General features: G+C 41.8%; 1 protein-coding gene across 1 annotated transcript; it reads right to left on the bottom strand.

Annotated features, from left to right (window-relative positions):
* Positions 1-36748: 36748 nt before the first annotated feature.
* LOC133814872 (uncharacterized) lies at positions 36749-55637 on the bottom strand. Its single transcript, XM_062247780.1, has 8 exons — positions 54364-55637; positions 53742-53994; positions 52667-53300; positions 51766-52534; positions 51493-51630; positions 50369-50514; positions 48444-48501; positions 36749-36979 (listed from the first exon to the last, which is right to left on the bottom strand). Exons 1-8 carry the CDS (start codon positions 55579-55581, stop codon positions 36749-36751), a joined length of 3447 nt encoding a protein of 1148 aa, XP_062103764.1. The 5' UTR covers positions 55582-55637.
* Positions 55638-72089: the final 16452 nt, after the last annotated feature.

Raw genomic sequence — 72089 nt, 5'->3', positions numbered from 1 at the left:
GATATTACATGTGCTTTGGGGAAGAGTTCTGAGTCTTCTTACAGATCAGAACCAGTTTGTAGGTTTTATAACACCTCATTTTCAAGAAAAGGAGATTGCCCAAGCAACATGTTAGTTGAAGGGTATGACCAGAACTAGAGCAGAGTTACTAGTGGACGAGGTGGCTAACATTACATTTGAGTTTACAATTTCAAAGGGGATTAAAGGAAAACATTTAAGTGAACAACAGATGGGAAAATTGAGGGGAATGTCTTAGCTGGATTAGCTAAGGATTATGCAGTATCAGGTATAAGTTTATTGTGATATAGGGATCGGACATGGGATCTGATGGACACTGGGATTAAATGAGGGGAATCTGGATGAATCTCATATTACCCCTTGTTCTCTTCATCCAGGCATCATGAAGATATATTAGGATTTAAAAGCTTTATATTGGTGGCCTGGGATGGAGAGGGACGTAACAAAATACGTGGCAAAGTTCTTAACCTGTTAGTAGGTCAAGATAGAGTATTAGGAACAAGTAAGGCCATTACATCCTTTGTGTGTTCCATAGTGGAAGTAAGGACACATCGCAAGGGATTTCATAGTGGGGCTGCCCAAGATAGTGGGTCGGCATGATTTTTTTTGGGTCATTATGGACCAGTATTAAAAGCCAGTTCACTTTTTATCAGTAAGGACAAGTAACACAATTGATCAATATGTAGATCTCTATATGAGAGAGGTAGTACGCCTTCATGGAATTCGAGGTCTATCTTATCAGATGAGGACTCTGTTATTACTTCCAAGTTTTTGGAAAGGTTGCAGAAGGCGATGGGTATACGGTTGAAGTTTACTATAGTTTATTATCCTCAAACTGATGGTAAATCAGAGAGAGAGTTACCTAGTTATTGGAGGGGCACCTTATGAGATGTTATATGGTAGAGAATATTTGTCGCCCATTCATTTGGATGAGATGGGTGAGATGTTATATTTGGATCCTGGGGTGGTTTAAAGGACCATTGAAGTTATTGAAAAGGTTAGAGCTTGGATGCTCACTTCTCATAGTAAATGGAAAAGTTATAATGATTTGAAATGCAGGAATATGGAGTTCCAGGTGGAAGATTGTATCTTCTTTAGATGTCACCATGGAAAGGGGTGAGGAAATAAGGGCAAGTTGAGCTCTAGATTAGTAAGGACTGTTTGAAATCCTTAATAGGATCAATCAAGTTTCCTTTGGGTTGACCATAGTTTTCGCACTGTTGGCCATATACAGTGTATTTCATATTGTTCATGTCAAGGAGACATGTGTAGATGAGACTCATGTGTTGAGTTATGAGAATCTAGAATTAGAGGCTGAGTAATCCTGTGAGGAATAGCTAGTCCAGATATGAGACAGAAAGAACAGAGTTTGGATAAACAAAGCTATACCTTTGGTTAAGCTATACCATAATATACATATACAAAAATAGTGAGGTCAAGGTCAAGGGAACAACCTTGAAACGAGAATCAGATATGCAGAATTTATATTCTGGGCTATTCGAATAAATTTCGAGGACTAAATTTCTTTAAGGAGGGGATAGTTGTAACGACCCAAATTTCATAATAAGGCTTAGGTCCTTGATTAGGGGGGCACGATGACAAATTATGGGATTAATTGATATTTGTGTGCATTATTATGTGAATATGTGAACAATATTATAATGTGACTTGATATTCATGTTTAGGTGTATTAAATATGCATGTGAGCCCATTTCTTATTAATTGGGAAAGTTTCATATTTTTGCCCATTTTGGGTATATTTGGCATATATATGGTGCTTCATTATTATTTGGTTATGCTTGGGTTACACAGCACAAGACGATCCTTGGGAGCAAGCTAGCGGGAAAGTCACAACAAGATCCATACTTGACTCAAAGTAAGGTAAGGAGTATATTGGATATTTAGCACATTGCTTCATTAGGATTTGCTTGAGGTTACTTAAGCTTGAAGTAACATGTCAGAAACATAAAAAGAACGTTCAGTACGTTCTCTCTCTCCTATTCCCTTTTTGACATCGTTCACATTTTTGAAGGAAACTTGAGTTTTAGGACTCGGATTCAGGCAAGGATCGAGGCATAGCCATTCTAGGGAAGATTAGAATCTTTTTACCCGGAGGATTTAGTTGGGAAGCGACTTAATCAGACGTAATCCAAGTTTTAAGTTTTCAAGTTTTTAAGCTTGAATTGGATTTTATGTTTTGATGAGTTTTTGGATGATTTGAAGCTTGGATTTTAATGGTTTTCTTTAATTAGGATGTTTAGGAACTTTGATTTTCGGAGCTGGAGATGTTTGGATAGGTTTTTGGAAAGTTTTTAAATGAAGAAAACGAAGGATTTTCGCTGGTTCGTGGTTAGGCCGTAGCCCAGGCTTGATGAAGAGGATTAGATTGGCTGATGTGCAGGTTGGGATGTAGCGCAAGGTTGGTGCACTGCGGCTCAAGGTGCAGAGTAGAGAGGAAGTCTGGCTTCTGTCTAGAGGTGGGCTGCGGCTCAGGGTTTGGGTGCTGCGGCGCTTAAGGGCAGCTTTGCCCATATATGGTTCTTAGCCATAGGAACTTAACTCCAATGGCCTGGGATCGATCCTACTACCCAGTTGAGTAAGATTCGATGTCCCGAAGGCTTGGGTTGGGTCTTGAAGTAGTATTTTACTCATTTTGATGGGGTCTTATATTATGTTTGTGACTAGGTTATCACTAGGGACTTGGAAACAGGATCGTGCTTGTGGCTCATTTATTGGTAACCTGTGCTTGGGGTAAAGGTAAGAAAATTGCACCCAATTTGTGATGCATGTGATGCATAAGATACATGTGATTAAAGCATGGCATGAATGCTAAATATGAGATTGATTAGAGCTTGAGTCTCTGTAAATGTGCATGATTATGATTATGTGTGTGATTATCGATTAAGCATGCTGAATGCCTTATATATGGATGTTTGAATGTGCATGGTTATAATTATGCTGGTAATTGTTGATGAGGCAGGTTGAGTGCTCTATATATGGACATTGATTGCATAGTAAATGCATAGCAACTTTTCTTATCCGTGTATGATACTAATTTATTAGTCAGCAACGACAATGGTGTTAGTATTGATTGTGAAGCTGTGACTTATTAGTCAAGTTCGGCAGTAGTACTGGGCACTGGTAGTATGGTATTGGCTTTTGAGTCAAGAACGGTATTAGATTGTTTAACGCAAGCCGAAAAGATTAGATGTAATCGACTTAAGCATGAAATGCTTGACCGACCCTAAGTTCGATGAAAATAAAAGCGCTTGTCTAGTCTAAAGGCTAGATATTTAGAGCCAGGGCTATAAGATTAGGTGACCGAAATGTAACATGGCTAGGAAGGCGTGGAGCCTCAGAGATAGACTTATCTGATATCTATACAGAGATGGACTTATCAGTCATCCAAACAGAGATAGACTTATTAGTCATCTATACATAGATAGATTTATCAGTCATCTACACAGAGATAGACTTATTAGACATCTACTCAGAGATAGACTTATCATTCATCTACATAAAGATAAACTTATTAGTTATCTACACAGAGTATGACTTATTAGTCGTCTATTTAGAGAGAGACTTATTAGTCGTCTACCTGAGAGTGACTTATTAGTCGTCTACCTCAAAGAGACTTATTAGTCATCTAACTCAGAGCGTGAGACTTATTAGTCATCTACCTCTGAGCGAGAGACTTATTTGTCATCTACTCAGAGCGCATGACTCTACAAATATTTATTTGTACCTACTTGCATGCATAAGTAGGGTCATTACTGCTTGGCATGCCTATTATGAGTTAGTGACATGTTATTACCTGTTTATGAGCATATTTAAGTTTTCTTACTGAGCTTCGGCTCATGGTGCTATGTGGTGCAGGTAAAGGCAGAAGAAAGCTGGACCATCCTTGAGTCAGAGAGCTTAGGTGACGATGTGTACATATGCGGCTGCTCGAGAGGAACTGGGGTTAAATCCTATTTTGTCGCTTAGGTCAGCTGGTTTTAAATCTTTTATTGTAATTATCCTTCAATATATATTTTGGGATCCTAATGTATACCATAAATGTTTTAGTGAAACGTTATATCTTTAACTAAAAATTTTAACCCTAAATTGTTGATCACATTTAGTTACATGATCATGACCAAATGGCTCGGTTAGCGAGTTAGCGCTGTTTAAAATGGACAACGTAATGGTCCCTAGGTAGTAGGGCATTACAATGAGGGCACCTAAGTTCCGTATAGCAGACTAGTGTGGCTCAAATAAGGGAGCAAGCATAGAATAGTAGGTACCCACATTAGTAAAGATGCAAGGACAAGTGTAGAAAAAGATGGATCTACCTCTGCGACAGGATTAGACGGCAAAGAAGTCAGAGGAGGCACCTCAGGAGGAACCTCCATTATCTTCTCAGCCTCAACCCTGGCCCTTTTTGATGCTCGATTAAAAGGACTGGCCTCGGTGGGAGTCAACCTCTGCTGGGTATGAATAAAACCGAACATGTTTGGACCTGCAAGAAAGATCAAATGTTAGAAGGATATTAAGCACAGATTAATCATAAAATTAAAGCGATAAAGAGTTGAACCTTCTGAATGAGATTTGGGCTCGAATGTAGTCTCATCAAAGTCGTTTGAAGCAAGCGATGAGTACGCGATAGATGCACCCACCTCATCACCCTCCTGTCCACCTAGCATAGGACAAGAGGGTTCCACCTCGACATAAATGGGCCCCGGGGAGTCTATGGCGTTCACGGGCTTGGGACCATCGTCATCCGGAACATCGGCTATAGTAGGAGGAAACAACCCAACCTTCCTAAGGTTCTCTGAATTAACGAGGGTCTAGAAATTTTTTTCCTCGGGGTAATGGCAATCAATGCCTTAGCCCTAACTATCATAGCCTGGGTTGGGAGCGGTCTATAAAAAGCCCAACGTGCTTAAACTTGGAGTAGTTGGCCTCTGCTTCCTTAGTGAAGAAATAGTTGTTGGCATATCTAAACACTTTGCTATTTCCAGAGATCTCTTCCAAGAAGGTGTTGGTACCCTTGCTCATATAATGGTGGAAGTGGAAATACCCCGAGTTGCGTTGAGAAGGGTTCGTCTTCAAGTCAAATATGTAGTGGATCTCGTGAGGCACTGGAGCAGCCAATTTTTTTGCACTGATAGATAATTTACCACACAGATAAGACCAAGATCGCATTAGAAGCCAGTTGAGAAGGACTAATACCAAGATAATCTAGAACACTATGGAAGTACGAATGAAGAGGAAGTAGGGCGCTAGACTTGATGGCAGAACATGTCCAAGTGCACATACCCAAAGGGGGGTCCTCAGCTCTGTCATTTGGACCAGGGATAGTAAATAGACACGCTATAGAGGTTAAAGGTCTTCCTTAAGTTCTTTAACTTCTCTTCAATCATGTCAAAAGCAACCTCCTTGAAACACACAACCTTGTAGATAGTAGGGTGAGGCTTCTCAACCGGTTTTCATATGATCTCACTGGCCAAGGTGGCCCCAGAATCTGATGAATGAAACTCTTTTTGTCATCTCTTCTTATGGTGCGTAGCTGGAGAGACTCTCTTACTCTTGGAAGGAGGGAGAATGACCTTAGGCTGAAACCTATGAATAGAACGCTCCTAAGGTTGAGTATCATGGAGACGAGAGCCCTCGGTATGTTCTCGCTGAGAGGAAGAGTGGTGGGGAACCCAACTAGTATCCCGGTGCAAGGACTCTTGCAATGAGTCTTGTTGACCTGACATGTCTCGCTGATTAGAATGACTTTGTTGAGATGTACCTTGAGAGTCGCAGGACGTACTATGTTGAGAAGAGATCTAAGAAGAGCCAGGAGAAGAGCCCTGAGTGATGTGCCTGGAAGATTGATGAGTTGTCTGTTTTACTCTCGCCATTGGGCTATACCTTTTCAAGAAGTCTTCCTCGCTGAACAAATATAAAGAGGAGTGAAGGAGAATCCTTTTCACCCTTTCCAAGAACTCCTAGGGAGTATGCTTGCTTACAAACCTGTCTTACAAAGAGGAGCTGGACATCTACAACAAAGGAAAAATAAAGAATAAAGTTAGTAAGCGAAAATAATGAAGCGAATAGCATATCTATGAACTAAGGAGAAAAAATGAAGAAATCAGTGGAAAAAGTCTATATAGGGGGTCGACCTAGTGAGACTAATCTCAAGCCGTCCACCATAGAACTCCCCTAGATTTGGAAAAATTTATCGAAGTCTTAAAAGGGGGTCGGCCTAGTGAAACTAAGCCTGGGCCGACCACCCTCAATCCCTAAGATTACAAAACATGGAAGAAGGGGCATAGGTGGTCGGCCTACCACCCCAGGGATGCAAACCTCAGAAAAATACCAGAGCACAAAAGTTCAAGTCTCCAATAAATTGTACAGTATAAGGAAGACCCCAAAGAGATCAGTAAGAGAAGAGAAAACAATTTTAGGGTCCCAGGTGGTTGGCTTATGCTTGGGCCGACCACCCTGGATCCCTAGAAGTCACCCAAGGGTGTGGTGGTTGGCCCATGACGTAAACACTGCTTGTCCCATGAGGGAATGGACATCCCTGGAAATCACATAAGGCAAGTGAAATGCAAGGGAATTCCTAGAGGTACTCGGCCCATGATGGAAACAAAAGAGGTGGCCGACTCATGAGGGAATGGACATCCCTGGAAATTTCCCATGCTAGGGTATGGAATCCTAGAAATCGCCAAGCTAATGGATCTCAAAGAGGTGGTTGGCCTAGGGTTTTACATCCCTGTAAATCTCATATCCTAGGGTTTCACAAACCTGAAATCGCATGTGCTAGGTTTTGTAACCCTAGAAATCGTCCAGGCTAAGGAAATTCTAGGGAAATAGTATACTTGATTCAAACAAGTCAATTATTTTGGATCAAAATAAAACAAAACAAGAAGATTTAGAAAAATTCCTCAAAGATTCAAAGTATTTCTTCTAAATCTAAGCACATTTAAATTAAAAGATGTCAGGATTAGGAGAAAGTAGTTACCCAAATAAAGATCTGAGTTTGATGAAGAATTGGAGAAAATCAGGCTTCGAGACTTCTATGGGTGAGGCGCACGGAGCAAGGAAGTGAGAAGTGAGGCCCTATTTACAACCACTCAAGCTAACCATATATTTTTAGGAATTCAAATTTCCTTGAAAAATATCTGGTATGCTTAAAATTTTAAATTTCTTGAAAAATATCTAGTATGTTTAGGACTTCAAATTCCTTGAAAAATATATGGTATTTTTAGGAATTCAAATTCCTTGAGAAATATCTTATATTTTTAAGAATTAATATCCTTGAAAAATATTTTGTATTTTTAGACTTCAAACTCCTTGAAAATATATTATATTTTTAGGAATTCAAATTTCCTTAAAAAATATACTAGATTTTTATAAAATTATTTTTTCTTGAAAAGTCTAGTTATTTTTTTGAATTACCAATTATCCTTGAAAAATCCGTGCTGAGCAAATTATTGATAGTTGATAAAAGTACTACGTAATGTCCCAAGGGACTTTTCTATTAAAGTACTGGTACGATATGTTTCTCGGGCCAAGATAAGGTTAACCGTAATGTTGAACACATTACAATAAACTTGGGGGGCAAATGTTATCCCTCAAAAATCCAAGGATGACGTGGCGAATGAGAAAGTGGTACGTGGCATCACAAATTAGGGAAAAACCATGAAGTATTGGAAAAAGCTCGATAAGCAAAAAAGTTAGGTCCAGGACCTATAAGGAAGTTGACCAGGCCTCAAACCCCTATGGGGGGGGGGGGGGGGGGGGTCGGCCTGGCCCTAGCCCCTAGGGGTGGTCAACCTGACCTAAACCCCTAGGGGTGGTCGACCTGAGATGTTCAAAAACCCCGTAGGCGCGGTCGGCTTGGCCCTAACCACTAGGAGTGTTCAGCCTGACCCTAACCCCAAGGGGTGGTCGGCCTTGCCCTAACTCTTACGGGTGGTGGGTCCAAGCATGCCCAGAAACCCCTCAGGGCGGTCGGCCCAACCTATCCTCCATAGGGTGGTCGACCTACATTCTCAAAAATGGGTAAAACTCACGCTTGTTCAAACTAAGATCAACAGGCCTAGCACCCAAGCACTAAAGGGTCATCGAGCCTAGCACCTAAGTCTCATAGACCAATCTAGACTTAGCATTTTCCCAGAGGTTTCAATCGTGCATTTTCTACCATGATCCAAAGAAACAACAAGCAGACCCACAATCTTATTATCATGAGGAGGTGGACACGTATCTCCACTACCTAATAATCGTTTACCAAACCACGATCCCAGTACTACTGATCATGTAACAGTCCTTGAGTACTATAAATAAAGGACCCAGGGTTTCATAGAAGGAGATCTGAGGGATATTTGGGGGGAGAAACTTTGGGCAAATTAGTAATGAGTGAATACTTTTGTTCATCAGTGTAATTGTCTATCGAGTTATTCTATACTAAAGGCTAAGTGGATTAGGTTATTACTGTTCATTAGAACAGGGCTGAACAACTATAAAATTTTTGTGTGTTTGTTTAAGATATTTGTACTCTGTCGTTTATTATATTTATTTCGTTCAAAAGGTGTCATATACTGTGCATATGACCATTGGCAAATTTGACAAGTCAACAATAGTTGCCTAATTACTTTGGGCATTAAGGTCATTGTAGAATACGTGGTAATGGTATGAAAGTTCTTACTCGATTTAAACCTATAGGCAATATTCTAAGATCCCATAAATATCTAACCCTAAGCATTGTTATTTAAAATCAGCCATCCTGTGTATTCCATCAATCCATTTCCACTATCGTACCAAGTCGGATTAAATATTTTGAAAACGTATCAATTTTACTAAATTTCCCTTTTTGATATTTTATTAAGAAACTTATTACTTTTGTAGAATTAATTAATTTGGTGAGGCAGTAAAATTTTGTGAAAATTATCTTTGCAGTAAATAGTATTACCCCTTTGATTTAATTGAGAAAATTAGAAAAAAAAAATTAAGGGCAATTAAAAGTGACCAGCCAATTAGGGATGGTAAAAGGGTGTTTTAATAAGTCATTTTTTTGCACCTAGGTATTTAAAGAAAAATCCATAAAAATACCTCATTTTCACTCTTTTTCTCTTCTTCTCCTTCTCTCTCTATCGAAAACACTCTCCCTCACTCTCATCAAAATCTGTTCAGCAACCACACACCTTCCTCTTCTCTCTAAACATCCACACTTCCATTAGTTCTCTAAGGAAAAACTCCATTACAATTCAAGCACACAAGTCTTCAAGCTCAAGAGGAACTATAGGTAAAAGTTGAGTTCTTTGTTGTTTTCTCGAGTTTTTCCAATCATTAACTCTGGATCCAGCCTTAACCTAGTTGTGGGGTGTTTGGGGAGTATGTATGTTAAGGTTTGGAAGCTAGAAACGGTTAGGATCAAAGGATTAAAGCCTCACCCACATGCTAGAAACTACAATGGTATAAAAATAGTAGTTTTTGATAGTTTTGTTGGTGCTTTGTAAATCTTAATTTCATGTATATTTTTCTATGGTTTAAACTCATTCTTGGTACTATAATAATGCTAATCTAGAGGTTCATCATACATGCATTCACATTTTGTTAAGTTTCTAGCAAAGGAATTCAACATTCTTCTAGGTTTTTATAATTTTATGCTGCAAATGTTTTAGTTTGGTCTTCCAAAGGATCAAGAAAACTCCACATGTGCTTGTTTCTAGATTTTATTGTCACCATTGTGTTATTTAGGAAAAATAGAAACCCATAGTATGTTAAAACACCCAAAATGATGTAATATTTATCAAGTTATTGTTGTTGCAAAAATAATGTGTAATCTGTAATATTGGTTTTTACAAATTGTGCATGTAATCAGCTTTGGACACTCTTGATATATTGGTAATAAAACTGGTTTGGTTTCATAGAAAAATAATGAAAAGGCTAAGAGTTTTATTTTTCCAAAATAAACGTCTGTACTGTCACAATTGGAAACATTTTTAACCAAGTAAAAATTATCTTTTGGACCTATTTGTTCTTGGGGACATTCCTAGCATATCCTAGTTCTCTTACTTAATAAAAATAAGACAAAAATAATAAGCCAATTAGATTTTATGCTTTACAAAAATTTAAGAAAAATAATGGGCTCAAAATGGAGAGTTTCAATCAACACTTTTTTAAAATAGTTTTCACCTAGTAAAAATGTGTATTTTTGCCTAAAAATAAACAAGGGAATTATTGGTATAGCCAAGTTTGGTGATAATGTTTTTAAAATATAACCATCCAAAGGGCCTTTTTTATTTTCTTTAGATAAAATTTATTAATTTATAAAAATATTATTTCTTATATCAAAATTAATCCTAATAATTATTTAGTGTACAAAATCTAAGTTCGTAATTATTAGGATTATGAATAAATGAAAAACCTAACATTTGCTAGAATATCCCAAACTTTACTAAGTGTTAAAACTGTATTTTTTTGTGATAATTTCCTATCTTTGGAAGGTTATATTTTAAAAATATTATCACCAAACTTGACTATACCAAGAAGTCCCTTGTTCATTTTTAGGCAAAAATACATGCTTTTACTTTGTGAAAACTATTAAAAAAGTGTTGATTGAAAGTGCCCATTTTTGGACTATTGTTTTTCCTAAACTTTGGAAATGCATAAAATCTGATTGGCTTATTTTTTGGTCTGATTTTTCTTAAGCCCAAACTAGGATATGTTAAGAATGTCCACGCAAAAAAAAAAATAGGTCAAAAAGATAAATTTTGATTTGGTGAAAAAAGTTTCCAAAAGCGACTATACAGAGATGTTTATGATGAAAACCTTATTTTTTCTAAACTTTGGAAAAACATAACTCCTAGCTTTTTAATTATTTTCCATAAAACCAAACTAGTTTTATTAATAATATATCAAGAGTGTTCAGTTTGAAAATCAACCAAAAGTTCTCTATTTTTCTTATAGAACATGTTGTCCAAAGTTGGTTAAATGCACATTTTGTAAATACCAATTTTATAGATTACGCAACCTTTTTACAAAAGCAATAACTTAATCAATACTACACATTTTTGGACGTTCTCATACACTATGAGCTACTTTTCCCAAATAACACAATGGTGATAAGAAAATCCAGAAATAAGCACATGGATTTTGCTGGACACTTTTGAAGTCAAGACTAAAACATTAACAACATAAAATCATAAAAACATAGAGGGATGTTAGGTTCCTCTATAGAAACTCAACAAAACATGCATGCTTACATGATCAGCCTCTGGATAAGCATTATTACAGTACAAAAAATGAATTTAAAGAGTAATATTACACATGCAACACTACTATACAAAACACCAACAAATCTAAAAAAGTGATAACTTTTATACCACTTGATGTTCTAACTTTCCGAGTCAGGACTCGCTTGTGCACGTACAAGTGCTTCATCTCGAGTAAGTTTTACATCTATCTCCTATTTGATTTTGTGTTACTTTCGAATTCTGTTGAGGGGTTTAGCTGCATGTTTGGGATTTTGAATTACTGACACTCTAGAGATCACTTTTGTAACGCCCTGGCTACCCCAGAACAGTTACGGTGGACCGGAAATTTGACTCACTACCTGAGTCGTTTGGTCAAAAACGTGCTCTAAGTGTAATTAACAGGTTAAGGTATAAAACCAATAAAAAGGAAATGGAGATTTTCATTACAAACTGCTCTGCAGAGCTAATCAAAATATTTACAAGTGGTTCTCAGTTCAAAATGGTCATTACAGTTTTAAATTTACAACCCCGCCGACCTAAGCGGCAAAAATAGGGTCCCCCTAGTTCCTCTGAGAACTCCTTGGCCGTGGTGGTCAAGCGGCCGCATATGTACACATCACCACATCAACTCTCCACTCAAGGCTAGGTGAGCTTTTCTTTCCCTTTACCTGCACCACATAGCACCCATGAGCCAAAGCCCAGCAAGAAAACATAACACTTTATATAAACATTATCAAATGATTATCATTATAATCACACTGAGCATAAAGCTTTCAAACAAATGAGTGAACATCACATGATTCAAGTGGGAGAGTGGCTGCTAGGTAAGCCACTAGCCTCTATGCACTTATTTCTTTCATCGACCCTCGGGGTCGGTCTGGCATTAATGCTCTTTGAGTCATTCAATGCTAATAGTCGATTAGATCTAATCTTTGTTGGCTTGCGTGATACACGCTAAGGCCATTCTGACTAATGAGTCAGTGCTATGTGACCAGTGCCCAGTATCACTGCCGAACCTGACTAATAAGTCACAGCTTCATAGTTGATACTAACACCTTTGCCAATTCTAACTGGTGAGTTAGTGCAACGTGACCAGTGCCCAGTACCACTGCCAAACCTGACTAATGAGTCACAACTTCGCAGTTGATACTAGCACCTTTGCCAAACCTGACTAATGAGTCAGTACCATGCACAAGTGAGAAACATATGCTAGGCATTCTATATTCAATCCATGTCCATATTACACAACCAACATGCCTCACGAATATCCATGCATATCACAGTTGGAGTGCAGTTTTCTTACCTCTGGTTCGAGCAAGAATGAATAAAAGAACAACCCTGAGAACGATCAACCTTTTGGTCCTTTAGCGGTTACCTGATCATAACCAATTATGGGATTCCATCAATAAAATGAACAATAAAAGGTTCCCAAACCAAAACCTAATCTCCGGGGCATCAAACACTACTCAACCGGGTAGTAGGTTCAACCCCGAGGCCTTAGGTTTGAATCCCCATGTTAAAAACACTTTTCTGGACAAAATGCCCTGTTGGGCCGCGGCCCGCCCTAGTCACGCCGTGGCGCGCCTCCAAACAGAGGCGGCCACCCTCCTGACAGGCACCATTGGTCGCGGCTCACCTATGCCAGGCCGCGGCTCATTATGCCTAACAGCCTAGAAATCAGCACGCACCAGCAACCTCCTCCTACGTTTTTCCTCTCAACTAAGCCCTTTAAACCAACTCAAAACCTCTTCCTAACACCCATTTAAACCTCCAAACATCACCCATAACTCTCCCTCATCATAACCCAAGTAAAACACCACAAAAGCTCCCCTTGATTCCAACTTTCCACACCAAAATCTAGAGCTGAAAATTGAAAACGAAAACAGAGTATAACCAGAAATTTGATGGATAAAACTCACCTCAAATTCGAAACCAAACCCTCTTCAATGGCTGAACTAAGTCTACAACCTTAGCCCCTTGATCTCCTAGCTTAATTCCACCCTTTGAGCTCAAAACTCCAAAGAAGAAAGTGAGGGATAAGAACGTACGGGAAGGAGAAGCTCTTACTCTATTTTTGGTTCTGTTTCTACAGCCATCCAAACCTCACATATATCCTAGCCAAATGAGCTAAATGCCCCTAGGTCATTTAAGGCTTCTAAAACCAACTCAAGGGTAATTTTGGCACTTTCCACCTACACTGTTAATCATAATTAACGCTTCCCAATTCCCGCTAATCTCAATATCCTCAAACACCAATATTTCACATCTCGTTACCCTTTAATGCCCGGTAACACTCTAATCATTAAAATACCCCGAGACTCACCCCGAGCCCCGAGCTTAAGCCTGTTATGACCAAACCAATAATTAACATTCCTTGATCGTCTCATGCCAAATGGCTCGAACAAACCCACATCATAATGTGGTCTCAAGATATATCACCAACATGCGTACAAATAAACAATTTACCCTCAACAGACCAAATTACCATCACACCCCTGTAATTAGAAATATGGACTCACATGCATGTATTTCACATCATATCATAATATACATGCATTTATCATAATATTTCACATATACATGCATGTATCAATTAATAACATAATTAAGCAAGTATGGCCCTCCCGGCCTATTATTCACGTCGTTAAACACAACGGAGAATTCGGGGCATTACCACTTTGACCTCTTTTATGTCTTTTTTGGCACATTAAGACATTAGAAACATTCTAAACATTCCCCCATGCTCTGTACGCGACTTTCACATTTCTAGACATCCAACTAGAATTTTGAAAATTCCCAGATTTTAGCGATTGTCATAATTTATGGTGGTGTTCTCCAGCGACCATCCTTTGGTCTCGAAACACCCCAGTCCCTTAGAAAATTTTCTTGTCATCTTCCCGAGCAGCAGTCTTAGGGGTTCTCATTCTGCCCTATCTTTCTTCAGGTCATGACACTAGCTGGTTGGTTTGTTGTTTCAAATGTCTGAGGAGCTTCAACAACTACACAAGCATGCATTATTCTCATTCAACGCCAAGTTACTAGAGATGGCCTAAGAGGAAGGAAGATTCCCCAAGAAGAGGTAACAGCCGGAGATCAGTCGGACTCTCATGGTGAAAGAAGTTAATCCCTCGATTGCGACGTGGCCTCTTTGACATGGAATCTCAAAGGAAGAGGCAAACTCTAGCCGTCTATTGTCAGAAAAAACACACACAGCCGCTGTGGGTTTCGAGGCGGAGGTCACCCCCAGCAAGTTCAGGCACCGAGGAGCTCTGAACAGGATTGTAACCAACCACAGGGTGGACACTGCAATATTGGTACGCTTCTCTCGGGAGGATGAGAGGACGCATGAGAGTGTCCATGGCCTCGGAGCACATCTCATGTCCAAGCTTGTGCAACATTACCACTGTACCAATACTTTGTTGGTTTTTTGAAGTTCGCAGACATAGCTCCATTCTAGCTATCCCCAAACAGATATCAGGTGCTAGCATGGATGTATGTTCTGTACAAGAGGCAGAACTGACATGTTGCTTCCCCAGCTGAGATACTGTATATCTATAGCCTCCGAACATGTCTGAGGAAGGACGATAAGAATGGTTACTACATGCTAATGATGAAAACGTACTCGGGGATGAAGTACAAGGCCCTGTGCTACAACAAGAACCATGCGATGGATTACAAGGACCACTTCTTCTGGGAAAGGGCCTTCTCTACGCGGACCAACCCGACTCTTATCCTGGGTTATTGTCACCTCTCGAGTTATTAAACTTATTAGTCTTCCTCCTATAGTTGTTCCTTAGTCTCAAACATTTTCTTTTCAGGTTCCTTTCGCTGCACACCTTTTATTGATGGCTTCAACGAAAGGTTCAAGAAAAGGAACGCACTACCCAAGAAAGAGATGAACCTTGATCTTCTCGTCACCGAGGCCAACCTTCGACAGTACTTTCTGTTTTGGGAGGGCCAAAGGATAAGCGACACGACCCATATTAGCTTTCATGATTCGAAGAAATGACTTAACGAGGCGACCCTCCACACGAGGTACATCACGGCAAAAGCTCAATATGATAATGAACAACGTCTCCACGACGAGCATATGGAGAGCGCACTCACTATCAAAGTCATTGCAGATGAAAAAGAAGATGAGGATCTCAAATCTGAGGTTGAGGATGGGATTGAATCGTCCTTCATGCCTCAAGGTAAATCCCCAATAGTTGTCAGCTACGCCCATCACATAGGGGAGGGAATTAGCCCTGATCACTCATTATTCTCACCATCACTCCTCGTGTGGGAAATTTTTGAAGCGTCCTTGGACGGATGAGGAGTACCAAGCTTACCAAGATCTTATTGACAATTTTCTTTGACATCCGAAGAGGAGGAATCACCCCAAGTGTTTGTGCCTCTGGACGAGGTGACGTCCATGCACGCGATATGTTTTTGTCAATACGACACTAACTCAACACAGGAAATGGGTCAACTTGTCTATGATTTTTCCCATTCCATTCTTCACCCAGAGGTGCCTTATTATGGTGGGAATCCAAAGGAGATTTAATTTGTGCCATGCATGCATGCTTATTTTTATAAATAACTTCATTTATTTTCTTCCGAAGACTAAATGATAGAAGGTGACTATAGCGCCCCTGCCCTCGGCGCCCATTCCCTTGGCTCTGATGGTCGGTCCTCTTGCTCTTGCGGCTCTCACAATCTCGAATGCTGCCCTACTGGCCACTCCCCGGTGGCCAACTGTTATAGAAGTGGTCATTGACCTCGAGGCCTCCCCCCTTAAGATGAGGGGCCTTCTGGGAAGGGAAAATAAATCCCTTTCAGGGTGCCTGACCATCCCTAAGCCAAAAATTGAACCTAGTGGTCTTTCCGAAACACTTCGAGGGAGGAGACCTAGAAAAGCACAAGCAGGTAGTCGAATAATTCAATGCCCATCTGGATGAAGCAACCAAGGATTTCATTGTCCTTGCGAAGTACCTCAGGGAAGACAGACCGCAGTGGCCAGTTGCTACCACTAGTCCTGAGGAGCTAGAGCCTCTACTTTCGAGGAGAGTCGGTGCAAGGATACCCCACTCACCACGGAGTTACACTACGGATTGGGAGTGTTCCTGTGCGACATGGCCTTCCGCAACTTCACTCGTTGTGGCAGTGACAATGAGATCTTGCTGATAGCTGCCACATCACTCTAAGGCTGTGGCTCAAAATCCTCTAACTTCCTTTTTACTTGTCTTAGTTTTTTACCCAGCTAATGAATATTGTTCTTGTGCAGAATGCGACCTTCAACCAATTACTCGAAGACATCATGACCATGAGGTCCTTCAAGCTGAAGAAGCTTCTGGTGGAAATGACTCAACTCAAAGAGACCGCAATCCTACTGACGGAGTACTCACTGCTTCAGAAGCACTTCAAGGATCTTAAGGCCTATGCCTCAGAGTTGGAGACTCGGCTGGACACGGAGCAGTCAAAGTTGTCATCCCTCGAGGACACCTCCGCGAAGCTGCTGGAAGATGCTGCGAGCAAAAACTGATTCGTGGAGGAGGCCAACGACAAGCTATTGGTGGAGCTCACAGCTATTCGGGAAGAACTCTGACTGAGTCGCGATGACACCTCAGCCCATGGCCCCGAGCTGGCCAGAGTCTTGGAGGAGGATGTTAAAGCTAGAAAAGAAGTTACGCTCACTTCATCTTCTGCCGAGAACCTTAGGCTCCGACCAGAGGAGTTAGAGAGGGATCTCAATGTTATGATAGATGATACCATGTTTGTGGCGTTGCCAAGAACCAACGAGATGGACCTTTCATCGAGGTGATGGCGGAAGCTCAAGCAAGGGAAGCCACGATGGCTGACCACACTACTAAGTTGGATCCTGTCATCATGGTGGTAGTGGAAGTTCCTTCGGGCGAGATCCTGAAGTAATTTTATTTCCTTTTGTTTAAGTAGGCATGCATGCCTTTGCTTACTGGGGTACAAGGAATTAAATGCTCGAGCCCAATCGTAAATAACTTATAACCTCTGCTAACATATAATAATTATGCAATTTGGTCTCATTAGTTTAGTTGGGGTTTCACTCCTCTCAACATGACGTAACCCCATGAGAGTATGAAACTTCAACCTACCCAGTTTTTGTGGGCCCTAAGTCTTAGATTCAGGTCTTGTGCTCGAGTCATAATAGCCGAGTCTATGTCAACTTCTCTTGGAATTTAGATAGGCTTAGGTAGTTATTGTTGTCCCCCAGGCCCATAGTCCTTGGGATTAACTTTTAGTGCAGTCAATTGGGAACACTTAACGTATTCCTATGTCCCCGAGACCCAACAACTTGGGGTTTAGGCCACCCATTATACATAGAGCTTGAAGATCATCCTTTTAGTGTTTAGACACTTTGGGTGTTTAGTGTTGTCTCCAAGGCAGGCAGTCCTCTACATTAACTTTATCACCTTTTCTAATGGAACATTTGAAAGTCCTACGCTTCCAAGTCCCAACAACTCGGGCCTTAGGAGGTCTTGCACTATAGGGTTCTATGTTTTTTATCTCGAAATTGACACTCTAGACCTTTATTTTTCTTCCTAGGCTTGTTGTCCTTGGGATTAAGTTTAATGCCATCTGGTATCCTCGAGTGCCAATTAGGCAGGCTCTGGGAGGTCAAATGTACTGAGATAATCGTAGCCCGGGGCAGACTGTCCCCGAAATGTTATTTTTGGATATCGTCCCTACCCCCTAAGTACAGCTGCTCAGGCCTCTGCCACGTGGAAATTGTGAACTCGTTGTCCATGACCTATAAGTGCCTAGAGAATGCAACTGAATCTCATCTCCTTAGGATGGGACTCGTGACGTTAGATTTTCATTCACATCTCGAGTCAGCACTCGCGTTGCTTGGATTTCTTACTGACGAGGTGTTTATTTTTGGGTTGGGTCCGTGTAAAAATGACTCGAGATTCTATTCACATCTCTAGGATTGGGACTTGGCTTTCGTTCCTTGGGCACGCGCAGTCCTTGGGAGAATACATTAGGTCAATCCTCCTATTACTTGGATTTTGTCGATGTTGGGATCATTCCCAGGTCTTGACTTGGGGATTTTATGACACTTAGGTTGCTTCGCTCGTCGACTAGCTTAGCTTCCCATGTCATTAACTCCCAATGCTAGGACTAACCTTATGGTGCTCAAGCTTTTGCAAACCAAAGTTTTGGGCCTGAGTTCAAATAACTCAGGCTTCCATTTGCATTTTGAGTTTTGGAACTTGGTTATAGCTCCTCGGGCTTAATGTCCTTGGGAGGAAACCCAAGTTTGCCCTCACACAACTAGGATTTTTAATCTTTGAATTTTTGTGACACTAGACCTACTCCAGTCATGCCCAACTTAATTTTCAAGGTCTTTAGGCCCGAGGTAAGATGAATCAATATTCCATTCGCATCTCGAGATCTAAGAACTTGGTCATGGATTTTCGGGCTCAAAGTCCTTAAGAGATAACCCAAGTTCACTCTCGCTCTACTAGGATTGTAATGCCCTGGATAGCCAAGACCGCTACACTGTGTATTTATAAAGGTGTGAGACTTGCTAATCAAGTCGTTTAATCAAAACGTGTCATTAGTTAAAGTGTTCTAGGGGTAAAAGACATTTTGGCCTCAAAAGATACATTTTATAAATTATAAACAATTTACAGAAGGGATCCCCAAAAGTACAACGTTTAAAAGTTGGTTTACAAAATTCAACAGTTTTGAGTAACCATTAGCCACACTAAGGCAAAATATAAGGTTCTGGTCCTCTCGTCCCTGTAATCCCCTCAACCATGGCGGCTGAGCGGCCTCACATGTACAGGCACTCTGCAGAGCTCTCCAATCAGGGTTGATCAATCTTGCCCTTGCCTTTACCTGCACCACGCAGCACCTGTGAGCCAAGGCCCAGCAAGAAAACAACATACACAGCATATACAATATTATCGAACAAATATTCTAGTAAGCATGTTCAAATATTCAATCCATAGCATATAAGCATACTTCAAGGTACAAATAACTTCATCTATACTTAGATTATTCAACACTCTCATTAATCACATTAATAGCCAAATATAATAATCAATTAACACAAATACTAGGGCTGACACCTTAGGTCGCACCCTCTGTTTAACCCACTGACTCCGGCCCACTTAAACCGAGCTCAATGCATAATAAGCTGTCCTCGGATACCAGTGTCCGAGCCGTGCCACTTGCACAAGTTAACCGTGGCACACTTAGGTCGTTGGTTTACAATTTACATGGCATATTACCATTCTTTCAGTCATATATATCAGGGAGCCCTTAGTCCTGTTCAAATATTCAACCGGGTGTAGTTTTCTTACCTTTGGCTTCTAGATGAATTAGTTACGGGCGATACTCCTTGAGCGCGATCTGATCCCCAAGTCCAAGCTTAGCACCTAGTCACAAGCATGATGAAGGATACCACTAACAATATTAAATGAGTTTTTAAACCAAGTTCTAGTCCTCGGAACATTGAACTTCACCAAATATGGTAAAATATTCAATCCCGAGCACCCTAGGTTAAATTCCCAAGCCTAAAATCTCAAAATCCCAAAATCCCTTAAGGGCCCCGACATAGGCCATCCATGCCGCGGCATGGCCCCAAACAGAGCCCTCTTAAGACACAAAAATAGGTTAGGGTTGCGGCATTCCTTAGGCCATGCCGCGGCCCGCCCTCCTTCCTTAGCACAACTCAACTTCCAAGGGGCGCGGCTCACCAAGAACCATGCCGCGGCCCGACCCCTTCGAACCCAGAAAAATTACCATTTTTAACTTTCAAACCTCATGCATGCTCACTTGAAACCACCCCAAATACTCAACTCACCTATCCACAAACATCCCACAAGATTACAACAACTCAACCCAGCTGAATCCTAGGCTAGAAACCCATCAAAAACCCATTTCAATTACTGAAACCTTCTAACCCAAGAACACAAAACCAGCCATGGAGATACTAGAATTCAACCTTCAAACCTTGGATTAAAGCTTACCTCAGCTGCAGAATCACTTCTCCAAGAGTTCCCTGACCTAACTTCAAAGATTCCAGCCTCAAATCAAACCTTGAATACCAAAACCACAACCATTAAAAACTCAGCCATTTTCTCAAAATTCCCAACCATAGAAACGAAAATTCAAAGCTTACCTTGGCTCTGTTTAAATCCTTGATCAGTTCCTAAGCTAATCCTCCAGATTGTTCCCTTCAATTCCGAAATATTCAGCTTGATTCTCTTAAAAATTCAAAGTTGTTCTTCTTCCTTAAGAGAGAGAAGAGAGAGAAGGCTGAGAGGGTCGGTTTACACTTTCCGTCTAGTATTTTCTAAGTCTTTCCAAGTATATCCTTAGGTTATTAGACTAATCCCAAAGCTCGGGGTACCGGAGACATCCCCAAGGGCAAAATAGTAAATTTCCCCAATATTCCCGCCTAAACTCTCTAACCTCAAATATATCTCCATATATTTATTTCCATCACCCGATAGTCTAAATCACTACCCGATACCTAACATACCCCTGACTTGTCCAAAGTCAATTATAATGCCCCGTTGTGACTTTTCCCGCTATCCAGCCCTAGGATGGCCTCGAGTCGCCGGCTACAGAGTTATCCACATAATAATGTGGTTCCCACATATACAACATATTTATTACATATTATCACATAATATCATCAAGTATCATAAAATATCATTTAAGCACTTTTAATCACATTCAAATAAATATTATTCACTCTAATCCCATTTATGCCCTCCCAGCACACTAATCAAGGTCCTTAAGCCTTATTAGCGGATTTGGGGTCGTTACAAGGATTAAGCCATGGGCTTCCCGAGACATTGTCTATTTCCCTCGATCTTTCTATTCCCTGGGTACTGACACTAGGTTTACTAAGCTTTGGGACGAGCTTAGTTTCCTAGGTCATCCTCCACGAGACACTATACTCTGCGAGGCTTCCCTAACCCCATGCCCCCCAAGTGATGGGAGACCAGTGTGTGTTCACTTGTCTTGGCTAGCGAGCGGGTGCTCTGCCAGTAGTACAAATAGAATAAAAAGGAACTAAAATATGATCTTATTCTTTTGAATTCTCTACCGTGTTTTGCCTACACAATTTCCATTAATTGTGCTCAGATGCTACAAAATGATTACAAGATTTAAAAAAATACACTACTCATATCACTGGTAATACTGGTGGACATGCTCAACATTCCAGGCGTGGGGTACCAATTCCCCACCCAGTCGAGCAAGTTTGTAAGTCCCTGGACATACAATGCTCTCGACTTGGTACAGACCTTCCTAGATAGGGCCAGCACCTAGCACTAGGATCTCGAGTGGCTAAGAAGGTTTTTCACAACACCAAATCTCTGACCCCAAATTTAGAGTTAACATATTTTGCTACTTTCTATTGGTAGGATGCTACTCGAAGCTGAGAAGCTTCGCATAACTCCTCCGCGAGGTCCGGAGACTATCGGAGTAAAGTGTGATATGTGGTCAGATCATACATATCTCTCCTGTGCATGGAGATTGTTGCCTCTAGTGGGAGCATGGATTCATACCTGTAGGCCATGGAGAATGGCGAGTGGCTGATGGAGGTCCTGGTAGTGGTCTGGTAACTCCACAATGCCCTAGGCAGCTCCTTGGGTCAAGCTTTTTTCGCCTGCTCCAATTTTTCTCTAAAATGGCTTTGAGCGTCTTATTGACTGCTTCCACCTGCCCATTTCATTACAGGTGAGCTACAGAGGAAAAGCTCTTCACCACCCAATACCTTCGACAGAAATCCGTGGATGCACTGTCGAACTGCAAGCCATTGTCGAAGACTATCTTCCTCAAGAGCCCATAGTAGCAAAAGATATTCTTGATGATGAAATCCAGCGCCTTCTTAGACGTGATGGTAGCCAGCGGTTCGACCTTGACCCATGAAGTAGTCGACTGCCACAGAAGCATATTTCAATCCTCACATCCCCGTGGGCAATGACTCGATAAGGTTAATACCCTAGACTGCGAAGGGCCATGGACTAGTCATCTAAGTGAGCTCAATCGGATGAGCTCGGGGTATGTTGGTGAAGCATTGGAACTTGTCACACTTCTTGACATAATCCATCGCACTACCACTTTCTTGGCAAGGCTCACCACTTTCGGTCCCCGCAAAAGCCCTCATGTTCTTCCCGGAGTGTAAGCCTGGCCTCTTGCATGGACACACATCGGAGCAAGGGAAAAAAATATACTCGTATAGATTACTATCTATGATGACGTACCGAGGCACCTAGTAAAGCAGCTTCCGAGCTGGTTTCTTATCCTGCAGAAACTCCTCGAAAAAAATATTCCTCACAATGGGCTTTATCAAACCATCCTGCGGCTAGACTGCTTCTACCTCCTTGGGGGCTGAGATGCTCGAAGTAGCCAAGTAGTGAATAAGGACTACATTTATTAACTCGGCATCCTTGGTGGTAGCAAGATTAGGTAGAGCATTAGCATTAGAATTTTGTTCTCGTGGTACTTGTCGTATGGTAAATTTCTTGAAGTTGTGCAGCATTTCTTGGACTTTTGCCAGCAATGATAGTTTCGTATTCAGCCTCATTGTTTGAAGCATTGACCCCAACCTCAGGACACTATGGACCCCGTGTCCCTCGAGGGAGACCAAGATCAGGCCCACTCTGCTTCCGTTCTCATTGGAAGACTCGTGTATGTATAACTTCCACGTAGGCTCATTCACTGGGGCATCCCTAGGACTTTCGTGACTTCCTGTGCACTCGGTGATGAAATCTGCTACTGCTTGCCCCTTGATGGTTGTCCTTAGGTGATAGGTAATGTCGAATTGACTTAGTTCAACCACCCATTTAAGAAGTTTTCTAGATGATTTCAGCTTCTGAAGGACCTGCGGCAAGGGATGATTATTGAGGACCTTGAGGGAATGTCCTTGGAAATAGGGCCTTAACTCGTGAGAGGCCACCATTAGACAAAAAGTTAACTTCTCCATAAGTGGGTACATAGACTCTGCCCCAAGGAGTCTCTTACTTGTATAGTACACGGGGTGCTGGACCCGACCTTCTTCATGCACCAAGGCGACATTGATGACATCATCAAACACAGCCATATAGAGGAGGAGGGGTTCTCCATCTATAGGCTACTAGAGGATGGGTGGGTTGGCCATGTTTGCCTTCAACTTCTGGAACATCTGTTCGCAAAGCTCTGTCCATTTGAACCTCTCACCCCCTTGAAGTATGTTGAAGAAATATATGCACTTGTCAGTTGCCTTGGAGACAAAGCGGCTCGAGGCTGCTATCCTCTTGGTGAGGTTCTGAACATCTTTATTCTTGCAGGGGGAAGGCATATCCTCTCGGGGTTTGCCTCTATTCCTCGAGCATTGGTGATGAATCCCAAACTTCCTGGAGGCGACTCCAAAAGAGCACTTTTGGGGATTCAACTTCATCCCAAACCTGTAGAGTATTGAGAACACCTCTGCCAGGTCTTTTACATGATTAGAGGTCATTATGGATTTAACTAATATGTCATACATGCAAACCTCCATGTTCAACCCTAACTAGATTTTGAACATATGGTTTACGAACCACTGATAAGTGGCACCAGCATTCTTGAGCCCGAAGGGCATCACCCTATAGCAATACACTACTTTGTAAGTCTGGAAGCTAGTGTACTCTTAGTATGCAACATGCATGGAGATCTAGTTTTACCCAAAGTATGCATCCATGAAGGACAAACGTTCGTATCTATAGGTGGCGTCGACAATCTTATCTATGTTTTATAATGGAAAAAAAAACCCTTGGCCAGACCTTGCTAAAGTCAGAGAAATATATTCATGTCCTTCATGTGCCATATGATATTCGGATCAACTCCTGTCATGTCAAAGTGAGACCAAGAAAAAACATCTTAGTTCTCCCGGAGGAAGCTTACCATCCCTTCTCATACCTCCGCCTTGTGTTTCTTCCGAACCTTGGTTTTTTTGTCGGGGAGGGATGCGTTCAGAATTACCTCCTCGACCTCATCCATGGGCTCAACAATAATCTTTTTTTTAACCAGAGGGTCAAATTCATCTGAATTCCCAACATTAATAGCCTGCACCTCAATCTCCTCGAGAGGATGCTGCTCCGGGTATGCTGCCTCAATCACCAATACGGGTTGCTTGAGGGATACATTGTAGTATTGCCTGACCTCATTCTGGTCTCCATGGACCGTGCAAATTCCTTCCTTCGTGGGGAACTTCATGCACAGGTGGTGAATTGAAATAACCGCTCTGAATTCTACCAACGTTGAACGACCAAAGATGGTGTTGTACACCGAGGAGCAATCCACTACAACGAAGGTGCAGTACTTGAAGGCCTGAATAAGCACTTCTCCAATTTTCACGAGCAGCTTGATTTTCACCATCGGAATGAGCCCTTCCCCCGAGAATTTGTATAAAGTCTAGGTGCACAGAGACAGGTTGTTCGTAGGCTGACTTAAACAGGATGTTCACCGAACTCCCATTGTGCACCAAAGATTCGAGCCACCATCATATTGGAAATCAAGCTCTCAACCACCAAAGGATTCCCGGAGCCTGGGGAGTAGCCTGCTAAGGAGGTACTCCTGCGACAGGAGCTTGAACTGGCCACACTCTGGCCCGAGCATACTAATGCATATGCCCTAGCTTGATGAGTTTCTCGATCTCATTCTTGAGTTTTCGACACTCATTGGTGTGGTGTCCCACATCATTATGGAACCAAAAAAATTTGTTGGGATCTCTCCTTTCCCTATTCCTCCGGATGGGTTGTGGTTTCCGGTAGTGGACGTGTTCCTCTATGGCCAAGAGGATGTTCTCCCGAGACTCCACCAGTTCCATGTACTTGTAATATTGCAAGACATACTACCCCATCTCCCTTGGGTTTTCTGCCCTTGCCTTTTCCCCAGTACTTACTTCCGATGGGGGTCCTACTTGGTGAGACCAATTGGGCTAGAGCTGTAGTTCAAGCACTGAACGTACGCTGAAAAGCATTGTATCTAGTGGGCATGGCTCCATATCTTGTCAGAGCGACACTGAAACTAATAGAAGGCGTATCACTAAAGCCGACTGATTGGACAGCCGGACTGACTTGTGGAGTACCCACCACTCTCTGTACTAGGTCCCTGGAACCATTAGGTTGGGAGCTAATAGAGTATGGGAAGCGACAGGTATTCCAAATGCCCCAATTTTGGCATCCTTCGAGTTTATGTACTCTTGTGCTTGACGAATGAAGTCATCGAGCCTGCGGCACTCTTTCTGGTGAAGGTCATTCCCCAAAGGAGACCTTGCCTAGATGCCCACTTGCAGAGCCATCAATTTATGGTCTTGATCGACCCTCTTGACCCTAGCGCCTTCCTTCTTGAAGAGCTTAATGTAGGCCTTGAGGGTCTTGAGGGGTCCTTTCTTTATGTTGGCCAAGGCATTGACCTTGAAGCTCGCCTTTATAACTGCTATGAACTGTATTCGGAATGAAGAGTAGAGATGGTGCAAATCCTGGTTTGTGTTTTTTGAACCACTCATCCACCACACCCGTCAAGGTTAAAGGGAACACATCACATTTTACATCCTCGGAGACTCGTTGCACTGACATCAATTGATTGAACTTTGACAGATGTTCGGTGGGATCTGTACTGCTGTCATAAAACGTGATGGTAGACATCCTGAAGGCTCGTGGCAACAAGGCTTCCACTATTTGGGGAGCACATGGCTCTCCATCGTCGTCTTCTGAGTCGTAGTCCTGGCTATATCTTTAGGCCATTCTGATCATAATATTTTTCAAGCACTCCAATTACGTGCGGAGAAGGTCGCGGTCTTGATTGGCACTCTATGCCGGGTGTTCTCTCTTCCGAGCATTGAGATTGTCTTGGAGGTTTGGCTGACCTTTCTTTTTCGGGTTGTTCCCAGAGGCTACTATACCCCTATGAGAATTTAAGCCATCTCACAGCTCTGGTGGACCTCGATGGCAACCAATATCCTCAGGATACCCTAGACTCGATGTTCTCATTGTTCACTGGAATGTTGAAGCCTTGCTCTCGGTTAATGGAAATGTTCCTCTGGCCGGCCCCTGGGCCTGGGTCTTGCAAGGCTAATGAGGTGCTAAGTGGACACCTCCTCCATGACTGGCGCGGCCTGCCTTAGCACGTATAGGCAGAATGCCTACTGTAACCCGAATGTTGGTGGCTTGGCAATGTCCTCAAACATCCTCCCCCTTCTTCTTGCTTGCCGACCCGGGGCCTTGTTATGTTTGAAGGCTCAACAGGCCTTCTTTTTCCCCAGAGAAGGATTGTCATCGATTTTACCCATGCCATGCTTTTGTGGTGCAGGTGGGGCTCCAACTCCAGCTGGGTGTGTGGGCGACACACCAGCTAACGAATCTTGTGCCACATCAGTGGGGTGCTCAGGAGGCACACCTACTACGTTAACATGTGGCACTCCGTCTGGGTGCATGGGTGGCAAATCAGATGGCTCCCTAGATGGAACTTCGTTGTGTGGGTCCACTCGCAACTGTTGGGCCACAAGAATGGCCCTCATGGCATTAACTATCTCTTGTAAGGTGACAATATTTCCCTCCTAAGCATCAAGATTTCGCTGGTGGGTAACTTCCTTGTTGCAGAGCACAACAACTTCTGGTTGATCCTCCGGGTCCATCGACTGAGATAATCCTCCTAGTAGTACTCGTCATCGCCTCTGTCACCTATGCTGTCATAATAGACATTTTCATCATAATCCTCCGAGACCATCTCTGGGAGGTCTTGTGTACGTGGACGACAGGTTCCTCTACCCTCAGCTCTGATGGGAGGGGCTGCGTCGTCTGGTGTGTTACCTCTAGTGGTCACCATGGTCGTTCTTCTTCACGCTTTCTTCATGCTCTCAATAAAAGAACCAAAATGGTGACTGCCTTTTTCACTATCAACCTAACCTAATAACTTGACAGAAATTAGAAAAATAACACAGATGTTTTACGTGGTTCAGGCTATAAAAGAGCCCTAGTCCACAAGTCTTTAATATTAGTGAGTTTTAAGCTTGTTTGAGCAAGCTTAAATACAGTCTTAGGCAACATATATATTGCTCTGAGTTTAGAATGCTTAACTAGCCCTATTTGTAGAGGCATGGGTCATTAATGCCCTTAATCAACATTTAATACCCATTCCCCTATCATTTAGGGAGTAAATAGATAATTAACTACATATGGATGAACTAACAAAGACCGTGGACCCAGGCGGATCACACGAGGCCCATTTGTAGAAAGTTTCACACCAACTTCATGGGGAACAGATATTTGACCATGTCAGGATATGCCACACGTTCATCCATGTTAGGCAGCATTGTGGGAAATGCCAAATGTCGAGGGTACGAACTCGACACCAATAATCAAGACATCCGCGCCATGTGGACAGACCTGGGGGCTCAGCCTCACTTGGAAACATCCACACCTTGGAGATTGGTCATGGAACTTGAACTTGCCTTGAGAAATCTGCGCCTCGAGGACAGACCTCAGTACGAAACCTCACCAGCACCTGACTAGCTTAATTACTCCTCTAATGAATGCAACGTGTCATGGTGAAAACACAGACAACAATGAGATTTTAAGAATTCCTATCTCAATCATGATAGCATAGTACAACTGTAAATTATATTCTTACTAGGAATTATAATTCTCTACAATAAGCAAATCTCCTACATCTCTGTGGTAAATTAACATATTGCAGACATTAAACACATAATCCCTAAGCTATACAAATCATATGGGTACTCTCGTCAAATATAAATTTATGATTATTTGACATTAGCATATTTATCCTTCACTTCTCAGATCTATGGTTAAAATCATATAAATCATGCAAATGGTGATCAAACATTCACAAGCATTAAACACAAGACAAAAAATTCACAATATTGATAGGAAATTCATAAAAATTGCATTAGATAATAATAAGGCTTCAAGAAGAATTCATTAACACTCTAAATAAGAAATTAGTTCTTGATAAACATAATCAAATCCATTAAACTAAGCATAGACATCTATATAATAGAAAGTAAAAGAAGAAGAAGAAGAATGATAAAAACTAGTTCATCTTCAATCCTTTGCCTCCACATAGTGTTTTCTTGAATCTCTCCTTTGGGATTTTTATTTTCGAAACTCGTCATTATGATGCTTATATACTTTCTTTTTTGTTAAATTTGAAATTCCACTATTTCCCCTACTTAAAATGCCTTAATTCGAATTTGACCGACTGAAGGGCCGCGACCGTATTATGAAGCGCCACAACCCGTGTCTGACATTGAGAATCTTTCTCGTCTCTACATCGACAAGCGTTGCGGCCCTTAAGGGGGTGTGTTACAGCTCTAATTCCCAAAAAAAAGCGTTGCGGCTCAGAATACAGGCGTGGCAGCCCTTACTTCCCAAAATTTCGGTCATCTCTGTCTGGCACAACTTCCCAGCCCTTAAGCTCAGCGTCGTGCCTCAAATAGCCTTTTTTCACAAAAATTATTCTTCAGAATATGTCTCCAAACTCATAATCCCCCCAAAACCCCATAACTTGGTCCATTTTTCCATATTTCCATAGATCCTGAAACATTCACATACACAAGCAACAAAAGCGTCATATTGCACAAACATTATTAAATAAGCTCAAAATTTCCTAAAACAACTCTCTAAAACACTATAAAAACTACCACATCAAACTCCCAAAAATTTAACTTTTACTCGTCCTCGAGTGAAACCTATTGAGACTTCTGAAAAAATAAACTAGCACACATGAATCAAGTTACAACCTAACAAGCCTCAACCTCAGAAACACCATGAGATACAAGCTCATAATTTTTCAACTGCATTTTATCCAGAATTTTAGCAAAATCAATTCAGTAACCAACTTAAATATTTTCTACACCAATTAGCCTTAAGCAATAAATAACACACATTCACAATACCATATACATGTCAAATCTTTCCAATCCATTCCATCGAAACAAAATATTTCATATGCTTTCATAACTCATCAATCTCCCCTAATATGATAACACATGCTCAAGAATCAAAAGGACTATTTTAGCTTATAACGAAAGGCTCAAGCTCCGGTAGGTAAATAAAAAGTCATTTAAGCTCAAATATATCATAAGCACACAACTCAAAAAAACCAATCTATTTCAACTTCAAAACCCATAAACAATCCCCAAATTTGCCGAAATTTCTGACTTTGAGAGAATTCATACTTCTGAATTTATTTTTTCTTTCATAGCGATACTACACTCCCCCAAACCTATTTCTTTAAATTCTTATTTGGAGTCTAGTTCATTTGTAAAAAATTTCTTTCTTTTTCTCTCTCAGAATATTTTTTTTCTCTTCTATTGTCATTAATATAATTTCCCACATTAACCCCATTACAAATCCTTCCACTATTACTTTTCACATGCTCATGGTATATCAAAGGGAAAGATAAATAACAAAGTTTCAAAAAGATAAATGTCAAAAAACAAAAGAATCATGTTCGACTAAAAATTGGGTAACTAAGGATTTAATACTTTAAGATTGGCTTGAAAGGCCCAATCGTTCTAAATAATTGCCTAAATCATCTTCCTAAGCATGCATCATTCAAATTTAAGCTCAATCAACAAATTATACAAGTTCTAAAATCTTTTCAAATCTTGGTCCACAAACTCGCATAACATTCATATAATAAATTATTGTAAAATTTTTATTAAATAAGGATTTCATGGCAATTAAAACTCAAATCAAATCTCATCACAAAATTAACCTCATCGAGCACACAGATTCACAGAGTTTCCAAAAACATCACTCATATCATATGTTCCTTAGTATCATCGGTCTACAAGCAACTTGATTCACAAACTAACAACTAAAAACATGAAAAACTACTAAAAAACCACTAAAAACAACGAAAAACAAAATAAACTCTCCCCCAAACTTAAATTACACATTTCCCCCAATGTGTTAGAAAAATAAAGAGGAAAGAATACTTACATAAACACCACATCAGTATGGTGGAGGAGGCGATGGCTGCTGGTACGAATTGAACTCCAGAGGGTATTGGAAATAAGACTATTGAGCATCATTGAGATTCCATCGATTGACCAATGCATTCAATTGTTCATCATGTGTATGCTCATATGAATTTCTAGTACTCCAATACTACTGTTTATGATTGTTATCTTGAATAATATAGTTCAACTGATCATGCGTTTAATGGGTATGTGGGTCAATCAGTCCACCTATCGCCAAAGGTGGATCTGTATCCATAGTCTCCTCATTCTCTTCATTAGTGCGAGCAGCCTCACCATGTCTACAACGATGAGGAATCTATTCCTCAGGTTCAAGAACTGGTATAGGTGCTGAATAAGCAAAAACCATACCCCGAGTAATAGCACCTTAGACCCATCCCTCAACATCAGTAGAGTGTACTGGCACCCCATAAGTGGTACACAAGTCTGTGATAAAAGAACCATGCCCTAGACCACCACTTGTCGAGAGTCAACAAGTAAACCAAATACTATTCTGAATTTTTTTTCCAACATTAATTTTCATTCCCTTCATGATTGCAAAGACCATCACCAATCGGTCAGTGGAAATATTAGAAAAATGCGAAGAAGGGATCAACCGAGTGCTCACAAAATACATTAAAGCATGCACTATGCGGTTTAACTGACACCTTTACATATGCTTGGTATCCTCGTGAGTATACGTAACCCATGCCGTAGGACAACCAATAAATTCAGCCATCGCCATATCATCAATTTCGCTGTGTAAAATGCATTGTACTTGTCTTGAGCATCTGGATAAGACTGAAGACTATAAAAATTGTTGAACATCACAACATTATTAGGTATCCACTTTCTCCTCACAAAGCACTGACCATTCTCTTACTCTAGCCAGTTCGCATAGAACTCATAAACAAGTGAGACATTTGACTTGCCAATACTCCCAACATTCACCAATGCCTCCCAACCTCTATCTTGCATGATGACTCGAATGGGCTCATAGTTAGGATCATGACAAGGTAAATTCTGATAATCCATGCCTCACTCCAAGAGCAAACTCCTCTTACTCAACCTCTCATGTCCCTCCTAAACTTCCATACTCACAACTCGTGACCTATAAAAATTAGCCGCCCCTAGAAGACGAAGCACCTCCACTTGATCTCTTAGGCCCCATTGCACTCTCAATACTCTAAATTCTACCGAAAATTTGATAGCACCTCCCTTTATATTTTCTACTTTCACAACAACAAATAACACAAAAAATCCACCAAATTCACCAATATGTGCATCACAATATCCTTCCTCCCAATTTAAAATCAACAAGAATATTCAAAAAAATAATATATCCCTATTCTCAACCAATAAACAACAAATAATCCCTCTAAACACAAAAATATCAAAACATAAAGATAAGTAATGTTTACCCAAGCCAATAATCATTGAATGAGACTCCAAATTCTTCAATCCTTCCAGTGATTGTTGTGATTCCACCAAATTTCGAAATTAGGGCATATAGATGGAGAAAATGGATTTTGATGGTGAGAATAGCAAAAATGTTTATGGAAAAGAGTTGGAATAATGTTTATATAAAGATTAGAGAATATTTTGTGGTATGTTTTGAAGATTCGCTTGAGAAAATGGAGGTTTTGAGGTGAAGGGGGTCGGAATAATAGAGATAAAATGAGAGAATGAGGGAAAATTATAAGAAAATGGGTGTTTTAAATTTTATTTTGAAGTAGCATCGCAGCACGTGTAAAAATTATGGGCATGTCCTGGGTTCACACTTCATGGCTTAGTTATGTAGTGCCACGGTGCCTAGAAATCCATGAAAATCTTTTAGTCTCTGACTTCTCAAGCGTCGTGGCTCAAATACGGGGGTGCCACAGCTCAAATTATACTGGCTAAATTCTTTATTTTTTCATAGTCTTCATGATTTCCATTGTTCATACTTATAATTTAAAGTTGAAAAGTCCAAAATTCTAAAGAACAATTAAAAACAACATAAAACTTTTATGCTTAACATAAAAATTTGTCCAATTATAAAAAAAGAAAAGAATAAAACCATAAAAAGAAGTCAGGATGCGTCCCAATGGCTTTGTCGTTAACGACATTTAGTCAGAAGTTTACTATCTTTTCACAAAGGTTTCAACTGGAGTTTGTATTTTCTTGATCAATAGGATTATACAAATACGACTTCACTCTCTACACATTTACCTTAAACGCTTCATTATTGTTTTGCTAGTAACACCATTGCTCCATAAGGAAATACGTTTATGACAGTGAATGGTCCCGACCTTCTTGATTTCAGCACTCTAGGAAAGAGCTTCAACCGTGAGTTATACAATAATAATTCCTCCCCGAGCTGAAATTCCTTTTGAATAAGATTCTTATCGTGCCACGCTTTGCCACGCTTTTGTACGTTCTTTGTATATCTTCGCGTTCTCATAGGCTACATTCTGCCATTCATCAAGTTCATTTATTTCCATTACCCTATTCTGACCAGATAATTTCATATCCATATTCAATTGCCTCATTGCCCAATAAGGTTTATGTTGCTTTTCCAAAAACCAACGTATAAGGTGACATGCCAATAGGAGTTTCAAATGTTGTCCTATAAGCCCACAACACACCATCAAGCTTTTCAGACCAATCTTTTCTTGAATTGTTGATTTTCTTACCTAAATTTCTTATCACCTCTCTATTAGATACTTCAGCGTGCCCATTTGATTAAGGATGATAGGCGAGCGTTGTTCTATGCCTTATTCCATACCGAGCCAACAAAGAATCGAACCGTTTATTGAAAAATTGAGTCCTTCATTGCTTAAAATAACTCTAGGAGTACCAAACCTAGTGGAAATATTCTATTGCAAAGAATTAAGAACCACTTTTCCATCATTAGTTGGAGTTGCCGCTGCTTCCACCCATTTCCAAACATAGTCTACATCTAGAAAAATATAGTTATTATTATTATAAGATCACAGAAAGGGTCCCATGGAGTCAATCCCCCAAACATCAAATATTTCCACTTTTAATATACCATGTACGCATTTCGTCTTGATATGTTTCCTGTTCATTGACACTAGTCATAAGCCTTAACAAATGGATTAGAATCTTTGAATAAAGTTGGCCAATAAAACCCACACGATAAAACTTTAGTTGTTGTTCTTGTTTCCACATCACATCCTCTGATACACTATGGCGAATGACTTGGTTTGCATAGTGTTTATACAAGATAGGCTCTTCCCAATAGTAATGGTTGACCTGAGAATAAAACTTTTTAAGATTTTGTGTAGATATCTCTGAAGGTACTATGTTGGCAGGCAAGAAGTTAACATATACTGAACAAACCACGACTCATCATTATTTGCCCTTGCTTCCAATAACTACTCATCTAGAAAAGCATCATTTATCTGCACCTTTTTCATTCTTGGACTCTCATCCACCTTTAATCTAGAAAAATGATCAGCTGCCAAATTTATGTCCCTTTCTTATCTCGAATAGCCATGTCAAACTTTCTTTGTCATAAGGTATTTAATAGGAGAATGATCAGTGTATACAATTACCTTATTTTCAATGAGGTATGGCCTAAACTTATCAAAAGCAAACACAATGGCCAAGAGTTCATTTTCTGTAGTCGCATAATTAACTTGAGCATCATTCAAGGTGTGACTTCCATACTAAGTCATTCTAAACAACTTTTCAACTCTCTGGCCCAACATTGCTCCTACTGCATAGTCACACATTAACTAAAATGGAAAATCCCAATTAGGTGCAACAACTATTAGCGTTGAAGTGAATTTCTCTGTAAGTACCATAACAGCATGGCAACACTCCTCATTAAATTCAAAAGGTACTCCATTCATCAACATTGTACATAAAGGTTTCGAAATCTTGGAAAAATCTTTAATAAATATTCTGTAAAACCATGCATTACCAAGAAAGCCTCTAACTCCTTTCACTTAGACAGGAGGTGGTAAATTCATAATAGTGGAAATTTTAGCGCAATCCACCTTAATACCCTTACTTGAAATTTTGTGTCGAAGAAAAATTCCCTCATCACCATAAAGTGGCACTTTTCCTAGTTCAAGACTAAATTTGATTCCTCACATCTTTTAAGAACAAGCTCCAAATTGGCTAAGCAATTATCAAAAGGAGAACCATAGACTGAAAAGTCACCCATAAAGATTTAAATGCCCTTCTCTACCATGTTAGAAAATATTGCCATCATACACTTTTGGAAAGTTGCAGGTGCATTACAAAGTCCAAATGGCATCCTCCTAAAAACAAAAGTGCCATACGGGCAAGTGAACGTGGTTTGCTCTTGATTCTCAGGTGCAATATCAATTTGATGATATCTAGAATACCCATCCAAGAAACAATAATAGTTGTGGCATTCCATCCTATCTAACAATTGATCAACGAATGGGAAAGGAAAGTGATATTTTTTAGTGGATTCATTCAAATGGCTGTAATCAAAACAAATTTTCCAACCTTTCACAGTACGAGTTGGAATCAATTCATTGTTCTCATTCTTGACCACTGTCATTCCACCCTTCTTTGTAAATACTTGCACTGGACTCACCCATGCACTATCAAATATTGGGTAAATCACTATCGCATCTAACCACTTTAGAACTTCTTTTCTCACCACTTCCTTCATTGTTGGATTTAATCTTCACTGAGCATCAATCGTTGGCTTAGCATCATCTTCCATAAAAATTTGATGCTTCACAATAGATGGGCTTATTCCCCTTATATCAGCTAGAGTCCATCCAATGGTCATCTTAAGAACTCGTAGCACCCTTAGTAACTTTTCTACCTCCACCTCAAAAAGAGATGAAGATACTATAATAGGAAGAGCCTCTTTTTCTCCAAGATACGCATAGCGTAGATGATCTGGTAAAGCCTTCAAATCTAGAACATGAGGCTTCTTAATGGAAGGAAGTGGTCTCTCAGGTCCTTGACCAAGTTCATCAAACCATTTCTCACTCAAAGGTCCATAAGATTTTATCCAATTCAAATAACCCACAACCTCCTTACAATCTTCTTCATCTACATCAACAACTGTAAGACTCAATTCAAGAGGATCTTGAACAAAATTTTGTCCCGCTACAACAGATCTATCACACCAACAAAATAGCAACTATCACTTTCCCTTGGATAAGTCATGGAATTTTGATTACATTGAATACTACCTCATCATCTTGTACTATTTACCATAATTCTCTTTTTTTGACATATATCAAAGCTTGCCCTATTGCTAAAAATGGTATCCCAAGAATAATTGGGACATTTGCCTCCTCCATGTCAAGAACAATAAAATATACTTGAAAGATAAACTTATCCACTATCACCAACACATCTTCAATAATACATCTTGGGAGCTTCACTAAACAATCTGTTATCTATAATTTCACTGTTGTGGGCCTTGCTTTACCTAACCCTAGTCTGCGAAATACTGACAACGACATCAAATTTATACTTGTCCCCTGATCACATAAAGCATGCTTGCATTCAAAATCCCTAATGGGGCCAGGTATGGTAAAGGTTTCCGGATCTCTTAACTTTTGTGGGAGCTTTCTTTGTAGAATGGCACTACACTCTTCTCTCAATGCTACGATTTCATAATATCCCATCTTCCTCTTATTAGACAGGATCTTTTTCATAAACATGACATAGCTAGGCATTCTTTCTAGTGCTTCAGCGAAAGGGATGTTAATATGTAACTTATTGAACACATCCAAAAACATTGCAAATTTTTTATCTTGATTTTGCTTATGTAGCCTCTGGGGATATGGGATTTTGATATGGTGCTCAATACTCACTGGTGGTACCATTTTTTTCTCTGGAAGGCCTTAGTAACCTTCTCTTCACTAGACTTATTTTTCTGTTGTGTCTTGTATAATTTGTTCCTAATTCATCTGCTCTGTATGATTGTTTCTTGACTCTTTATACTGTGTTCCACTCCTCAAGGTAATTTCTTGGCATTGTTCTTTAGGGTTTACCTCAGTAGTGCAAGAAAAATTTTCTTCAGCCTTGTCTGTGATTAAAGTAGCAAACTGACCAATCTGAGTCTCCAAACTTCTGATAGATGCGCTGGTTAAGGAAAAAAACTGGTTCAGCGCTTCAGGTTGTTTCATGGGTATTTGTTGTTGTGGTTGTCTATTATTGTGGTTGATAGGATCTAGGTGGAGGTTGTTGATAAGATTGCTGGAGTTGAGGGAAAGGATGATTGTTTTACGGAAGTGGGCACTATTATTGAGTGTGAGAAAAAGGTTGTTGTGTGGCTTGGTTATTCTTGCATTAAAATTTTGGGTGATCTTCCACCCTTGGTTGTATGACATTGTAAAGGGGTTATTGGCTAGCCTTTGGAAATTTCCTATGGTTGCACATCTTCCAATGGCATATTATTCATATTCACGGCAGGGCACTTATTTAATGGATGGATATTCCCACATGCCTCACATACATTATGTACTTGCATGGCTTGAGATGGGTTGCTCTGTTGTAACTATTTTGTTAAGGCTGCCACTTGAGTTGTAAGCATTGCGATAGCATCTAATTCGATCATACCAGCTACCTTCTTTGTTTGTCCCCTCTCAGTAGGCCAATTGTAGTTGTTCACGGCCATCTCTTCCAATAATTCATATGCTTTATTAGCACTCTTGCTCATGAATGCACCCCCTACTGCTTCATCAATTATGGTACAAGTAGTACCATTTAACTGTAATGACCCACTAATCTACACTATTTGGACCATTAACGAAACTATACATAAAACTTACATTTTTACGAAAATACCATAAATTTATTGAGTAACTTGTAAAATAAGAGTTACATACAAATAAATAGAATACTAAGAAGGATATGGGATCCCATTGTCTTTAAAAACAAAACATGATTTAAATGAAAAGAAGTACATAAGAAAATGCGGAAAATACATATAAAACCATAAAAATTAAAATGAGACTACATCCTCGAATCAAATAACGCTCGGCCCCTTGACTCCATTCACCATCGATACACATCCTCTAAGCGTCACGAATCTTTCCGCCTCTAAAGCTTATTTCCTGCACATAAACAGAAAGGAATGAGCCTAATGCCCAGCAAGGAAAAATCTAACACATAGTCATACAAATCAATTTCATAATAACGTAAAGACATATCATAACACATAATACACTTATTATAATGGCCATTATTACTTGGGGTCCCATAGACTAGACAAGCTTATGCCCATGAGATTAGTGGGGTCCTACCAGCTAAATAGGCATATGCCCACAATCTTTTTGGGGTCTTGTTAGTCAAATAGGGCATAAGCCCAAGCCTACAAACAAACACATTTATAACATATTCATAACATATCATAACATAACACATAAGATAACATAAACATAAACATATAGATTCTAGCCTATTTTCCTTACCAAAGTTACCGGGATATAATGGACTGAGTTGGGACTTTTGGAACACTCCTAAAACCATAATGAACAAGAGTGAGTTGAAAGAAGGAAAGAGATGAAAAGGAAATGAGAAGACTAAACCATTTGAGAGACATGCTTACCGAAACTTATGTGCTCAAGAACTTAGATTCCCTAACCAAAATAGAGATTAAGGTTAGAGATTGAGTAGAAGACTATGAGAAAGAAAATAACATAATACAGAAATGAACTAGAGTTTTGGTTACCTCAAAGACTTGAAAGACCAATCTACACCTCAACCGAAATACTATAGAACCTCACTTCCCAAAGTGTTTAATAAGCTTATGAAGTTTAAGCTTATGATTTTCCCAAACCAGGTATTTACACTCTCACACTCACTTAACACTAGCTAGCAGCTTCTGAACTTAGAGCAAAAGGTGAATAATGGCTGGGTACTAGGTCCTATTTATAGAGTTTGGAGATGAAAGGATCTTGATTTTACTTGAATAAAAATAATGGCTTTTCAGGTGAAAATCATTTGAATAATCGTTCAGCAGAGGCTGAAGACTCGTTCAAAAGATGCTGGACTGTTGAAGGAGTTTGAATGGCTGAAAGGAAATGAATTCAAAAGATTTTGAATTTATGCTGAAGGAGGCGATATATCGCTCCCTGTAGGCGATATATCGCCTGGGCCAGTATGCCCGAGGCGATCGTGCATCATTTCGTGTTTTCCGTATCTACGTGCTGCGACATATCGCCCCCTATAGCTGCGATATATCGGCACACGCTGACTATTTAAACACGAAATTACACATTTTTAGCTAAGTTTGAATGGAGTAAACAGCCTTGACTAAGCCCTCAACGTATTCAAAGCTGCTGACTGACCCTATAACATTCAAACTTTACTCCTTATTAAATTTAATCCTCAAAAATACTTAATCCTTAATCACGATTCGTAACATATGCTTAAAATCCTATTGGTTGATGTCTAAACCTTATAATATAATAAATATAATCCTTAATATCAGTCACATTAATCAAACTTAGGTTATACTTAATATTCTTATACTATAGATTAAACTTAGAAAATCTATAAGTACTACTATGAGTGTCCAAATAATTCCCGGTCTGAACCAAAAATCCACAGTTACATAGATAATACTAAACATACTATAATACTACTAAATAACTAACTAAGTAAAGTTCTTGGACTCTACAATTCTCCCCTACTAAAAAGAATTTCATCCTCGAAATTTACTTACCAAATAACTCCGGATACCGGCTCTGCATGTCCTCCTCCAACTCCCACGTTGCCTCGCGTTCAGAACTATTGCTCCATAGGATTTTGACTATAGGAAAGCTCTTGGACCGCAACTACTTCATCCCTCTATCTAGGATGCTAACTGGTCGTTCCTCGTAACTTAAATCTTTATGGAGCGCTATGGTATCGTACTTGAGGACGTGAGATGGGTCTGACACATATTTGCGTAGCATCGAAATGTGGAAGACGTTGTTACTATCGGCTAGTGCTGGTGGTAGGGCTAGTCTATATGCAACTGGTCCCACTTTTTCCAATATCTCAAAAGGACCTATGAATCGGGGAATGAGCTTGCCTTTCTTCCCGAACCGCTTGACACCCTTCATAGGAGATATCTTCAGGAAGACTTGATCTCCAACTTGAAACTCCACATTGCGTCGCTTGGTATCCGCATAGCTCTTCTGACGGCTTTGAGCAGCTAGCATACGCTGTCTAATAAGCGTTACTGCTTCCTGAGCTTGCCTAACAGCTTCGGGCCCTAGAAGCTGCCTTTCTCCTACCTCGTCCCAGTGCAACGGTGATCGGCACCTTCTTCCATATAGCAACTCATAAGGTGCCATTCCGATTGTCGACTGGTAGCTGTTGTTGTACGAGAACTCGATCAGTGGTAAGTACTTGTTCCACGATCCTCCGAAATCAAGTACACATGCGCGTAGCATATCCTCTAAGATCTGAATCGTACGCTCAGACTGCCCATCTGTCTGAGGATGGAAAGCTGTACTAAGGCTTAACTTAGTGCCCATAGCTTGCTGTAAGCTTCTCCAAAATCTTGACGTAAACACTGATCCTCTATCTGACACTATCGTCTTGGGTATTCCATGCAATCGTACAATCTCTTGGATGTAGATGTCTGCATATTGGTCTGCCGTATATGAAGTCTTAACAGGCAGAAAATGAGCCGACTTGGTTAGTCTATCTATGACTATCCAAGCGGAATCATGCTGCTTATTCGTCTTTGGCAGACCCGTCACGAAGTCCATGGCTATGTCGTCCCACTTCCATTCCGGTATGCTAAGCGGTTGCAATAATCCTGCAGGCCGCTGATGCTCCGCCTTCACTTGCTGGCATACAAGGCATTTAGATACATACTCCGCTATGTCCTTCTTCATCCTTGGCCACCAATAGACTGCCTTGATGTCATGAGTCATCTTGGTAGACCCTGGATGAACTGAGTATGGGGTGTTGTGCACTTCTTCTAGGATCGTCTTCTTAATACTTTGATTGTCTGGCACGCATACCCGATCCTTATATCTCAATAAACCTTGACTAGATATTGAGAAATCTGTAGTCTTGCTTTCTCTGACTGCATCCATGTGTGCTGCTAGGGTGTCGTCATGTCCCTGACCAATTCGTATGTCCTCTAGCAGATTCGATTGGATAGACAAGTTAGCCAGCTTGCCTACAATCACTTCTATTCCGGCATTGATAAGTTCTTGCTGTAGCGGCTTTTCAATTCCGGATAAGGTTGCTAAATTCCCATAGTTTTTCCGGCTGAGTGCATCGGCAACTACATTCTCTTTCCCTGGGTGGTATAGGATTTCGCAGTCGTAATCCTTTACCAACTCTAACCACCTGCGCTGCCTCATGTTAAGCTCCTTCTGCGTAAAGAAGTATTTTAAACTTTTGTGGTCCGTGTAAATCTCGCACCGTTCTCCATAAAGATAATGGCGCCAGATTTTTAACGCAAAGACCACCGCTGCCAACTCCATATCGTGAGTTGGATAGCGTTGTTCATACTCCTTTAACTGACGTGAGGCGTAGGCTATCACCTTGTCGTTTTGCATCAAAACGCATCCCAATCCTAGCTTTGATGTGTCGCAGTAGACAACGAACTTATCGTTGGGTGTTGGGACACTAAGTACTGGTGTTGAGCAAAGCTTATCCTTAAGTAACTGGAAGCTTTCCTCACACTTATCATTCCAGTTGTAAGCTTTCCTCACACCGCCCATCTGTCTGAGGATGGAAAGCTGTACTAAGGCTTAACTTAGTGCCCATAGCTTGCTGTAAGCTTCTCCAAAATCTTGACGTAAACACTGATCCTCTATCTGACACTATCGTCTTGGGTATTCCATGCAATCGTACAATCTCTTGGATGTAGATGTCTGCATATTGGTCTGCCGTATATGAAGTCTTAACAGGCAGAAAATGAGCCGACTTGGTTAGTCTATCTATGACTATCCAAGCGGAATCATGCTGCTTATTCGTCTTTGGCAGACCCGTCACGAAGTCCATGGCTATGTCGTCCCACTTCCATTCCGGTATGCTAAGCGGTTGCAATAATCCTGCAGGCCGCTGATGCTCCGCCTTCACTTGCTGGCATACAAGGCATTTAGATACATACTCCGCTATGTCCTTCTTCATCCTTGGCCACCAATAGACTGCCTTGATGTCATGAGTCATCTTGGTAGACCCTGGATGAACTGAGTATGGGGTGTTGTGCACTTCTTCTAGGATCGTCTTCTTAATACTTTGATTGTCTGGCACGCATACCCGATCCTTATATCTCAATAAACCTTGACTAGATATTGAGAAATCTGTAGTCTTGCTTTCTCTGACTGCATCCATGTGTGCTGCTAGGGTGTCGTCATGTCCCTGACCAATTCGTATGTCCTCTAGCAGATTCGATTGGATAGACAACTTAGCCAGCTTGCCTACAATCACTTCTATTCCGGCATTGATAAGTTCTTGCTGTAGCGGCTTTTCAATTCCGGATAAGGTTGCTAAATTCCCATAGTTTTTCCGGCTGAGTGCATCGGCAACTACATTCTCTTTCCCTGGGTGGTATAGGATTTCGCAGTCGTAATCCTTTACCAACTCTAACCACCTGCGCTGCCTCATGTTAAGCTCCTTCTGCGTAAAGAAGTATTTTAAACTTTTGTGGTCCGTGTAAATCTCGCACCGTTCTCCATAAAGATAATGGCGCCAGATTTTTAACGCAAAGACCACCGCTGCCAACTCCATATCGTGAGTTGGATAGCGTTGTTCATACTCCTTTAACTGACGTGAGGCGTAGGCTATCACCTTGTCGTTTTGCATCAAAACGCATCCCAATCCTAGCTTTGATGTGTCGCAGTAGACAACGAACTTATCGTTGGGTGTTGGGACACTAAGTACTGGTGTTGAGCAAAGCTTATCCTTAAGTAACTGGAAGCTTTCCTCACACTTATCATTCCAGTTAAACTTTTGTTGCTTCCGGGTCAGGTTGGTGAGTGGAGTGGCTATCTTAGAAAAGCCCTCTACAAACTTTCTATAGTAACCTGCTAGCCCTAAGAAGCTTCTTACTTCTGACGCGTTCTTTGGTCTAGGCCAATCCTTCACGGCCTCTACCTTCGATGGATCTACTGCAACTCCGTCTTTCGATATGATGTGCCCGAGGAACGCCACTTGTGAGAGCCAAAACTCGCATTTCTTGAACTTCGCGTAGAGTTGGTGCTCCTTCAATCGCGTCAAAATCATCCTTAAGTGTTCCTCGTGCTCCGCTTCATCCTTGGAGTAAATTAAAATGTCGTCGATGAACACAATGACGAATTTATCCAAGTAGTCTTTGAAGACCCTATTCATTAAATCCATAAACGCGGCTGGTGCGTTAGTAAGACCAAAAGACATAACCAAGAACTCGTAGTGTCCATATCGAGTCCTAAAGGCTGTCTTAGGAATATCTTCTCCCTTTACCTTGAGCTGGTGATACCCGGACCGTAAATCGATCTTAGAGAATACAGTCGCACCTCGGAGTTGATCAAACAAATCATCAATCCGAGGTAGCGGGTATTTTTTCTTAATTGTTACTTTATTCAGCTCACGGTAGTCTATGCACATGCGCATACTTCCGTCCTTCTTCTTCACGAATAGTACCGGAGCTCCCCATGGTGAATGGCTTGGCCTAATGAAACCCAAGTCTAGGAGTTCTTGTAGCTGCGTCTTTAACTCCTTGAGTTCCGTAGGTGCCATCCGGTATGGTGCCTTAGAGATAGGCTCGGTGCCCGGTACTAATTCTATTGTGAAGTCTATTTCTCGATTTGGCGGCAATCCTGGCAAGTCATCGGGAAATACCTCTGGAAATTCTTGTATAACCCGAACATCTCCAACTTTAAGTGATGTCTCCTTCTCCATGTTCGTGATGCTGGCTAGGAATGCTTGGCATCCTTTCTCCGTCATTCTCTGAGCTTTGAGAGATGACACTAATGGGGTGCATAGTCCTGAAGCTTGTCCCATGAAACATAGTTTCTGGCCGTCAGGAGTATCGAATGTCACCTTCTTGCGTCTGCAGTTGATTGTTGCGCCATGCGGTGCTAGCTAATCCATGCCTAGTATGATATCGAAGTCTTTTATCACTAGCTCTATCAGGTCTCCTTCTAGTTCCTTGTCCTCAATCTTGATTGGTACGCCTCGTACAATTCGTGATGATAGAACTACTTTGCCCGAAGGCAACTCGGTTACAAACCTAGTTCTAAATCTTTCACTAGGTTTGTCTAGTTTATCTATCCTAACGAAATATACGAATGAGTGGCTCCCGAATCAAATAATGCATGACATAATTTATTGAGGATGGAAATCTGACCTGTGACCACCTTGTTGCTAGCATCCGCCTCTCCTTGGGTTAAAGCAAAAACCCGAGCAGGAACCATCTTTTCATCCTTCTTTCCTTCTGGCTTTTGCTGAGGACAATCTTTCATGCGATGCCCCTCTTGACCACAATTGAAACACTCCTTGGTGTTGGCACGACATTCTCCGGGGTGCTTCTTCTGACATTTGGCACATGGCGGGTATTCCACGTAGCCCGACCTATTTCCCCCATTATTTGGTCGTGCCCTTTTCTTACTATCGGCTTGCTTGTTGTCAGGATACCTTCTCTTCTGTCAGTTACCGTTGTTGTTGGACTGATTGTTGTCGCTATTGCTAGACTGATTGTTGTTCCGACTGGCCTGAGGTTGGCTCTGCTGTCTGGGTTCAGGCTTGCTGGCTTCTTCTTTGCTCACGTTGGCCTGCAACCTTTCTACTTCAATTGTCGTCTCAAGAACGTCGGCATATGAAGTGTTTCCCGGGTTCGCTAGTTTTACCCCCATCTCGATCTTTGGTCGGAGTCCTCTCACGAATTTGTTAACCCTCAGATAATTGGTTGGAACTAACTCTGCCGTGAACTTGGCCAAGCGGTCAAACTGACGAGCATATTCCGCCACTGTTAAATTCCCTTGCTTCAGATTGGTGAACTCCTCAACTCTCGTAGCAAGTACCGCTGAATTGTAGTACTTCTTGTGGAAGAGCTCCACAAATCGGGTCCACGTCATGGTGGCAGCATTGTGGGATTGCTGGACCAAATCCCACCATATCCTGGCATCTTTCTTGAGTAAAGACGAGACGCAGGATATGCGGTCCGCATTACTGAGGTTCATGTGGGCTAGGATCGGCTCCACATTTCTTAGCCATTCTTCTGCTTCAAAGGGGTCCGTAGTCCCTTCGAAGTTCGGAGCGTGCTGCTTGCGGAACCTTTCGTACACTGGCTCCATGTGCTGCACAGGATATGGAGCGTAATTTGTCATAGGCCATCCCCCATATGGACCAACTTGTTGGGGTGCTGGGGCCATTTGCTGTGGCTGCGGCTGCGGCTGTGGCGGAGGCTGAGGCTGAGATTGAGCCTGTTGGCGCTGTTGCTGTAGAAGTTCCTCGACTTGTTGTCACAGTCTGGCAATCTCTGCAGTGTTGTCAGCTGGCTGTGCCGGCGCGTTGCGGCGAGCAGTAGCACGTACTCCCCTTTGGCGAACTGTTGGAACTGCATTGGTCGCTGGAACATCGTTAGCGGCGTTTCCGTTGGTGCGTGCGGATCTTCGGAGAGACATCATAGCAAAGTTCTAACAGTTGAAAGAAACATGTTAGAACTTTTCCTAATAGGCTCTAAGGCAAAAACTTATGCTAAAACAAACATATCTCGGACCTATTCATTATGAATTTTTATGAAAAATTATATAGGTCTTTATTTATTTTTAGAGTGGGCTTCTATACTTAAAAAAAAAAGTCATCTTTATTTTCTAAGTGTGTTTCTAATCATCCTATATGACTTAATTCTCAAGCTCGAAACTTATCTTTGTTCCAAAGTTAACCATATTGAGGGAGGGCTGGGATCAGTAAAATCGTTCCCACTACTATGGCCCCCTAACTCTCAATAAGGAAGCTAGGTTCATTGATTTGTATCCACCCTCACCGAACTTAGTCATTATTCATTTTATTTAGTATTTATTATGATTGCGAAAATAAAATCAAACTCACACATGATATTCAAATAGCATGTTTATTCATTTGGAAAACAATTTCACTTATTACAATCAAAAGTAAATAAAACAAACACTAAAAACTTCTAATCTAAAAATCGGGATCTTCTACATCCGATCCGTCATCTAACATATCATCATCTATTTGCTCATAATCATCATTATCATGTGCATCGAAACGTCCTATAGGAAGGTTGGTGAGAATCCTACTCTTTTGCTCATTGGTGAATTGAAACTCAAATTTTGCGGTAAACCTAACCAAGAGGAAATAGTATCTCATTGCTAATGGTAATTCATCCTCCTCACGCATTTCTTCCCATATTTCTTCTAAAGCTGCTATTACAGGATGGAAATCTTTAAACAACCTAATTACTAATACAAATTGTTCCGTTGATCTTAGCATTATTTGTTTAGCCTCTTGAAGGCCACCTATCTCTTGGTGAAACAAAAGCAACCTTCGAGTAATCCTTTCTACGGCTCCTACGGTGTTTCTTGGCTCCCTTATTCTTTTTAAAGCCTTAATGGCTCGTATATCTTGGTAGGTTAAAGCTCCGTTCATTCTTAACTGAAACATAAACACTGAAGTTGTTAGCTATATACATAAGTAAGGTAACTTGTAACTTAAATACTTACTTGGCGGTCCGATTCGGAGCTTTGAGCGTGTGTATCGAGGAGAACTTCATGCGAAGGAACTGTTTCTCTGATACCAACTGTAATGACCCACTAATCTAGACTATTTGGACCATTAACGAAACTATACATAAAACTTACATTTTTACGAAAATACCATAAATTTATTGAGTAACTTGTAAAATAAGAGTTACTTACAAATAAATAGAATACTAAGAAGGATATGGGATCCCATTGTCTTTAAAAACAAAACATGATTTAAATGAAAAGAATTACATAAGAAAATGCGGAAAATACATATAAAACCATAAAAATTAAAATGAGACTACATCCTCGAATCAAATAACGCTCGGCCCCTTGACTCCATTCACCATCGATACACATCCTCTAAGCGTCACGAAACTTTCCGCCTCTAAAGCTTATTTCCTGCACATAAACAGAAAGGAATGAGCCTAATTCCCAGCAAGGAAAAATCTAACACATAGTCATACAAATCAATTTCATAATAACGTAAAGACATATCATAACACATAATACACTTATTATAATTGCCATTATTACTTGGGGTCCCATAGACTAGACAAGCTTATGCCCATGAGATTAGTGGGGTCCTACCAGCTAAATAGGCATATGCCCACAATCTTTTTGGGGTCTTGTTAGTCAAATAGGGCATAAGCCCAAGCCTACAAACAAACACATTTATAACATATTCATAACATATCATAACATAACACATAAGATAACATAAACATAAACATATAGATTCTAGCATATTTTCCTTACCAAAGTTACCGGGATATAATGGACTGAGTTGGGACTTTTGGAACACTCCTAAAACCATAATGAACAAGAGTGAGTTGAAAGAAGGAAAGAGATGAAAAGGAAATGAGAAGACTAAACCATTTGAGAGACATGCTTACCGAAACATATGTGCTCAAGAACTTAGATTCCCTAACCAAAATAAAGATTAAGGTTAGAGATTGAGTAGAAAACTATGAGAAAGAAAATAACATAATACAGAAATGAACTAGAGTTTTGGTTACCTCAAAGACTTGAAAGACCAATCTACACCTCAACCGAAATACTATAGAACCTCACTTCCCAAAGTGTTTAATAAGCTTATGAAGTTTAAGCTTATGATTTTCCCAAACCAGGTGTTTACACTCTCACACTCACTTAACACTAGCTAGCAGCTTCTGAACTTAGAGCAAAAGGTGAATAATGGCTGGGTACTAGGTCCTATTTATAGAGTTTTGAGATGAAAGGATCTTGATTTTACTTGAATAAAAATAATGGCTTTTTAGGGGAAAATCATTTGAATAATCGTTCAGCAGAGGCTGAAGACTCGTTCAAAAGATGTTGGATTGTTGAAGGAGTTTGAATGGCTGAAAGGAAATGAATTCAAAAGATTTTGAATTTATGCTGAAGGAGGCGATATATCGCCCCCTGTAGGCGATATATCGCCTGGGCCAGTATGCCCGAGGCGACCGTGCATCGTTTCGTGTTTTCCGTATCTACGTGCTGCGATATATCGCCCCCTATAGCTGCGATATATCGGCACACGCTGACTATTTAAACACGAAATTACACATTTTTAGCTAAGTTTGAATGGAGTAAACAGCCTTGACTAAGCCCTCAACGTATTCAAAGCTGCTGACTGACCCTATAACATTCAAACTTTACTCCTTATTAAATTTAATCCTCAAAAATACTTAATCCTTAATCACCATTCATAACATGTGCTTAAAATCCTATTGGTTGATGTCTAAACCTTATACTATAATAAATATAATCCTTAATATCAGTCACATTAATCAAACCTTAGGTTATTCTTAATGTTCTTAAACTATAGATTAAACTTAGAAAATCTATAAGTACTACTGTGAGTGTCCAAATAATTCCCGGTCTGAACCAAAAATCCACAGTTACATAGATAATACTAAACATACTATAATACTACTAAATAACTAGCTAAGTAAAGTTCTTGGACTCTACATTAACCCATTGTAAATAAGAATCCGTTAACACTCTAAATAAGAATTTAGTTCATGATAAACATAGTCAAATGAATTAAACTATGGATAGACATCTCTACAATAGAAAGTAAAAAAAGAAGAAAAATGATAAAAACTAGTACATCTTCAATCCCTTACCTCCACAAAGTGTTTACTTGAATCTCTGCTCCGTGGTTTTTTTTTTCAAAAATCATCATAATGATTCTCATATAGTTTCTTGTTTGTTAAATGTGAAATTCCACTTTTTCCCATACTTAAAATGCCCAAATTGACAATCTGACCGACTAAAGCGTCACGACTCATTTCCGATATTGAGAATTTGTCTCGCCTCTACCTCGACAAGCATTGTGGCCCTTAAGGTGGTGCGCCATGGCTCTATTTCCCAAAAACATAGCATCGCGGCCCTTACATCCTAGAATTTTCGTCATCTCTGTCTAACACAACGTCGCGGCCCTTAAGCTATATCCCGAGGGTCAAAAGTCCTTTCTTCACCAAAATTACTCATTTCGATCCCAAACATGGTATCAGCCATCAATCATCTTCGCCATATGTCTCCTACCATAGAATCACCCAAAAACCACCATAAATTGGTCAATTTTTCCATATATCCATAGATCCTGCAACATTAACAAACACAAGCAACAAATGCGTCATACTGCACAAACATTACTAAATAAGCTCAAAAATTCCCTAAAACAACTCTGTAAAACATTACAAAATCTACACTATCAACCATGGATCCATGACCCCAAGCTACAATAAGTTCTCATTAGTTTATTTATGGTAATAAATTATCTCACAACTTATTAATTCATAGTGACTCCACTATAGACTCGGAATTGGACTCTTGAACTCACGGAATACATTTTCCGAACCACAAATATGTTATCCATTGTCATAACCATTACAGACAGTCAATCCTCTATCGATGACTTACTAACGAGCTGGGTGAAAATTACCTTTTTACCCCTCATCAGTAATTTATCTTTAACTCCCACTAAGTTCTTTATAAATGATATTTCTGTGAACTTAATCATAGAAATGAGATCTCAATCATTCAAATTTTTGAACTAAGCAATTATGGAAATCATCATTTAACTTTTCATACAGAAGTTATAGATTTCATATCAATGAATAATACGCCCACTCAATCACACTACCAAATCTCCAAGATGTAAGTAAAGGCTAGATCGTAAGGTAAGTTGGTAACAAACTAGTCAAAAGATTTAAATAATATAATTAGCATAATAATATCACTCAGAATGAAGATCGACCTTTAAACGTTGTGACATTGATTAAATTCAATAACAACGATACTTATTTATCTATCAATAATCAATGGTGGTCCTACTCAAATGTAACCAAATACATCTGAACTTATCTATTTGGTTAATGCCTCGAACAAGACATCACACACCAACTGTGTAAGTAAATCATATCGTAGATTACCAATAAGTGAAAATCCAATGCACTGATTTAAACTTACGACTCATTCTTATGAACATATAATTACAACTATAATCTACTGTGACCTACTCACTATAATTTTAACCATCCATATGTTCGAGATTTTTTGAATCATTGTATTAATTGAATAAATGCATAATAAAACAGTCAAACAGTATGATTGAATAATCAAAGTGATTTCTAGTCCTATTATTGATAATAAAAATGTATTATATGAGAAATATGGTTTTATTAAAGGCATAACACACAACAAATTCCCACTTGCCCTTTTAAAATAAATGGGACATGTTTCTCAAACCCATTCCCTCTACATGCCCCACGAAAATGCTCTCTCCCAAAGTCTTGGTAAAGGGATCTACCCGATTTTCTTCCGACGCTATCTTCATCACCTTGACATCACCCCTGGCCACATATTCCCTAATGATGTGGTATGTTCTCTCTATATGCTTTCCTCTATTATGGTTTTGACGTTCTTTCGACTTCCCTATAGCCCCATTATTGTCACAATACAATATGAGTGGTTTATCCATTTTTGGAATAATAGAGAGATCTATGTAGAACTTTTTCAGTCAGACTATTTTCTTGTCGCCTCAGACGTAACTATGTGTTCAACCTCCATGGTGGAATATGAAATGGCAGATTGCTTAGCACTTCTCCATATCACACCAGCATCCCTACGAGTAAATATCATTCCCGAATTAGAATTCCTATCATCGACATCTGTCTAAAATTTGGAATCATTGTAGCCTATCGGGTTCAATGAACCACCCAAATAGACCAGCATAAAATCCTTTGTCCTTCGTAGATACTTCAGCATGTGCTTGATCGCTGCCCAATGTTCTCTACTAGAATTTTACTTGTACTTACTTACAACTCCCACTACATAGCAGATGTCCGGTCTAGTGCATATCATAACATACTTAGACTTCCAACTATAGATGCATAAGGAATCTATTTCCTCTTTTCTTCCTCTTAAGGAGTATCTTATCTATGTACGCTGCTTGAGATAGCGCCAACATCTTCTTCTTCCTCTCCTGAATGATCTGGATACTGAGAGCATAACTAGCTTCACCCAAATCTTTCATCTGAAATTTGGTCTCGAGCCAAACCTTTAGGTTGGATAATTTCTTGACAGTGTTGCCAATGAACAAGTTGTCATCTACCTAAAGCACCAAGAACATTATCACGTCATTTTTCCTTTAGTTTGTAAACATAAGATTCATCGACATTATGCTCAAAACCATATGTCCTAATTACTTCATTAAACCTTAAGTTCTAGGAGCATGAAGCTTGTTTAAGTCCAGAAATGGATCTACTGATACGAACCACGCCAACAAGTGTGACGAAACCCGACACCAAATATGGAACAGCCACCAAGAACACACGAGATTGGAATGGAACCGCGACCCAATGCTTAGCCAAGCACGAACCTTGGTATGAGGAAGACGCCACAAACGGGGATGGAATCCGTTTGATAAGTCAGGATGAACGCCACAAGGAATCTCCTTGATAAGTTCAAAAGTTTCTTCAAGAACTCAAGAAGAAATAAACTCACAATTTCATTCAACATAATCTGATTTTTCACATTGTTTTGGCAGTCCTTATAAGGACGAAAATTACATGAAAACAAGACCCTTGGTCTTCCTAATGAAACCGAAAAATTAAGGACAGCCCCTTTGTCTTCCTAATGAAAACCGAAATAAAAGACAAGCCTTTTGTCTTCCTCATGAAAACCGAAAATTAAAGACAAAAGGACTATTGGACTCACACAAGTCAAATGTTTGACTTATCACAAATTAAACAAAGACTAAAAAACGTGACTAAAAATAAAAAGACTCATTAAGCTCCTAAACTCAGTAAACTTTGATGAGTAAGACAAGTCTTTGTTCTCCTTCAATGTTGACCACGGTCTCCTCTTGTTTTAGGACTTTGTGGACTAGGCTGTTAAGTTCTTCCTTGAATCTCTTGGCTCGTGCCCTCGTCACTGGACCAACTGGAACTTGACTTGATACTTGGGTCTTGGTGTCCTCATCATTCCCCCCCTCTTTAGAAGGATTTGACCTCAAATCGTCACCTGCATCAAAAGGACTCAAATCAGAAACATTAAAAGTAGCACTAACATTATACTCACCTGGTAAATCGAGTCTGTAGGCATTGTCATTGATCCTTTCAAGTACTTGAAATGGACCATCTCCTCGAGGTAGCAATTTTGAACGCCTTTGTGTTGGGAATCTCTCTTTCCTCATGTGTAACCATACCCAATCACCGGGCTCAAAAACCTGCTTATGACGACCCTTGTTAGCTTGCTTAATGTATTGTTCAGTCCTTCTCTCTATGTTGAGTCGCGCCCTCTCATGGATTTTCTTCACAAATTCTGCCTTCTTCTCGCCATCTAAATTCAAATGCTCAGAAACAGGTAAAGGTGATAAATCCAAAGGAGTTAGAGGATTAAAACCATAAACAATTTCAAATGGTGAAAATTTAGTAGCAGAATGCATTGAACGATTATAAGCAAACTCAACATGTGGCAAACAATCTTCCCAAGTCTTAATATTTTTACTTATGATAGCCCTCAACAAGGTGGATAGGGTCCTATTAACTACTTCTGTTTGACCATCGGTTTGAGGGTGACAAGTAGTAGAAAATAATAGTTTTGTCCCAAGTTTTCCCCACAATGTTTTCCAAAAATAGCTTAAGAACTTGGCATCCCTATCTGATACAATTGTTCTAGGCATACCATGTAATCTCACAATCTCCCTAAAGAACAAATCTGCAACGTTAGAGGCATCATCAGTTTTATGACAAGGAATAAAATGAGCCATCTTAGAGAATCTGTCTACAACCACAAAGATTGAATCCCTCCCACGCTTACTTCTAGGTAAACCCAACACAAAATCCATTGAAATGTCAACCCATGGTGAACTAGGGATAGGTAGGGGTGTGTAAAGGCCATTTGGCTGAACTCTTGATTTAGCTTGCCTACAAGTGACACACCTACCACAAATTCGCTCAACATCTCGTTTCATGTGGGGCCAAAAGAAGTGCTCTTGCAACATAGCTATGGTTTTAGCAACTCCAAAATGTCCCATCAACCCTCCCCCGTGGGACTCTCTAACTAGCAAATCTCTCAAAGAACAATTAGGTACACACAACCTATGCTCCCTAAACAAGAAACCCTCATGCCTATAAAATTTTCCTTCAGCAGATTTTTCACAAACACCATAAATTTCCCCAAAATCATGGTCAGCAGAATACAGCTCCTTGATGTGTTCAAACCCAAGTAATTTAGCATCAAGAGTGGAGATTAGGGCATACCTGCGAGAAAGGGCATCAGCAACCACATTCTCCTTACCTTGTTTATAGCGAATGACATAAGGAAATGTCTCAATGAACTCAACCCATCTTGCATGTCTCTTGTTGAGCTTGTGTTGGCCTTTCAAATGTTTCAAGGATTCATGATCTGTGCGAATCACAAACTCCTTTGGCCACAAGTAGTGCTGCCATGTTTCTAAAGCACGCACTAGTGCATACAATTCTTTGTCATAGGTGGGGTAATTGAGGGCAGCCCCACTTAGCTTTTCGCTAAAGTATGCAAGTGGTCTCCCATCCTGCATAAGAACAGCGCCAATACCTATTCCAGAAGCATCACATTCAACTTCAAAAGTGTTAGAAAAGTTAGGCAAAGCAAGTAAAGGAGCATGAGTAAGCTTGTATTTCAGTAGCTGAAATGCCTCCTCTTGAGCTTCGCCCCATTTAAATATCACATTCTTTTTGATAACTTCTGTAAGTGGTGCGGCGATAGTGCTAAAATTTTTCACAAACCTCCTGTAGAAGCTAGCAAGTCCATGAAAACTTCTAACATTACCTATAGTTGTAGGGGTCGGCCACTCTTGGATAGCTTTGATCTTTTCTTCATCCACCTGAATACCTGTAGCACTTACAACAAAGCCTAGGAAAACAAGCTTATCGGTGCAGAAAGTACACTTACTGAGGTTAGCATATAAACTCTGTTTCCTAAGAACATCCAAAACAGAATGCAAATGCAAAACATGGTCATGCAAATTCTTACTATAAATAAGAATATCATCAAAATACACAACCACAAATTTTCCAATGAAAGCACGCAATACATGATTCATTAAGCGCATGAAAGTGCTAGGTGCATTAGTTAGTCCAAAAGGCATGACTAACCACTCATACAATCCATGTTTAGTTTTAAAAGCAGTTTTCCACTCATCCCCTTCTTTCATACGTATCTGGTGATACCCACTTTTAAGATCAATTTTGGAAAACACACAAGAACCATGCAATTCATCTAACATGTCATCTAAACGAGGAATGGGATGTCGATATTTTACCGTTATATTGTTGATGGCTCGACAGTCAACACACATCCTCCATGTTCCATCCTTCTTGGGAACTAGAATCACTGGAACAGCACAAGGGCTCATGCTTTCTCTCACATGCCCTTTCTCCATCAATTCTTCAATTTGCCTTTGCAATTCCTTTGTTTCATCAGGATTACTTCTGTAGGCTGGTCGGTTTGGGATGGAAACACCTGGAACAAAATCAATTTGATGTTCTATTCCTCGAACAGGTGGCAATCCATGTGGTACTTTCTCAGGAAACACATCCTCAAATTCCTGCAAAATAGACACAACAACACTTGGCAGCGAAGAATCAAGTTGGTTAGTATTTAAAAGAGCCTCCTTATACATGAGTAAAATCATGGGCTGTTTTGTACACAATGCTCTCTTAACCTCACTTTTTTTTGCATAAAAATTATTTTGTTTTCTCTCACTTGATTCCACACTTTTCTCTCTTTGTCTCTCTTTTTCCTTACTCTCATTCATCTTTTCACTCTCTTTGTGCTCACTCATTTTCTTTTTGTCACTCAATTTTTGCAACCTCACTTGATCTTCATACACTTGCTTTGGTGTCAAAGGCGCTAGAGTGATTGTTCGTTGACGGAATGTGAATGAATACTTGTTGGTGAAGCCGTCATGCTGCACCCGCCGATCAAATTGCCAAGGCCTTCCTAGAAGGAGGTGTCCAGCTTGCATGGGAACCACATCACACAACACCTCATCTTCATACTTGCCAATTCGAAATGAGACTAGCACCTGTTTTGTAACCCTCACTTCACCACTATCATTCAGCCATTGCAATTTGTATGGACAAGGATGCCTAAGCGTTGTAAGCCCCAGCTTGGCAACCATGGAAGCACTAGCAACATTAGTACAACTACCTCCATCAATAATGACACTACATACCTTGTCTCTCACATGACAACGAGTGTGAAAGATGTTCTCTCGCTGCACCTCTTCTTCCTCTTCTTTTGCTTGCAAATTCAGGACTCGCCTTGTGACTAGTGCAAGCATCTCACCAGATTCTGGTCCATACTCATTGTCAGAAGCATCTTCCAAAGGTGGCATGTCAGCAAGATCATCTTCATCTTCAGAATCTATCTCTCCACTTTCTCGAATCACCATGACTCTCTTGTTTGGACACTGGCTAGCTATGTGTCCTCGCCCCTGACATTTGAAACACCTTATCTCACTAGAATGAGACTTAGTAGGAGTTGTTTTACCTTGAGGTGGTGTGGCTGTGGTGGCTGGTTTTGGTGTAGATGATGAAGTGGGTTGGTCTTCTTTCTTTGGATAGTTCGACCTCCAAGGTGTTGTACTTGGATTGTGTGGGCTCGGTCTTGACCTCGAACTTGAACTACCCTTCTTGAGCTGCCTCTCCACTTTGATTGCCATATGAACCAAATCCTCCAATTCCACATAATGGTGTAGCTCGATTGGGTCAGCAATCTCTCGGTTCAACCCATTCAAAAACCTTGCCATGGTTGCCTCCCGATCCTCTTCAACATTGGCTCTAATCATAGCCATCTCCATCTCCTTGTAATACTCATCAACACTCTTGGAACCTTGACGAAGGCCCTGCAACTTAAGGTATAGATCTCGATAATAATGAGGTGGTACAAACCGTCGCCTCATCACCCTCTTCATTGCCTCCCATGTGTCAATAGGACGATCTCCACTCCGCCTCCTGTTGATGCACAACTGATCCCACCAAACAATAGCATAATCAGTAAACTCAATGGCAGCTAGTTTTACCTTCTTCATGTCGGAGTAGTTGTGACAATCAAAAACTAACTCCATCTTCTTTTCCCACTCAAGGTATGCCTCAGGATCGCTCTTCCCCTGAAATGCTGGAATTCTCATCTTTATATTTCCTAAATAATCATCTACCTGGTTCCTAGCTTCTCTATCCCGACCATACCTCCTATGGTTACCCGTCGACATCCTATCAAACTCATCATCAGAAACTAACCCTTCCAAATCCCCTTCATTCTCATCCTCCCTTTGGTACATCCTATTCCTCCGTGGCCTCCGTTGTGTTCCCTCTTCTACCCTATCCAACCTCTCATGTATCTGCTCACACTCCGCCCTCATCATCCTTCGCATCTCCCCGATTAATGCTTGCATTTGTAGATTCGGAACCTCAGGTGGCGGATTATCATTGCTTGCATCTTTCTCTGGATTTTGTGACATGATAGAGAATCTGCAAAACAATAAGGTTAGACAATTATAGAAAGGACCTCGCTGCACTCCCTCACGTGTTTCACTCAAAGAAAATGGTCACTCAAGTACACTCGTGTTTGCACTCAATGATGGCTTTTACCCTCAAATAAGCTCACACCTCTGCCTTTTTCCACTCTATTTCCTTCTTTAAGCTCTTTGAAAACTAATGAAACGGTAATATGGAGTATTCAAGTAGCAAATCCAACCAAACAACCAAACGAACACCGACGAAAACTGGTGAAAATGACGAAAAAAATGAGGATTTTTTTGGAACACTTGTGTGGGGTTTTGGCCAAAAGGCCTCTAGACCATAAGGAACAAGAATAGAACAAAAAAATTTTAAGAGAGGTTTCCAGACTTCACAATAAGAATAAGTGAAACTCAATCCCAACTCAGATTTCACCATAAGAACAAGATAAAACCCAATCTCAATTCAGATTTCACTACAAGAACAAGAGAAAACTCAATCCCAATTACAGAAACCAATATTCCCAAAATCCAATCTGTGATTCAAATAATAAGATCAAAACCAAAATAATTGGTGGCACTATAACAGTCTCGGATTCCACAACAAATAAAGGAACCAATTGAAACCAGGGACACAATTGAAACAAGGGAATTATCAATACCAATTTCGGATTTCACAACAAGAACAAGAAACCCAAGGCAAAATTCGGATTTCAAAACAAAACAGCACTAGAAACTCAATGAAAATTCAGATTCTACAATTAGAACAAGAGAAAAACTCAAAGCCCTAATTCACGATTTCAACAAGCTCTAGAATAGTTTCTGATTTCACAACAAACAATTGGAACAAGGATATTAAGAACACGATTTGAACAAAGAAACAATCTGGAATAAAGAGATTAACTATAATGGTTTCAGATTTTTAGAAGGAAAACAAGAACAAAGACTAAGAAAATCAAGAACACGAATAGATAGATTTTTTTTTTTTTGATTTCAGAAACCCTAAAATTGAAATACGAATAGAACACAAATGAAAAAAAAAAGGATAGGCCAAACCGGATGATCCTAATCTCTGATACCAACTGATACGAACCACGCCAACAAGTGTGACGAAACCCGACACCAAATATGGAACAGCCACCAAGAACACACGAGATTGGAATGGAACCGCGACCCAATGCTTAGCCAAGCACGAACCTTGGTATGAGGAAGACGCCACAAACGGGGATGGAATCCGTTTGATAAGTCAGGATGAACGCCACAAGGAATCTCCTTGATAAGTTCAAAAGTTTCTTCAAGAACTCAAGAAGAAATAAACTCACAATTTCATTCAACATAATCTGATTTTTCACATTGTTTTGGCAGTCCTTATAAGGACGAAAATTACATGAAAACAAGACCCTTGGTCTTCCTAATGAAACCGAAAAATTAAGGACAGCCCCTTTGTCTTCCTAATGAAAACCGAAATAAAAGACAAGCCTTTTGTCTTCCTCATGAAAACCGAAAATTAAAGACAAAAGGACTATTGGACTCACACAAGTCAAATGTTTGACTTATCACAAATTAAACAAAGACTAAAAAACGTGACTAAAAATAAAAAGACTCATTAAGCTCCTAAACTCAGTAAACTTTGATGAGTAAGACAAGTCTTTGTTCTCCTTCAATGTTGACCACGGTCTCCTCTTGTTTTAGGACTTTGTGGACTAGGCTGTTAAGTTCTTCCTTGAATCTCTTGGCTCGTGCCCTCGTCACTGGACCAACTGGAACTTGACTTGATACTTGGGTCTTGGTGTCCTCATCATATTGAGCTTGCAGACTTTCTTTTATAGTATAACTACTACAAATCCTTTTGGTTGATCCATATAAATGGTCTTATAAAGAAAGACATTGAAAAATGTTTTCATGATGTCAATTTTCTAAATCTCATAATCAAGAGCTGCGGCAATGGAAAAGAGTGTGCTAATGGATTTTAACATGGCCACCAGAGAGAAAGTTTCCTCATAGTCAATGACTTTTCTTTAGGTATAAACCTTTTCGACAAGTCAAGCCTTATATGTCTCAACCTTTCCATCAGCTCATTTTTTTTGTCTTGTAGATCCACTTGCACCCAGAGGGCCTAATGTCCATTGGCGCTTCTACAAGATCCCAGACGGAGTCCATTTCCTGGTTCATGGCTTTGAGCATATCCTTTTTAGAACTAACCGTTTCCAATTTAAAAGAAAATGGATAATCCTCATGAGTGTTATTTACTACCATATTTTTTTCACCATCCATCCCGTAGCAAACCGGGTTCTAAGAAACACTTACACTATGACGAGGAACCATAATTGTCTGACTTGGACTAGTTATCTGTTCTTCTTCCATGTTCTCATTTATTTGCATCGATATGGGTTGAACATTTACTATTGATGGCATTTCTTCCAGCAATATTTTACTCTGAGGTTTGAAATTTTTCCTGTAGTCATTTTCCAAAAAAGTAGTGTTTGTGGAAGCAAACACTTTCTTGAATCCTAGTTGGGGGAGAGTGAGATTACACCACCATAATATCTAGAATCTACAAAAAATAATGGTTGACAGAGACCAAAGAAGGGTTGAGAATGATTATGTAAACCCTAGTTGTGGAACAATCTTCTTCTTCGTTGATGAACCCTCAAAACCCTTTGAGAACCACCACTTTGATTTTTTTATACTTCAATGCAAAAAATACAACCAAAGGCTTATACAGGATTTGTATCGCTATCCTAAATCTCTTTTTCCTAGCCACTATTGATGCTTGAGGCATTTTCTAAGAGGAAATGGGAATTGGAATTGAACAAACCTTAAACTCACAAAGTCAAGCACTTTCTTTATGAGTTTCTTGGAGAAAACTATAGATTCTAGAAAGCTAGAGAGAGAGAGAGAGGTTAGAGAGAGATTTGAGAGAGTGATCAAGTCTTCCAAAACTCTATGAGGACCTTTTTATAGTGTAGGCACTGTCATTAGGTCTAACCACTAGAATTAGAGCTAAAGAAATCGTCATTTGGCGCTTAAAACATGTGTGTTTACGGACACGTATGGCAACACGTCATCTGCTAGTAAGAAATGCATAACCTTCTAGGTGATGAGTCGCCTACTAGCAAGTAATGCATCGCTTGCTGTTACTTTTGAGTCCCTTTGCATCTAGGCAATGCAACACCTCCAGAGAGGTGACGCATCACCATCTTGACTGACTTGTGACGCCTACAACGAGCCTAAAATTACTCTAAATGCAACCAAACTTTTCGGAGATCCTTAGATACCTCCATGTATCACTTTGGACCCAAAAAATTTTTTGTAAGTGCCTACAATTGAAACTAAAATTTCACATTTACACTATGTGAAATGTACTAAGTGTTTTATACCTAGCTTGTATAACAACACCTATCATTTGTATTTTACAAACCATAATACCAAGTCCCTTTAGGATAGCCAACGAACAAGCAAACATCGACTCGCTATTCTAGCTTTCCTTCCCTTTTACTCAGGATAATAGTTGGACACGTCCAAATTCTATCATGGCGTAAATTAGGTTCATGCCCATTCCATAATTCCATACGATTTTGTGATATAGACTTAGACGGTAAAACATTTAAAATGACATTAGGAATCTGAATGGCATACCCCAAAAAACACAGTGGTAGAGTTGAATAACTAATCATTAACCTAACCATTCGTAAAATGGTTCAGTTCTAATGCTCAACATACCATTTTGTTGCGGAGTCCTCGGGCAGTGAGTTAAGATAGAATCCCATACCTAGTAAGATGATATTGGAACTAATTATCCAAGCATTCTCCAGCCCTATAAGATTTGAAGATCTTTAAATTTTACCTAACTTGTTTTTGGATATTTCTAAAAATTATTTAAACATGTCAAAAGTTTCAAATTTCCTTTGCATTAGGTAAAGACATGAATATCAAGAATAACTGTTAGTGAAATTGACAAAATATTCATTGCCAACTCTTTCCTAAACATTAATCGGTCTGCAAACGTCTGTATGAATCCACCATCTTAGAATTAACACATAATTAACATTTATCATGCTCAACACTATCACAATCAATCAATCCAAATTTAAGTGCTCTTTTAATTGTGATAAATCATGTATGTGCAAGTCTAACATGACACAAAGAAATAGAATTTGAATCAAGAATATAAGAAGAAGAAGAAGAGGAAGCTTTATTGTTTGCATTGTCAATAGAATTACCAAATTTAAACATGCCATCACAAGCATATTCCTATCCCAAAAATGCATTCCCCTTAGACAAAGTAAGCTTGTTGGAATCTATCATAAACTTGATTCTCTGTTTGCCAAGGAAATTACCACTCACAAGGTTTCTACATATTTCCGATATATACAAAATATTTACGAGTAGCACATTCTTGCTAGAAGTGAAGAACAAATCAATAGTCGCCTTGCCTTAAACATTGGACCTTTTCTCATTGCCCATTTGTTTCTCATGCCCATCCTTTAAATATTCAAAGGCCTTGAAAAGATATCTATCATAGGTGATATGAATGGTGGAACAAGTATCATACCGACACCCGTTCACCTTTCTTTGGATGGCATTTACTTCGCTTAGTGTTGCCACTAGCTCTTTAGTTGACTCTTGCTTCATTGTTATGGTTCCTCTTGAACCTACAATCTCTAGCAAAGTCACCATTCTTCTCACACACAAAGCAAGGCCCCATGGAACTTTTGAATTGTCCCTCATTCTTCTTGGGCCCTAGGGGCTTTTGACCCTTGCCTTTGTTCTTCCAAATTCCTTTGCCTTTGTTAGGAGGATTGGCCCCACATTGGCCTTTGAAGTCATACCATTAGACTCATCCTCATTCTTTTCCCTAGAACGAGATTCCTCCTCAATCCTCAAGTGTTTGAGGATCTTCTTCCTACAGCCTGTAACACCCCAATTTGCTAATAAGGTTTAGGACCTTGATTAGCGTGTGTAGAGGGCAATAAGTGAATTAACATGTTAATATATGAATTTGAATGAATATGTGATTAGAATGCATGTTTAGGTGGTATAAATATGCATGTGGGCCCCGTTTGTATGTTAGGGGTAAAATGGTCATTTTTATATATCTTTGGACTTTGATTGGGAAAGCAGCTACAGGTTGAATTCTTGATTGAGGTAAGAGTTTTATATATCTTTGAATTTTTGTATCTGATGTGGTTTAATAATTTGGAAGCATGGTTTAAGTTTTTCAGGCTTTGGTTTGAGTTTTTGGCCTACTTGTTTAAGTTTCTGAAATTTGAAACCAAAGGGAGGATCATGGGTGTGATTGTATGTTTGACCTTGTTGCTGATGTTTATAGGTTGTTAGATGGTTCATTTGAGGTTTTAAAATTGTTTTGGGGTTTAGGATTGTGTTTGGGTTGGATTGGAGGAGTTTTGGCTCGGGGAAAATGCAGGGGAAAACTCAGAAATCTAGGTTTGCGAAGGGGTGCCGCGGCCATCCTTGTTGGGCACCGTAACGCTAGGCCATTTCTGGGCAGGAGGATTTTGCAATTTTGGGCATTTGCCCCGGGGGCTCGGGGGATGATTCCGTTGCATTGTTTAGGGAAATTGGATGTCTCGGGAGTATGGGATTGGTCCTGGGAAGTGGTTTTGGATGTATTAAAGAGTGTTTTATATGTGTTGTGACTAGGTTTTCCGAGAGGCTCAGGATAGAGGACCGTGCTCGTGACTTTGGTGTATTGTGAAGCTCGGGATACAAGTAAGAAAACTGTGGTACCCGTAGAGCAGGGCATGGGCCCATAATATTGTTGCAAGGTGTACGCCCTGGATTTCCCACGGGCTGTTTAGCAGGACGATCCTCGGAGTAAACATGATTTAGCCCGAGGCTCCCACAGGCCAGAGGCTTTATCTTCAGGACGGGCCCTTTCTAGCACGAGGGGATGGAGTTTCCTGCTCCTTCTTGTTGTTCCAGGAGCTGGGAACAACATCCGACGACCACTGAAGGATCAGCTCGGGTTATGGATTGCTCCGGTAGCGAGCTTCTCAGGAAGCTCTGACCCTATGGGAGGTCAACACGCAAGATAAACGTGCATAATCCTGCCATCACGTGTCCGATATCCCCCTGACTTCTCGGACACGCCGCAGGAACGTGCGTATTCAGACACCCACGGATGGGTTGGGCCGTGCGGCCCATTGTCTCCTTCCATACTGATTAGACCACACTTGTGTGTCAGGTTTAGGAAGTAATCATGAATATCACAGACTTGATATGACAAATGGTAAGGTCACGGGATGACCTCCCTACCAATTTCCAGGTGCCTTCTCCTATAAATATGGAGACCCTGGGAATTGATAGGTGTTGGAAAAAATAGTCTTGTAAGAACTATATATTTTGTAAACCAATTACCCAGAAAAGATCAATAATATTGACTAGTGGAGTAGAAGGATTTTAACCTTCGAACCACTTAAAAAACGTGTTTAGGGTCACCTAGTTCTTCTCACAAAGATTTCATATCTGCGGCGGTTCTACTTTTAAGTACTAATCTCTTTCTCTTCTTCTCTTAATTACCTGTTGCCGAAGAACCGCGTCAACAGTTTGGTGCTTTCATTGAGAGCGAATGCAATTAGTACTACCACAAACATACAACTATGGTGACCACTCGATCCAAACATGGCAACGAGACAGAACAGCATGATGGGCAGGAGGCCCGCCATGTTGCCCTCCCCGAGGAGCAAGTTCCTGAAGTCCAGCAAAGGCCAGGAAAGCAGCCGGCCGGCCGAGACGATACTGGTAGTTCGACGCCCCGGCCGCCTAATCCGAATCCAGGTTATTATACTGCGGTGGAGATGGAGAATGCTCAACTGAGGAGCCAGCTAGCAGCAGCTGGTCAGCAAATCCAGGATATTCTGAGTCGACTACCCCCTCTCACAACCAACGGTAACGTTGGAGAGAGGCAAGGCGAGGCTCCTAAGTCTCGCCGGAGTAATCGATCCAGGTATAGCAGTTCGGGTAGACTCCCTGCAGCCAACTCCACCCCTTCATCACGCCATCAAGAGGCGAACTTCAGGGAAATGCCTCAGACCGAACCGCAGCAGTACAGCCGTTCGGTTAGGACATCAACCCCTAGCTCTCAGCCTTCCTCGAGGACACCCAGAAGAGATAGGGGAAATTCCCAAAGGAGGGCCGAGGAGATCCGGAGACGTCAGCCCATCCCCGAAGAGCGTCCAGTTCCTCGTCCAGATCGCCCAGCGCGAAACCATCAAGCTGGCAGGGCCGAGAGGCCCCCACCAAATTTAGTCCGTCCAGACGGCACTAGGATCGCCTCTCCGGTCAGACATCCTCCCTCTCCCATCAGATATCCGTCTCCTCAAACCATCCGAGACATCCCGGCCTACATAAATAGTAGGAGAAACCCGCCATCGGCCGGGCCTTCCCGGCGCAGCAGGGTGCCGGGGGAAGGATCAGGTCGGAGCCGCCAAAGACGCACATCGAGCCTGTCCAGCAGGAGTCACAGGACCGGTAGTGCACGGAGTGATCTTTCGGGAGGAGACCTGCGACAGCGACTAAGTTCAGCACAAAGTCACCATAATACCCATGGAGGCGACCTTCGAGATCGCCTCAACTCTCACAGAGAGAATATTTTCCTGGCCAACGCTACGCGAGTCCCCTGGAAAAGACCGGAGCCAATAAAGCACCCTAAGGGAAAGAGAGACGCTTCCAAATTCTGCCGTTTTCATAATGACGTCGGGCACAATACCGACGACTGCAGGCACCTCAAAGATGAAATCGAGACTCTCATCCGAGCAGGTCCGTTGGCGCAATACTCGCGGAACAGGGTCCCCACAGGTCGACCCGCTTCGGAGATCCCAGCCAGTCAACCTGGACCTCGAGTAGATCAGGACGTCCCTCCCCCCGTGGTCGAGGGAGAGATTTCCACCATCTCTGGAGGGCCACACATGGCTGGCACGAGCAAAGGCGCCCAGAAGAGGTACATAAATGAGTTGAAGGCCCACAATGGAGGGGAGTTCGTCCCGGAACAGCGTCAATCAAAACAACAAAGGTTAGAGAAACAACCAGTCACTTTCACGGAGGAGGACGCGGGCCATGTCCAATTCCCTCATAATGATCCCTTGGTCGTAGCAGTCCAGCTCGCCAACCGGAGAGTAAGGAGGGTCTTAGTGGACAATGGGAGCTCGGTGAATCTCCTATTCCGTTCAACCTTAGAAAAAATGGGTCTGACCGTCTCCGAGCTAAAGGCAACCTCGATGATGCTATATGGTTTTTCAGGCGAAGGGTCAGCAGCGATAGGAACGATCGAGCTGGTGATCACCCTAGGCGACGAGTCCCGAACAGTGTCCAAACTGCTCGAATTCGTAGTCATTGACTGCTCCGCTGCCTACAATGCAATTTTGGGCCGACCAACGCTCATTGCTTTCGAAGCCATCACATCCGTCCGGCACCTCGCCATGAAGTTCCCTACTTCGACAGGGGTCTGCACTATCAAGGGCGATCAGCTCGCTGCCAGGGAATGCTACAGCATTTCCATGAAGGGAAAATCTAAACCCGGGCAGGTGGCGATGGCCATTCAGGATGAAGAGGAATCGCAGGGACCCAAGGCGGCCCCTGAGATTGAAAAACCTCGGGTTTCCGAAGACGAAAAGCTCGCCTTAAGCGAGGACATTGACCCCCGAGTAGGCGGGGACAGGTCCGAGCTCCAAGCTATTGAAGATCTCGAGGAGGTAGGCATCGATGAACAAAACCCTTCACGGACGGTGAAGCTCGGAAAGAACCTCTGCGATAGAAGAAAGGCGGATCTGACCGCGTTTCTGAAAAAGAACCTAGACGTATTCGCATGGTCGCACGAGGACATGATAGGGATCAGTCCGAGCGTAATCATGCACACGCTCCACCTAGACAAAAGCGTCCCTGCAAAGTCTCAAAAGCAGAGGCGTTTAGGGACAACCCGAGCCGAGGCCCTTGAAGAAGAAGTGGCCCGGCTCAAGAAATGTGGCTTTATCCGCGAAGCCAGATTTCCCGTTTGGGTTGCCAATCCCGTGTTAGTTCCAAAGCCCAATGGCAAGTGGCGGACCTGTATTGATTTTTCCGACCTGAATAAAGCCTGCCCCAAGGATTTCTTTCCGTTGCCGAGGATCGATCAACTGGTGGATGCCACGGCGGGGCACGAGCTCATGTCCTTCATGGACGCGTACTCAGGCTACAATCAGATCGCGATGAATCCAGCAGACCAGGATCACACCAGCTTCATGACCCCGACTAATGTCTATTGCTATAAGGTCATGCCGTTCGGTCTAAAGAACGCCGGAGCTACCTACCAAAGGCTGGTAAATAGAATGTTCGCGGATCAGATCGGGAAGAACATGGAAGTGTACGTCGATGATATGCTTGTCAAGTCAAAGACTGCCACCAACCACGTTGCCGACCTGGAAGAATGTTTTAACATACTGCGAGAATATGGCATGAGGCTCAATCCTCAGAAATGCACTTTCGGTGTCGCATCGGGGAAGTTCTTGGGTTTCATAGTCAATACCCGAGGAATCGAGGCAAATCCCGACAAGATCAGGTCACTGCTCGAGCTTCCATCCCCCAGGTCGCGGAAAGATGTCCAAGGACTCACAGGAAGGGTGGCGGCACTGAACCGGTTCATTTCCAAATCGACCGACAAGTGCCTGCCTTTCTACAACCTGCTCCGCGGAAACAAGAAGTTCGAATGGACAGTAGAGTGCGAGGGCGCATTCCTCGACCTAAAAACGCACCTGGCTGAGCCACCTGTGCTATCAAAGCCCAGGGTAGAAGAACCTCTTTTCCTCTACATGGCCGTGACTGAGGGCGCAGCTAGTGCCGTTCTGGTGTGAGAAGAGGACCGGGCTCAGAAACCGGTTTATTACATCAGCAAGAGACTCCTCGGAGCTGAGTCAAGGTACCCGTTGATGGAAAAGCTTGCGTTCTGCCTAATCACGGCCTCGCGAAAACTCAGGCCATACTTCCAGTCCCACTCTGTACACGTCATGACCGATCAGCCTCTAAGGCAGGTTTTGCAAAAGCCTGAAGCCTCTGGACGCTTGCTAAAGTGGGCGGTCGAACTCAGTCAGTTCGAGATTTTCTATACTCCCCGAACTACCATAAAAATTCAAGCCTTGGCCGACTTCGTGGCAGAATGCGCGGGATTCCGTGAGATCCCATCGGAAGATTCACAGCAGCTCACATCCTCAGGCTCATCGTGGAGGATCTTCGTTGATGGCTCATCTAACGAGAACGGCTCCGGGGCCGGAATTATTCTGATATCCCCAGAAGGACATAGATTCCATTCGGCGCTGAGATTCGGGTTCAAGGCGTCCAACAACGAGGCAGAGTACGAGGCCTTGTTAGCCGGACTTAGGATAGCTAGCGAGCTAAAGGCAAGCTCTGTCCAGTGCTTCAGCGACTCCCAGCTCATGGTGAATCAGGTCTTAGGCGAGTATCAGGCGCGGGGTCCCAAGATGGCCTCTTATTTGGCTAAGGTAAAATCTGAATTATCTACGTTTGGGCAAGGGTCGATCGAGCAGATACCTCGGGAGCAGAACGCCAATGCAGATGCTCTCGCCAAGCTCGCCACCTCGGGGGAGGCAGAAACCCTGGGGTTGGTGCCAATTGAGTTCTTGGACAAACCAAGCATAGACGGAGATCGAGCGGATATTGAGATGATTGACATCAGGCCGACCTGGATGACTCCCATTGTTGAGTACCTCGTCGAGGGCAAGTTACCCGAAGGGCGCAACGACGTACGGCGAGTCCTTTATCAAGCTCCGAGATATACGCTAGTCGAGGGGGTGTTCTTCCAAGTGAGGCGAAGGCCATCCTGCAGGAAGTTCATGACGGATTCTGCGGAGATCACACTGGGGGGCAAAGCCTGGCCTTGAAGATCCTTCGGCACGGTTTTTACTGGCCGACTCTGTCCAAAGACTCGATCTCATACGTAAAAAAGTGCGACAAATGTCAGCGGTTCGCCGCGGTTGCACGAGCACCCCCGACCGAGCTAAAAATGATATCGTCTCCCTTGCCCTTCGCCATTTGGGGCATAGATCTAATAGGCGCCCTGCCCACCGGAAAGGGCGGGGTCCGTTACGCCGTGGTAGCCATTGACTACTTCACAAAGTGGGCCGAAGCAGAGCCGTTGGCGACAATAACATCGAAAAAGGTGCTAGACTTCGTGGTTAAAAGCATCGTTTGTCGCTTCGACCTACCCAAAAAGATCGTTTCCGACAATGGCACTCAATTTGACAGCGACCTGTTCACCGAATTTTGCGAAAAGAACGGAATTGTGAAAAGTTTCTCATCCGTGGTCTATCCCCAGGCGAACGGCCAGGTCGAAGCTGTCAATAAAACTCTGAAGGCAAGCCTCAAGAAGAGGCTAGATGAGGCAAAGGGGATCTGGCCAGAACAGCTCCCCCAAGTTCTGTGGGCCTATAGGACCTCACATCGGACTCCCACGGGTCACACTCCTTTCTCCCTAACCTTTGGAAGTGAAGCGGTCCTCCCCGTGGAGGTAAAGGTCCTATCGCACAGGGACCGGTCCTACGAACAGAACAAGAACCACGAGCTCCTATGCCACTCCTTAGACTTGATGGATGAGAGGCGAGAGGATTCACAACTCCAGCTCGCCCATTATCAACAGAAAATCACTCGCTACTTCAACGCTAAGGTCAAAAGACGTGCCTTTAGCGTCGGCGATTTGGTCTTGAGGAGAGTTTTCCTGGCCGGGAAAGATCCCAAAGATGGGGTTCTGGGACCAAGCTGGGAAGGACCATACCAGGTCATCGAAGTCATCAAAGAAGGGACGTATAAATTAGCTCGACTTGGTGGAGGGGCGGTCCCGCGGACTTGGAATGCAATCCACCTAAAGAAATATTATCAATAAATATGTGTAAGACCTAGATGGTCACCTCCCATGTATAAATAAAAATCAAATGTTTCTCGTTATTTGCAAGGGTAATTTTAAAGTAACAACGAAAGACCCTTTCCTAGTTACTTGGGGGGCATATGGTACCCGGATATATCCAGGTCTCCTTAACGACTTAGGTGTTAATTTTTATCTATAGATAAGAGTTATCACAAACTAAGTCCTATCCTGGTCTTAACCAGGTCATAAAACTTAGAAGTTAGCTAAAATTTGTTGACCGAGGTTCTTCTTTAAAGAGCCCGGGATACGGATAAAAGTTGACACGAACTAAGTTTTTTCAAAATAAGTTCCTGGTCTTAACCAGGTCATAAAACTTAGAAGTTAGCTAAAATTTGTTGACCGAGGTTCTTCTTTAAAGAGCCCGGGATACGGATAAAAGTTGACACGAACTAAGTTTTTTCAAAATAAGCTCCTGGTCTTAACCAGGTCATAAAACTTAGAAGTTAGCTAAAATTTGTTGACCGAGGTTCTTCTTTAAAGAGCCCGGGATACGGATAAAAGTTGACACGAACTAAGTTTTTTCAAAATAAGTTCCTGGTCTTAACCAGGTCATAAAACTTAGAAGTTAGCTAAAATTTGTTGACCGAGGTTCTTCTTTAAAGAGCCCGGGATACGGATAAAAGTTGACACGAACTAAGTTTTTTCAAAATAAGTTCCTGGTCTTAACCAGGTCATAAAACTTAGAAGTTAGCTAAAATTTGTTGACCGAGGTTCTTCTTTAAAGATCCCGGGATACGGATAAAAGTTGACGCGATCTGAGTTTTTTCAAAATAAGCTCCTGGTCTTAACCAGGTCAGAAAACTTAGGAGTGAACTAGAAAATTGTTGAACGCGGATCTTATTTAAAGAGCCCGGGATACGGATAAAGTTAACTCGAACTACGTTCATAAAAATAAAGAGATAAATTATGACCAAATACATGAAAATATATATGTAAAACTGGTTAAGCAAATTGTCTCGAGGCGGAAACGCCTCACATAAAAAAGAGTTCAAAATACGAAAACAAGAAGCATCCTAAGCCCCATCAGCTGGCCCTTTGGAGGTCGCGGTCTCACCCTGCTCCGCCGCGGCAGAGGCCTCTCCAGTCTCCGATGGAGGAGCCTCCTTATTCAGGCGGGCTTGAAGCCGCGGCAACAGGAATGCCCAGAGGTCCGGCGGCATGAAGGAGAAGTCCGCGTCCGGATTGTGGGACCAGCAGTGATAGAATAGGTCCTGTAAGGACTGCTCCGACACGACCCGCTCGTCTTTCAGGGCGGTCTGGGAGGTCTGGACTTCGGCCTTCACCATCTCAAGGTCTGCCCGCGATGCGGCCAGGGAGTTTTTAAGCTCTAGGTTCTCGGAGCGAAGCTTCTCTAGCTCGGATGCGGCCAGGGAGCGTTTAAGCTCTTGGTTCTCCGAGCGGACCTTCTCTAGCTCGGCTTTTGAGGCCGCCAAGGCGTCTCTCGCCTCCTGAGACTCCTGGAGGGCAGTCTGGCGATCTGCTTCCAAACCCTCGAGCTGGGCCTTGGTCCTAACGATGCCTCTATAGGCGGCAGCCATGCCCTGCAAGAAAAGAGTGATAAATTAGCAAACTGGAAGGAGAAAGGCGGCGTGTGAGTGTCAAAGCCTTAAAAGAAGGGGGCACTTTACCGTTAAAGTCATGTCCATAGCGGACTCTATAACTCGGACCGGGCTCGTTGTTTCGATGGCCCGGAGCTCCTTCTCCCTGATATTGTAATAGTGGCTTACGGCGTAGCTGGCCGACTCGTACACCGTACCCCGGAATGCTTCGGGCATCTTCTCCAGAGCCCGGGGGTCGACCGGGATACGCACGTCCGGGGCTACCGCGGCTAGATTCCCGACCTCTATTACCCCGTCCTGGGCGGCCAGTGGAGATCGTTGGGGTGGCGGATGCATGAGTCCTGTCCTGGCGATAAGGAGGTTCGCCCCCGCGACCTGGGATGACGGGTCTCTCCCCTTCTCCGTAGCTGGGGATTTGGTGGAGACCCCGGTCGAGCTCTTGGACTCGCGAAGCCTCTTTAACCTCGGCCCCGCTGGGGGATTCCCACCAAACACAACGCCCCGCAGACTATTCCCGGGCTGAGACATCTCTTCTGCCAAAGAGCAAAAAACACGGTTATCAGCAATCATACAGAAATAAAGGCAATAAGAAAGCAAATACTAAGGGAGCCCTACCCCCCGAGCTGGAAGAGCCTAGGACGATTATCTCACGAACTGGCGAAGGTTCTAGGTCCGGTTCTGAATCGGGGCTGGACTCTTCTCCGTACTGCCTAATCCCCGGAGCGTAGATGCCCCTCTGGAGCGCAGGCCACGTGCGTAAATTGGTCCCGTACTCCTCAAAAATGGCCGACCTAAAGGCTAGGGTATTATCTACTACTACGGTACCCTTGGGCCGACTCTCTTGGTTGTCCAGCACGAGCTGGTCAACGCAGTGGAGCAGAAGCGTGTCCAGGTCCGGATTCCTTGGGTGACGATGGACGAGCTGCCTAGGGTTGAACCTAACCAGCCGGGGGTCTGCAGTGGCCCTATCTACGTTCTTAAATAAGTAAAAGTTACCTTGACCGGAAGGACCCGCGGCTGCTCCGGATTGGGCCCTCTCCTCGATCATCCCCTGGGCGACCTCCAAGCTCCGCTTCCTGTTCCTCACCAGAGGAACTTCCTCACCTTCTTCCTCGCCTTCGTCATCTGCGACCTCCTCCGCGACGATCGGCCTGTTGTCGCGGGCTGGGGGAGGCCCCCGGGGCCTTTTCAAATTCAAAGTCTGATTTGGGAAAATCAGCTTGCAGAATACCATCGTCTCGTCCGTCACGAGCACGCGGTAGTCTTTCTCACTGGGAGGCAGGTTCGCCAGTGTGTCGTATTGACCCCCGAGGGTCACGGACTTTTCGGTCCTCGAGTAGATGGCTGCAAGGTTGGTCGAAATCAGAATTGGAATAAGGGACGAGCTAAAATAAGATAACCGTTAAAAGGCGAGCAAAATGGAGGATTACTTACGAGGGCGGTTGAAATAATGATGATCGCAGTTTCGGAACCCAGTAGACATAAAAAACTGGTCTTTGAAGTCGTTTGGATGGCTCGGCAGCTCGATCACTGCTGCTGTGTTAGGGAAGCGGGTTAAGTAATAGAACCCGTCGCCTCGCCCCCGCTGGTCCGGGCTGGCTTTGAGGCAGAAGAAATACAAGATATCAGCAGGAGTGGGGACCTCCCACTCATGCTTTTGGAACAAATACCTCAGTCCCGCCAGCAGACGGTAGGAATTGGGGGGGAGCTGAAATGGGGCCAACCCCACGTAGTTCAGAAAATCAGCAAAATACTGATCCAGGGGGAGGAAGGCCCCTGCCTTGAAGTGTTCCCCACTCCAGGCCGCGAACGACTCGTCGAGCGGCGTGCAGCTCCTCTCCCCATCCGCAGCAGGTCGGGCGATCACGGAGGTCTTCCCCAGAGGAATGTTGTGGTTAAGGAAGATTTTGGTGATCTTTGCCTGGCTGGTTATCTTCGAGACGATTCTCTCCGCCTCGAAAAATGCGTCAGGAGCCACCTCGGCCTGCTTCTCCAAAGTGGTCACCACCGCCTTTCCTTTATCCTTCTGGGAGGCCGAACTTCCCACATTCTTCTGTGGCAGATTTCTCTTTGGAGCCATCTGGTCGCCTATCGAACAAAAGAAAACACTTTAGAAAAGGCGACCCAAGCAGGAGAGTGAGGCAAGCATTAAGTACACGAGCTGGGGTAAGCCCAGCCCGTGGAGAGTGGTGCCACGCGTTCCTAGGAACACGCGCCTATGCCCTCAACAGATCCCAGATTACTCGGAATTCGTGTGTCAGATGGCTCAGAGTAAGAAAAAAAAAATCTTGCCTTGGGGGGAAAGTTTCAACAGGCAAGGCGTGGCAAAACCGCTTTTAAGGCGTATTCCCTAAGCTACCCGGTTTTTGCACCCAAAGTTCCTACGGATCCTACCAGAAATTGTTCCTAAGAAAGAATCATGGAACCCATGTTCTAAGGCGATGTCCCATGGAAAATGTGCCCTAATCAAAGAAGGGCCATCACCCTCCATATCCGTGCGACCCAGAAAACCTCTGCATGTGGCTACAGTAAAAAATTTTACCTAGGCTACAGTGGCATGCTTTCAAAAATAAATAGGGACAGAAGACTTACAATATAGGGTTGGATGGTGAGCGAGGTTGCTGCGCGGGTAGGGGCTTCGTTGGCACAGTAGTCTCCAAGGCCTTGAAGGAACTCGCACGCTTAAGCTT

This window comes from Humulus lupulus, chromosome 2 (genome assembly GCF_963169125.1).
Source record: "Humulus lupulus chromosome 2, drHumLupu1.1, whole genome shotgun sequence".
In the NCBI taxonomy this organism is placed as follows: domain Eukaryota; kingdom Viridiplantae; phylum Streptophyta; class Magnoliopsida; order Rosales; family Cannabaceae; genus Humulus; species Humulus lupulus.
This window is presented reverse-complemented; position numbering and strand designations above follow the sequence as displayed.

Excerpts from the sequence above, each read along its gene's own strand:
- LOC133814872 (XM_062247780.1), bottom strand. The coding sequence starts at position 55,581 with ATGAGAATTCCAGCATTTCAGGGGAAGAGCGATCCTGAGGCATACCTT. Across the intron at positions 53,995-54,363 it reads CTTGGCAATTTGATCGGCGG|GAATTTGAGGATGTGTTTCC; the intron begins GTGCAGCATGAC and ends TCTATTTTGCAG. Across the intron at positions 52,535-52,666 it reads GCTGATGCCCTTTCTCGCAG|GCATGAGGGTTTCTTGTTTA; the intron begins GTATGCCCTAAT and ends AAAATTTTATAG.